Source organism: Microtus oregoni, unplaced genomic scaffold, assembly GCF_018167655.1.
Source record: "Microtus oregoni isolate MIOR12 unplaced genomic scaffold, Mior012 000006F_ref0000085, whole genome shotgun sequence".
Classification (NCBI taxonomy): domain Eukaryota; kingdom Metazoa; phylum Chordata; class Mammalia; order Rodentia; family Cricetidae; genus Microtus; species Microtus oregoni.
The window spans coordinates 143,824-204,771 of NW_024543065.1; the positions used below are offsets into that span (position 1 = coordinate 143,824).

General features: G+C 40.9%; 1 protein-coding gene across 1 annotated transcript; it reads left to right on the forward strand.

Moving 5' to 3' along the window:
* Positions 1-18,438: 18,438 nt before the first annotated feature.
* Positions 18,439-60,335, forward strand: Txlnb (taxilin beta). Its single transcript, XM_041653253.1, has 10 exons — positions 18,439-18,585; positions 21,300-21,742; positions 28,437-28,528; positions 34,276-34,446; positions 42,624-42,818; positions 44,338-44,457; positions 46,523-46,597; positions 52,105-52,197; positions 55,048-55,143; positions 56,435-60,335. The coding sequence occupies exons 2-10, from the start codon at positions 21,313-21,315 to the stop codon at positions 57,191-57,193; spliced, it is 2,031 nt and encodes a 676-aa protein (XP_041509187.1). The 5' UTR covers positions 18,439-18,585; positions 21,300-21,312; the 3' UTR covers positions 57,194-60,335.
* Positions 60,336-60,948: the final 613 nt, after the last annotated feature.

A 60,948-nucleotide genomic window follows, 5' to 3' on the forward strand; every position in this document is an offset into this window, starting at 1 on the left:
TTAGATACAGTAAGGAGTTATGCTGATCTAGCAAAGCAGCAGTAGTAGATTCGTTTAGAAGATCCATGACTTAACTAGCTCTGGGAAGGTTTCCAGAACCAAGCATGATTTCCCTCCTGTTCTCAGTGACTTTTTGTAACTCTGTCTTATCCCATATTTCCATATTCCTTCAAACAAAAACATTGTCAGGCCTATCACAGCAATAGCCCAGGCTCTGGTACCAACTTCTGTCTTAGCGTTACTATTTCTGTGAAGAGACACCATGCATGTTGGCTGTAATAAAGGAAAACCATTTAATTGGGGTTGGCTTACATTTTCAGAGGCTCAGTCCATTATCGTCATGGCAGGACACCGAGGCATACAGGCAGACATGGCAGTGGTAAAGGAGCTGAGAGTGGAGAAGGAACCATACCTCTTACTACTGCTACTCCGAGTGAGCTTATGGGGGGTCGGTTACATTCAAACTACCACAATCTCCACGCCTTTCTTGCCGTGCTGTCAACCGGCATGGTTCATAGGTGCTGAAGTTGGTGGAACTGTTCAATTACTTCCCTATGTTGGCAGTTTGCATAGTATTTTCTGGAACTATAGATGCTAGACCACAGAAAAGAGGCTTTCAGGTCGGATTCAACTTGAGTCATCTGAACTGTGTGTCCTAAGTGTGTGGAGTCTGTTGGGGATCCCCAGCTTGGGCCCCCATTCCATGCTTAGGTATCACCTCTCCCATTCTAATCACCACCCTCTCAAAAAAGTCCACCAAGTACCAGCCCCTCCCCTCAGAAACTTTGCCAAGGATCATCTCCTCCCCAAGGGCTGCTCAAGATCATGCCTATAGGCTACTTAAGACATGGTAGGCATATTTGCCACATGATTCCTCTCCTGCCCTCCTGAGGGTCACCCAAGAATGCTTTGCTCTGTTCATTAAACCTGGATTTATTAATTCACTTTGACTGACTTACTATATCAGTGGCAGTGGATATCCAATAACCAGAGATTGAAAACCTATCAGTGCCTTCAGTAATAGGGACCCACCATCAACCTCTATATTTTTTTCAGGAATTACTTGGATTACCCTGAACAACCCTTTGAAAGGAGATTCCTCATGTCTGGTACTGGGTTTTGTTAGTCTAATGGTTCCTGTGGTGGCTCCTTTATATAGAAATGTCATTTTCATAGGAAAGTGTGCCTCTTATTCATGGAAGTGCTTCTTGATTTTATATCATGATCCCATCAGAACAATGATGCCCAAACACAATAGGGAAGTGTCAATCATCTTGAGTTATTCGGAATAGGTAGCTAGGTAGATAGACAGGGAGACAGGTGTATTTTTGGAAGGGCTGTTGCCATGTAACCTAGACTGGCCTTAGCTCTTGGTTTTAAGTAATCCTCCTGCTTAGGCCCTTGAATAATTGGGCATACAAGCCCACACCATCTCAACCAGCTTGGGTTCTTCCTTAACTTACAAGATGGGTTATAAACTGCATCGTTGCAAACTTCAGAAATTCATGTGCAAAATCCCAAGATTCAATCAAACCATGAGGAGGGAGCTGACAAGACGAAAGCTGTGCTTGTATAAGAAGACAAAGGATTGGAGTTCACTCTAGAATGAAAAAAAAAGGAAAAAGGAAAGGAAAGGACATGACTGCTCCTAGGTATGGTGGAGGAGAAAGTTTATTGTAGGTAAAAAGGGAGAGACATCTGGGAGAGTCCAGGGTGAACATGACCCTGAACTGGACCACGTGGGAGGAAAAGAAAGAGGGAAGAGAGGGGAACCAGGAACAGTAGCCAGAAGATCAAAGGTACAAAAGGGAAGGGTGACCAAAATGTCTGGATTATATAGGGAAAAGTCTCTGGGGGAAGGGCAGCCCAGCCTCTGGGCTGGAGAGTTCAGGGTGGAGGGCAGCAGTGGCAGTGGGGTTTAGCAGTCATACCCTGCAGCAGGTAGGGACTGAGGGATGTTGGGAGAACTTGGAAGCCAGTTCCACTTGGATATGTTAAATAGGTACCTCAATTGATTCCCCCCCCCCCCATGTCCTAAACTCAGCATTTTTTTTTTTTTTTTTTTTGCCATGTGAGAACCCAAGGAAAGGAGTTCTCTATAAAGCACAAAGAAGGCTTTCACCAAGAGACTGGCAAAACTGGCCTCATGATCTTAGAACCCTATCCCCAAGGAGTTTGATAAATAAATGTGTGTTGTTTAAGTCATGGTTTGTGGTACTTTGCAAAGACCACCCCTGGGGTAGACACACAACACCTAGTCTTGCTCTCATGGGTATTTCCTTCTTCATATGAACCAAGGGCTCTTTCTGAATGTCTTCCCTTCTCTCTTCTCCAGTTCAGTGCACCTCATGTAAAAACAAAACTAGCAAGAGCAAAATATGTATGGCCTAATATAGACAGCTTTGCAAGGTCATTGAAGAGGTTTTTGAGCAATGGACTCAAAGATTTATAAAATTACACACACACACAATCACAAAGCAAAGCCTCTGTATATGACCTGGGCACCAGATACAATAGTCTATATTTTCCTGCAAGTAGGTCCCACCACAGATTCTTGATTTACATTTATATAACTAAATTGTCCATTCAAGAGGTTTTATGCAAAATGAAAGAATGGTAAGCAGAGGCTATTTTGGCAAGCAGGATTGTTGGCCACTTTTGATATTTCTCTATCTTCCCATGACTGAGATTTCAAAATCACTAAGATCGTCTAGTTAGCAAAATTTAAAATCTACAGTCAGTCAGCATTCCTAGTGTTATATCTCAAATCTGGGACCAATGGCTAACAGAGGGGCCTATTTAGCATAAAAAAGTAGACCTGGCCTCCATGTTCTCCCAGCATCCCTCAGTCCCTACCTATTACAGGGGATGGCTGGCACACCGTGCCCCCTGACCTAAACTTCTCCAGCTCAGGGGCTGAGTTGCCTTTCCCTATATAATCCAGCCATTTTGGTTACCCAGTCTTTTTTTTTTTTTTAACCTTTTCCCTCTTGGTCTCCTTGCTCTTCTTTCCATCCTCTCCTCACATGGACCAGTTCAGGGTCATGTTCACACTGGACTCTCCCAGATGTCTCTCCCTCTGGCTATGATCTTCCTTTTATCTACAAAAAAACTTTCTCCCGCACCAGATCTATGGGCAGTCCTATCCTCCCTTTTTCTCTTTCTTTTTTCTTTCACCTGGTGACATAAGATGCAGCACAGACACAGGGCTAGCAGGCTGGCCAACTCCTCCACAGGCTGGAGACCTTGCAAATTTACTCCAGCTTCAGAGTAATTGGTAGCTATTTCTTCAGTCATGATATATTAGTACTTATATGCAAATATAAAAGAGTTTAACAACTGTGTGGCATTAAAATAGAATAACATTTTATGGCTAACAGCAATAGTATTGAAAGTTATCAGCAGAGCTACATGTCCTTTTCAATAATTAAAATAAGGGGATCTTGAAGCTCAATGACAATCCAAGCAGACCGACACAAGGCAAACCTCCAGTTGGGCGAGAGCACCAATCTGAAGGCAGATAGCAATGGAGGAAGTTAAGCAACATCTTGCTTTGTCCTTTACGTACATTTGCACAGGTGCACGCACCTGCACAATGGCACACGTGTAACAAACACACACATATCACAGGTAGCTGGGTCTTCCTATACCTTCTTCATAGCTGGAAAGACAGGTAGGCTTTCAATGCCCACACTGCCAGAACTTACTGGAGACAAAATGAACCACAGGAGAAGGAATTTGTATTTCGAGTAGACAGCTTCTGTCTCTAGAGGTATCGAAGTCAAGAATCTAATTTCCCTCCAGACAGCTTTGGGCATGGGGGAAGCAACTGAATGCAAATGCTTCAGCCTCAGAACTTCAAGTTTGCTGTGCAAGGTTAAAGACTGCTCTGTAAAAAGTAAGGTGTTTCTACCAGTGTTCTTATTCTCAGGAAGTTGTCCTTTCTCCAGGCCTGGTTAGGGCAGGAAAGTGTAAGACCTGGAGCCAACCAAACACAGTTGTGACAGGGACATATTTCCTTATCTCTGCCTGAGCCACCCTGACAATGGCCTCATCTCAGAGCCAGCCTGGGCTACATAGCAAGCTCCAGGCTAGTCAAGGCTATGTAGTGTGACCCTGTCTCCAAAACAAACTAACTAAAAAATGAATAGAGGATTTTCAGAATGGAGTAAGGTTTTGCTGGAAAAATCTGGAAAGTCAATACACTTATTTTGGGGACAAGAATATTATTTTATGTGGGGATGACTGAGAACCCAAGGCTCTCTTCAGTGAGGGAGCACAGATAAAAACTACAGTCTTCTCTTTTCCCTCACCTGGATTCATGATGATTCATAGACTTTTATTGAGCCCTAGTAGCTTCTATGGACTTTCCCCTCAGCCTGTCTTGGTTGATAGTTTTATCAATGTTCAGATAAAGATGTGACCTAAGTTTAGCAACAGTATAGATGTCAACAGCTCAGGTTTTAAAATACTAAGGGCTGAATTATGATTCCAAAATGTTCCAATAGTTTAGAAAAACAAGTCAAATACATGTACAAGCTGATTTTTTTCTGTTGGCCTACCAGCTGTACATGAATCTACTGATATCTTAATTATTATCTCCACAGCCCCACAGTCAATGACCCAGTGACCACCCAGGCCTCAGCCTGGAGGGCCTTCCAGTCCTGAGGACCCAGCAATGCTGTGACTACGAGATATGTAGGATTAAACTAAGTCTCTATCATTCCTTTACCAACAATGACACAGAAGTCAATGGTGGGGTTGAAAAACTCCTAGATCAGAGAAGCCAAGAAGCAAATAGCTGATCTTGCCTTTTGGCTGGGGACCCAGCAAGAGATGTGTCTCTTCACTTGTCCCCAAACCAAAAGGCACTCAAGTCCCCGCCCTTTCCTTCCTGTGTATCTTCTCTATCCAAACTGCTGGCTTTTCTATAGCCGATTCTGGTTAGCTAGTAGCTAGCTACACCCCCCGAGTCAAGGGAAACTCCATTTAACAGACTTGGAGTGTCACCGTGTGATGGAAACTTCCTCAACACAAGCTAAATCCTTAGCTTTACATATAGAATTGGAAAACCATGCTTTACAAACTTCCCATTAAAAACCATGGGTCACTTGTGTTCTCTCAGATACTTGTGAGGCTGACGTTACAGAAGCATGAATTTGAGGCTAGTGTGACCAACACAATGAAAACCCATCTCAAAGAAGAGGGAAAGGAAGAGGGGTTGAAGGAGCTACCACTAACAAGACTCAAAGAAAGAAAGAGAGAGAGAGAGAGAGAGAGAGAAGAGAAGAGAAGAGAAGAGAAGAGAAGAGAAGAGATTCTAAACAAGAGTGCTGGTTAGATGGCTCAGCAGGTAAAAGAGCTTGGCATACAAGGCTGAGGACTTGAGTTCAGTCTCAGGAACCCATGTGAAAGAGCCGGATGCAGTAGGATATATCTGTAATCCCAGTACTTCTGTCAAGAGGGAAGGCAGAGACAGGAGAAACACACAAAAGTTTATAGACCAGCCATCTTAGAGCAGGGAGTGACAGAAATAAGAAAAGAGAACTTATTTCAACACAGCCCAAGGAAAGAACAGACTCCTGAAAGCAGTTCTTTGACCACAAAATAGGCACTGAGGTACACACACACTATCAGTCACATACACATGCATCTCTCTCTCCCTCTCTCTCCCCCTCCCAGAGCCCCCAATTCGGGAAATAACCAAGCTAGCTAAAAGATAAACATTTTTTATTTATTTTAAGGGGAAAACTCACAAAACCGGAACGAGAAGTCCAAGCTCAGCTGTGTGGCAAGGGGACCACAGAGAGAGAGAGCACCTGGGCCATGTGCCTGTTTTTCTTTGGGTCCCAGAAAGCCACACCCTAACTTGGTCCCACCTCTTAAAGATAATTGGCTAGCAAGGCTTCCCCATCAAGCACACACACATGCACACACACACACACACACAAATAGAACAATATATCTATACAAAGATATATTATACATAGCTATAAGTGCACTGAGAGACAAGAACATGATAGGGTTGCCAGCCATAATAATATCTCAGCTGCAGCAGGAACGCCCTGCCCTGAGGATTTACACCAGTGTTCTCTGCTTTGGTCAGGCTACATCCACATTCTGGGCTCACTTCTACCTACTGCAATATTATTGCAGGATAAACAGACTCAACCTAGAGGAAGAAAGACAAGAGTGGAACCAAGTGTGGCGTCTAGGATATTTATGAACCGCTTTCCCCATTGTGACCAAAGCACTCAGAAAACATTTTCAAGAAGGAACGGCTTATTTTTGGCACATGGTTTCAGTTTCTCACAGCAGTGATGGAGCAGCTCAGACTATGGCGGCAGGAGTGTGTGGCAGAGACTGTTCACATCAAAGAGGATCAGGAAACAGAGAGCAGGAGGCCAGCTATGATTGCCCACATTTGGGGTTTTGCCCCATCATTAGACCTCTGAGGTACCTCATGTATATGCTCAGAAGTATGTTTCAATCTTCTAAGTGATTCTAAATCTAGCCAAGTTGACACTGAAGATGAACTGTCACATCACATAGGAACAAATGAATGACTACATAAACACCCATGTGGCTTCCAAAGACCAGAAATGATGGAGGAAGGTCATTGGCTAATAAAGAAACTGCCTTGGCCCATTTGATAGGCCAGCCTTTAGGTGGGTGGAGTAAACAGAACAGAATGCTGGGAGGAAGAGGAAGTGGGCTCAGACTCCATAGCTCTTCTCTCTGCGGCAGACACGATGAAGCTCTGACCCAAGATGGATTTAGGCTAGAATCTCCCTGGTGAGTCACCACCTCCTGGTGCTACACACATTAATAGAAATGGGCCAAGCAGTGTTTATATGAATACAGTTTGTGTGTTGTTATTTTGGGGCATAAGCTAGCCAGGCGGCCAGGAGCCAGGCGGCAGGAACGCAGCCCACAGCTCTTTCAACACAGAAAGCCCATCATGAAGAATGACTTTGGGCTTGTTGTCTATGGCTGCTAAGACCCTTTCCATCTATAAGCATGCTCTAGACCAGAGATTACGAGAGAGAGAGAGAGAGAGAGAGAGAGAGAGAGAGAGAGAGAGAAAATACCCCTCTACAAAATGTTGAGATGGCTACAGGCAAAAGGTTCAGAGAGCCACTCAGTGGTACTGAGAAGAGACAAATATTCTCCGGTCTCTAAAGGAGAGACTGATAAAAACCAAGTCTCACGAAAACCTTAAGAACCTCATCCACTCATTCATTATTCACCTAAGCAGATCATATCATCCCCAGCTTGAGACAAATAGCGATAGACGGGTTCTTGATTCTTGAACATTTATCTATACTTAATTCGTTATCTTCTGGGGTTTAAAAGATGCACACTTATTAAGAAGATGAATGCCTTCCTAATTAATTGGGATTATTTACTATCAGAGACAGATGGAGGATCTGGATGCTTTCCCAGCACTGTTTATTGTACAAAGCTCTACTTACAGTTATCATGTTAATAGTCTACAACTCTGGCTGAAGCTATCACTCAACCCGAGTCCTTGAGTTTGCATCAGACACAGCACTTACTTCTCCCAACCCCCTGTAGAAGTTGATACCCCTTGTCCAGGGTTAGCCATTCAGTGTGACTGAGACTTATACACAGGGATTGTTTTCCACTCTAAGCATTAATAGCCTAATAAAATATACAGATGAATTCCAACTTAATTATTTTAAAGATTTTTCACAGTTGAGATTTTTCCAATGTTCAGTCCATGCTATTCAACTATTTATAAAACATTGTTAATAGAATATTAGAAAACTTTAAATGTATATAGTTATATTTCACTGTAAATTTTCTAGTGACTTTCCTTCTTAATGTTTATTATCAAATTGACATCGACCATGTCCTATATATATACATATTTAAAAATATTGATATTAACCCTAATCTCTCTCTAATTTACTATATAATAAATACATATAACACATTAAACTTTTTATTGAAAAAAATTGTTTTCAAACAATATATTTGAATCACACTTTTCTCTTCTCTCAACTCTTCCAAGGCCCTCCCAACCTCCCTAATTCCATGTCCTTTCTTTCTATCTCTCTTTTAAAAGCAAATGAAATACACAGAGAAAAAAACTCAACTTCACAAAACCAGAAACCAAAATATACAAGCAAAAGACGAGTAAGACAAAAAGAAAAAAAAAAAGCCCCCAAAATAGCAACATGAGACAAAAAGTCTATATAAATGTCATAGATCTTGTTTTGTGTTGGCCATCTCCTGCTGGGCATGGGTTGTTAATATGCCCAGCTGTAGGAAGATAAGACCTACCAGGCCAAAAGGAGTCAACCTGGAGTCTGCCTGGCACTGTCAGAGGTCGGCTGTTAGAGGTCCTGATCCTGCCTAGTCAATGAGGGATGAACTTGAAATGTCAACTGTCAATGGATCAGAACACCTGGGTGCTGGGAGAGTATATAACTTTTTCCCTGTTGTTAAATAAAGAATTCTGCTATAAGCCTTCTACCTGACTCCCGGTGTCTGTGTTTGTTGATGTAGTGCCTTTTTACCCCCCTCCCCCCGAGGAAGACATTAGGCTTGGTTATGGGTAGGATCCCATGGCCATGTCCCCTCTCAGTTCTGGGACCAAGTCTAAGTCTAGCATGAGCCTGTGAAAGCCTTGTTCATGATGCCTCCATCTCTGAATTCACATGTGCAACAGTACTACTGTGTTAGGAGGACACTGTTTCCTTAGAGGCATCTATCACCTATGGCTCTTCCAGTCTCTAAAGGTGAGTCATCTTCTGTATCGATCCCTGATCCCTGAGAGTAGGGCCTTGATAAGGACATTTAGAACTGAGTACCCCATTTTCTCTAACCTTCTGCACATTGTCCAATTGTGGGTCTCTGTGTTAGCTACCTGCAACACAGCTTCTCTGATGATGACTGAGAGGCACTAATCTAAGGGTATAGCAGTATGTTATCAGCGATCATTTTGTTGGTATGATCCTTTAGTAGGTCAATAATATCTGGTTTTCCTCTGGGCCCACGACCTATCCAGGTTCAGGTTCTTGACTACTCTTGCAGTGTTGGGCATATTTCTATCTCATGGGGTGAGCCTTAAATTTAATCAGAGAGTGGTTGGTGACTCCCAGATGCTTGTGCCACTACTGTATCAGTATACCTCATAGGCATATATCATCATTGTAGGTCACGGGGTTTGTAGTTGGGTTGATGATTTTACCTTTCTCCTCTGGAAGCATGCAGAGTACTTTCCAGTACCATGGATGCTAGTCAACAGGAGAGAAACTTCTATTTAGACAAAAGCTTGACTTCTGTATGTTTGATGAAATACGTAAATGTTATCTTCAGCAATAAGGTCTTACCATCATTTCAGCAAGAGTCTTAGCAACAGCCTGAGATGTTTGGAGGGTTTCCATGGTGCCCTTTTGACCAATAAACCAACTAGATATTACTCATTCCTGGCACTGGAGGTTTCGTTCGGTGGCATAAAATGTCCAGTTGGGGCTTTATCTCTCTCATTATTTAGTTACTCCACTTAGATTTCTTTTATAACATATTTTTTTAAGCTTGTGGCTAGGGTAGTAGCTCAGTTACTATAGTGCCCATCTAGCATCCATGAAGACTTGAATTCAAGCCTTCACAACTTTGCATTTTATAAAACATTGTATGTATAAGTTGTTACACAACAATAAGAAAGGGAATTTGGATTGCCACTACCAAAAACTGGCTTTGGAGTGGGGCATTCTACTTAACAGTGAGTGGAAGAATAAGCAATCAAACACTTATATTCCCAGTAATAGGTAGCATGGCTTCAAATAATAGTGTGTTTTCCTTCATGGTTACAATAGCTAGCGATGTCTTTTGTATCTGTGTGAGGAAAGCAACTGAGAGTCTGTTATTTCATCCGGCCACAGTTCATAGAATCAAGGTCCCAGGTTTAGTCTAGAATTGTCATGTTGCCCAAACTCAGGATGGTCACACCTATTCTGCTCAAATAGAAACCTGTGGAATTAGGCAATAACTAAACTCAGCTGTAGATCAACTGTAGGTTGGAAACACAGCTGGAACAATTCCAATTTTATATAGAATTAGGATCCTAGGATGGTTTGGTGATAAATATATGTAATATTTTCTTCTGAGTCTGTGAACTTAAACAAGGACCAACAATGATAAATTAAGCTAGTCTAGGGATGAACCCAGCACAGAAGAGATATTAGGGCAGAAAAGGTTTCCAAACTAGACGGGATAGAGAGCTAATGATCTGCTTCTAAGTTAACAGAGATTACCAATGGGTAGCACTAGCCGAGGCATGCCCTCATGACGAAGAAAAAGCAAATAAAAGATATAATGAGGCGGGAAGACATGTTGCCTTGTCAGGGTCCATCTTATTTAGCAAAACTACACCAAAATTATTGTGTAGTAAAAACCATAGCCTCAGATTTTAAAAATGAATTAATGTTCTTTAATTCAACTTCATTGCAATAAGGAAAAAATATTCATCAGTGCTCACAAGTAGTGGTCTCCACAGCTCTGATTTTCAGCACATCACAGCAACAGGGCTTCCTTTAACAGAAGTTCAGCAGACTCCTTTGGAGAATTGCCTTGGGATCAATAGGGAAGAAAGGGCCTGATGAGGAACTCAAACGGGGGATAGAAGATCTTGTGATCCTTGTGGAAGAAAACCAAACATAAAACCAAAACCACCCTGATACCACATAGAGGAATATTTCAGGCAGTTAGAAAACCTCAAAATTCCTATCTGAATCCTTGAAAAGGAGCCCCAGATCTTGTATGGCACAACACTATGGCTCGTTCAGTTTGGGCAACTTTATTACCTCACTACTGTAAGTGTTCTATTTCGTTGGGAGGAATGACTTCTTCCCACCAAATAGCATTTGCCCAGAATGGATCAGGTGGCTGTGCACAGAACCATAAGGTTATGTTAAGAATGTGCAAAGGCCAGTGGGTCTTTCCTATCATCATAAATAAGCAGATCCCTGTCCAGAGTAGCCAGGAACATTCCAGGACAAGCCACAGATACATGTTTCTAAAGGGAAGAAGAGGAGAAAATTCTCCATCCTCCCATCATGTGGCCTAGGAGTCCTCTGGTATCAGGAGTTGGGATGGGGATGCCATTACTGTAGTTAGTGCACAGCACCTAGCAGAGGGCAATGGCTTACTCCAGACAGCATTCCTCGTCCAGTGCTCCTGAGTCTCCACAGCATCCAGCAATAGACTGAGCAAGGAATCCTCAAGATGGAGGAGACCTGGTATTCCTGCAGGATGACGGACTTCACTCTGTTCTTGAGATAAAATACTGACATGTGCATACCCTCCCATGGAGAATGCTGGCAGCAAAACCTTCTTAACTCTGATTAAACAAGAAATCAATAAAAAAGAGCTTAAGCCAAAGCTTCCCTGCATTATTTATCAGATGTCCGTGATTAATTTGTTACCATGAAAAAGTTAAAGTGTGATTTAATAAGGCTGCTTAAGACGTGGAGATCTTTCCAGGTAAAATGCAATTACAGAACCCAGCACTCATGCAAATTTCAAACAATTTATTTGGCTCATGAAAGTCGGTCCACTTTACCCTTTATTGGAAATAATCTTGGTTTGCCTAATTGCAGCTTAAAAGTAATAAAAAACAAAGTCTTTTCATACTGGAGATTGACTGCCCACAACTAGCACCAATTAAAGAGTTATAATCACAGGAAATGAATAGTATAACTCAGAGCATGGTTTGTATTTAAGCTAATAAAAAAATCCATACTTGGCCATCAGCCCATAGTTGGCCCTACTTTGGAAAGGCAGAGATGCCATTCTCTGAGTAGGTACAAAGTGTTCAAAGGTTTACTGTAGGCCCATATTTCTATATGGTGTGACTGCCAGGCTCGGAAGCCATAGGTGATCACATAGCCCTGCAGACAAGCTGTCGCTAACCTACAAAAGGACAGGATGTTGTTTTGCTCCTTTCTTTGTAATTCGGAGGATGCCTGATAGAAATGCTAATTCAGCCTACCTGACGGGCTGGCTTACAGAGCACACAGGTAGTTGTGGACATGACTAAAAGCCATTCACCTGGTTACCTAGGAGACAGAATGTTGGTGTATTTCCCACTCAGTTTATGTTTTGGTATAAAAGCTGTTTGGAGAATAAAGGAGAGGAATTCTTCAGGATGTGAACTCAGGACTTCATGAGGGATCATAAAGAATTTCCCTCCCGATAAAGCCATGTGAGTTGTGTCTTTATTCCCACGCCTTCACGCGGGTCCAGAGAGATAGTTTATGTTGGGCTCTGGTTCAGAGAGATAATTTAGAGTCCAGGCTGCCACCAGACCCCGACAGTTTGCACTCCTGGGTCAGTGCTGAGTCAGCAGGTGAAGGCACTTGCTCACAAGCCAGCCAGAGTCTGTTCCCCAAGAACCACATGGTGGTGAAAGACCCCCAGTGCTGGGGAGACTCTCGCTCAAGTCTCGGGATAACACGACCCCCCAGTAACTCACGAGAGACCGTCCTTGCTGCAATCACACGAGGCTTTAATCGATGAGACAGGAACCAGTGCACTGGGCCTGAGACTCATAACCCACACAGGAGAAGAGTTCGACCCTGAGTGACAGGGAGAAGGAGTTTTTTTGTTTGTTTGTTTGTTTTGGTTTTGGTTTTTTTCGAGACAGGGTTTCTCTGTGGTTTTAGAGCCTGTCCTGGAACTAGCTCTTGTAGACCAGGCTGCTCTCGAACTCACAGAGATCCGCCTGCCTCTGCCTCCCGAGTGCTGGGATTAAAGGCGTGCGCCACCACCGCCCGGCAAAAGATTTATTTATTTATTTTTATTATGTATACAACCTTCTGCCTCCATATATGCCTGTGTTCCAGAAGGGGGCGCCAGATCTCGTTACAGATGGTTGTGAGCCACCATGTGGTTGCTGGGAATTGAACTCAGGACCTCTGGAAGAGCAGCCTGTGCTCTTAACCACTGAGCCATCTCTCCAGCCCCTGAGAAGGAGTTTTTAAGGGAAGAAACCACAGCCCAGTAATCCAAAAGGGTCATAGGAAATTCTGAAAATCCAGTGATGGTCACAAGGGGGCAACTCCCTGCTCCCAAGGTTATAATCAGTTAGTTCCTTATAACAGTACAATGATAATCACAAGGGGGAAACTCCCTGTTTCTCAAGATTATTCTCAAGATTACAATCTAACTTTATCTTCAGCTAGTTCCTGAAACACAGTCACTGAACCCGGCTAATCCTAGATTTTTGATTCTTCTCTTCCTGCTGGGGGGGTCTGGATTTATCCAGGTCTTTCAGTGGAAAGAGAGAGCTGACTCCCACGGGTCGTTTTATGATCTCCATACAAAACTATAGCATGCATGTGCATATACACACATAAATAAATAAAGTAAATCTTTTTTTTTATAAAGAACCAAAAAAAAAAAAAAAAAACCGCCTTCACCCTTGGTTTTGCTGATCCTTGCTGAACTCCTTCCTCTGCTGACCTCCAGCCTCTGACGATGGATGATGATGCCATCCCATTTCAGGAGATTTACACTAGTTTGTACAAACAAGGGAGAGCATGTAAAGATCTCTTTAAACTACCCATTTATAATCCCTATAGTTGTCTACCATGACCTGTTCAAGGCCAGACTGGTCTACAGAGCTATGTAGAGAAACCGTGTCTTAAAAAACAACAGCAAAATTTTCATACACTGTATTCAGATCATGATTTCTCCTCCCACGACTCCTCTCCACCCACCCAACCAAGGCCACACTCTTTCTTTCTCTTTCGAAAACAATCAGGCAAAACAAAACTCCCAAACAAACCATTAAAAACACACCATACCACATGTACACACACACACACACACACACAAATACACCAAACAAACAAAACCCCAAATCCATAAAAACATAAAAGTAGAATACAAGTAAAAGGCCAGTAAGACAAAAACTAACAATAACAACAAAAAAGCAATCTGAGACAAAAAGTCTACAAATACCATTGAGTTTGTTTGGTCTTGGCCATCTAATACTGGAGCCTGCCCTTAAGTGTGCTTTGTATATCCAGTGAGACTCCATTAGAAAAAACTAATTTTTCCATTGCGAGTGAATGTCAGTTGCAATAGCTTCTTGTTTAAGGATGAAGATCACGAGTCTATTTCTCCTTTGCAGCTGGAAACACAGAAGATGAATCAAGAACTGAGATTCGATGTTTTGGGGGAAATGAACAAGAGGAGAGAATAAGTAATAAACATCTTTATTATTATGGGAACACAAAAGATAATGTCAAATATTGACAGTTGGCAGCAATACAATTAGTGTTCTGCCTTTGCCAATTCCAGACTCGTGATTCAGTCTCTTACAGATCAAAGACATTCAAATGTGCCTGCAGGCTGGAGGTGTGGACTATAGTAAGGGTGCTTACACAAGGGTGAAGAGAGAACAAAGCACCTGTATCAAACATGTACAGCCCAATTTTTCCCTCTTGTCAGTACTCCCTAGATAATACACTACAACAGCCATTTGCATGTCGTGTGTATTATGTTGGGTTAATATGAGAAATAACCCAGAAATGACTTAAAACACACAGGAGAGTATATCATAATACATGTATACACGATGCCATTTTATATAAGGGCCTTGAAACATCTGCAGTGTTTGGTATGGGGAAAACCTTAGGAAACCAAGCACATAAGAATATCAACGGGGGACCATGTATGCATTTTACTTCAAATGAAAAAGTAAGTATTGCAGGAAAATATTGTAGTAAGAATCTACAACAATTTGGTATCTCTGCCTCTGGAGGGTATAGTCAGGCTGGAGGAGGAATATGAAGACACAAAATTCTTGTTTCCTGTGACAAGCTTTGCAACATTTGATGTTACAACCTACTTGCATAAAAATTAAACTGTTATTTTTGAAAACTAAATGTACTCCTTACAATAGCTCTTTTAACTTATAAACTCTTGAGGTTAATTTCACAATAAACAGAGACTTATTAACTTACCTTCATTTATTAGCCTACGCAAAATTCTGGGCCACAGCTGGATTCTTATGAGACACGTTGTGAATTTTGAAAACATGTAAACCTATTGTGGATATTTGGGAGAGCTATCATATAGCTGCTGTTTTTTTCCTTCATCTGTTTAACTCCACTAACAGGATGTCACAGTTCCTACAGTTCAGTAGTCTTGGCAGCCCAAGATGAACGTGTAGGCAGATTCCACATCTGGTGGGGACTCAAAGACAGCCATCTTGTCACTATAGTCTCACAAGAGGGAAGGGATTTTCCTCCAAGACCCTGTAGAAGGGTATTCCCAAATGAAATTATATGCTCTCCATCTGAATTGCCCAATGACTTCCCAAAGACCAACCACCCAATGCCAGCCTAGAGGAAATACAAACAGAATAGTGAGCGGGGCACATATCTGTCAAATGAAATCATGGTGGATTATACGAGCAAGATTTCCCTGCTGTCCTTAGTGTCCTTGCAGATTCTATCCTTGAAGATTCTATCTCTTGCAGATTCTGTCCTTGGTAGCCCTCTGAACTCTTTCTGCAGCCTCCTACAGATATAGTTCAGAGCTTTGGACATCAAGGCTTTTAGCTCTGGAATTCTTAGTGGCCTCCATACCAACACTGCTGCTACCAGAGCTAGAATACCTGAGACCCTGACGTCTTGCGCAACCACCCCAGCCTATTCTATTTTTGATAAAGATCCCATGTAGGCAAAGACACCACTCAAGCAAAGTCTTTATCAGTGCCTCACACTGTAATACCAGGTGACAGCGTGGGGCGGAAGCTACCCAGACTTAACTGAATAAAGCAGTCTGTTTAAAAATCCTGGAGGGGCTCAGATGCTTATGTTCAGTCTCATTCCACCATCCATCGTCCCACATACGCACAGCTTCCAATTCCCAGTCCCAAGCCCTACAGGGACCAATGACAAGTTCCCATTGAGTCAATTGTCACAGCAGGAGGAGTTGCCCAGTTCATCTCTAGTCTCCCAAAGCTGATACAAACTGTGCATAAAGAGGTCATAGCTGGGGCATGTTCTCCCAAGCAGGCCTTGTTGACTTCAGTTGCAGTTATGATTCCAATGGTTCTTGAAACATGAAAAGTCATGTGATTGTTAGATGTTGTGGAACAATCTATGAAGATGTGCTGCTCCCATTGGTTTAATAAAAGGCTAAATGGCCAATCACCAGGCAAGAAGAGGTTAGGTGGGACTTGCCAACAAGGAGAGAATGTGGAGGTGAAGAAGGGCAGAATTGCCAGGAAACACGGAGAGAAACAAGATGAGATGCCATATTGAAGAAAGAACTGAGCTACATGGTAGAACTCAGATAAGAAATATGGGTTAATTTAAATTGTAATAGCTAGTTAGTAACAATAAAATTGAACATTTATAATTAAAGTCTCTATGTGGTTATTTGGGATCGAGTTGGAGAGACAGAAAAGTTTGCCTATACCTGGAGGGCCAAAGAAGCTTCCGTGGGGTTCCTGGGATGATCTCTATGCAGGCAGCCACATAGGGCAGAGAATATGTCAGCTGTCAATCAAGCAAGCAGTTGAATGGCCCACACCTGTCATGTAAAATACCATTTAAAATACCAAAGGATGTTTATAATAAAAATCCATGGAATTAACCTTAACTGTGTTTAACAGTGCCCAAATCTTATGTAAAATTCTTTAGAGAGAGTTGGGTTATTCTGTGATTCAGTTTTGTGAAATTTTAAAGCAATATATATTCAAAAATGAATATTTTAGAATAACTATAAGAAAGGTATAAGAGAGATATTCCTGTTTTCATATTAGAACATACTGATACACACAATAACATAATAATACAGTTCTATCCTTAGATTTCTTTTTCCAATTAGTTTCAATGCTCTTTTGTGTAAGGAATCTATATTTTATTTAAATTTGATTAGTTTTGATTTGCCATTTGTGTTTACTCAGAGACCTGACTGGGTTGATTGTGCCAATCCAAGATGTGCTCTCTCCTGACCTGTGGTGTTTACCAATTACCCACGAAATTACAAGAGAAAAGATTCCCTTTCATCGGCTTGGTTGCCTTGGTCACTACAAAGTCTTTGCACAGCGTCCCCTTGTCAGACTGCTTCTCCTCTGTGTCCTTGAAAGCCTGGTGCCCTTTTCTGTGACTTGCATCACCCTGAGCTCAGAGGAAAGCAGGGAAGCACTTGAGAGTGGAATGCATTAGCTTCGTTTTTGTTCTTTTTTTTTTTTTTAACAATCTGCCACCACGGTGGGAGCTTTAAAACAACACAAACTTACTACTTTACAGTTCTAGAAGTTGAAAGTCCAAAGTGAGTCTCACGGGATCTGAAGTCAAGCTGTAAGCAGAACTACATCTCCCCCAAGGCTGCTTGCCTTTCCCAGATTCTAAGGCATCTATGTTCCTTGGCTCAGAAACTCACTCCATCACACACACACACACACACACACACACACACACACACACACACACCTGTCCCCACCACTTAGATCAACTAAGGTGTTGTGATTCTCAGCCTACTTGACTCATGTATAAGGACTCAGGGCCTGCTCAAATAATTCTACATGATTCTCGATCTCACAATACTTAATCACACCTGCAAGTCCCTTTCTCAAGTCAAGTAAGAGATTCGTGAGCTGCCCCACGAGGACATCTTTGGGGTTACTGTGTTCTTAGAGATTATTCCCAGAGCAAAAACTGACAGGGAAAAAAAATATCTGCTTTGGTAAAGCATGGGAATACATTCTCCAGAAAATTCGAGAAACCTGGGAATGGCTGTGAGTTAGGAGGAAGGCTTGGTTCTTTTAGACAGTATAGTACTACAGACCTCTGGCTGTCCAGGCTAGCCTTGAACTCACAGAGAACCACCTACCTCTGCCTCCAGGCCTGAGCAAGGTGTTTTTAGGGTGAGTGGGCTCATGGAAATATCAGTGTTAGACACACTTGTGAAGTCTACCCGAATCCCAGTTCCAAAACAGCCAGCCAAATGTGTATTTCAAACTTTGCAAAAGCAATAATAACAACAAGAAAGCGGTGGCCTCAGAACCAGCATCTCTGCCACCTCTGGGTGCCGGGCCGCATTTCATCTTCAGTGATTCTTGAAAGAAACCTGACACTAACTAGTCCAGCCCACGGGACAGGGACTGAATCATAAACCACACTGGAGATAAACCAAGAAACAACAAACCCCAGTTTATCCGAAAGAAACAGTGGTGGGAAACCGCACCAGGAGGCCGCTCATCTGGGCTTGGATTCTCAAGAGGACTGACCATGGAGAAGGTCACAGTCCGCCAGCTGCTTTTCTTTGAAAGGATATTTCCCTGGTGATGCCCACTGAAGCGTGGGCAAACTTCTGTCTTCCTGCGTCATGGGATGTTCCCTTCCCCACCCCCTCCTTTTGTGGGCGTGTGGGCGTGTGTGTGGGGTGTGTGTGTGTGTGTGTGTGTGTGTGCACGCAGTGTCTTGCTCCCTGTAAGAGCACAGCCCCGCTGCCTGTTCCTGCTGCCGCTGCCCTGACTCTCTGCCACTTCTTTCCTCTCTTTTCTCTTCCTGCTTAGCTCCCTTCCTTCTGGTAAGTGTGGCAAACACTCCCCCCAAAGCCCTGCCAGGTGCAGCCTGGAGTTTGTAGAGAACGGTGGAAGGGTTTGCCATTGTTCAACTTCTAAAGACAACGTGTGGATCAGGAAGGGATGGTGTGTGTGAGCAGCTGCAGGGGGCCTAGGATGGGGGAAACATTCCTCCTCACAGGGAGGGCCCTAGAGCCAATAAAGACAGATTTCTTTGCTAGAAAACAAATTACTATATAAAAGGGATCATTTATTTTATTTGTATATGTTTTTGGTTTTATTTGTATATGTTTTTCCTTCTTATTAATTTGCTCTGGAACTGTGTTTAGTCAGTAAACTGTCGTGGGGTGGGGAAGGTTACTCTGTTTGAAAAAAAAAGTTGGGGTTTGGGGATAGAACACAATAGTTGAGCAGTTGAGGTCCTGGAATTGATTCTCAGTGCTACACACACACACACACACACACACACACACACACACACACACACCAATTAACATAGAACAGGAATTTAAAAAACTATCCAGGGACCTAAGTATAACAAAAGAACAACCGATGGGTAATGGACCACGCAAATGCTTTCACGAAGCCTACTCACAGGAAAATGCCTAGGGACTGTTTGAAATAGCTGCCTTGACGTTGACTTGACTTTAGATGTCATCCAACAATAATATTCCCTCCACGTACAAGCTCACGAATGGGTTCAAACCAGCGAATGTTCCCTGTGTTCAGTCTGACTTAGTCACTGTTCTCTTGACTGCAGGGACGAGGGTAAATGTCAGGCTCATTTTAGAAGAGCCTAAAATAACTTCAGGCTGGACGGCAGGTGACACGCGGCTTTCTCTGTGCTTGGGAGAAACAGGAGTTATATATAGATGGGAGGGTAAAAAGGAGAGGTCAGGATACAAACTGCCTGGCATGGTGGAGACGTTGCCACATTATGTGATAAGAAGTTGACAACGTAAAACTAGTGAACTTGCGTCCAAGTCAGTGAAAGCTGGGTGAGCAGCACAGGTGGGTGGCAGTGTCTGCACGCTGGCTTTGCCACTCTTGGCATTCAAGCATTCTGACACCTACTACCCTAAAAATGGGACAAGGAAGCTGGGCCGTTTGGAGAACAGCATGTTTTTGTTTTCGCTGTCATGCCAACACAGCAAAACCTGTGAGGCTTGAGGATTTTGCCATATTTTGGGGCTGCAAATTAGCAGCATCGCCATTAAATTCTATTTGCAAACAAAATGTACCAGAATTTTAAAAAAACCTAAGCCAAATGTATACACCCCTCAAAGTGGTAAGAGCAAAGCCTGGGTTCTTTATTGCAATGTATTATATTGCTCCATATTTCCCAGAATCTGTATTATATCTGGGTGTTGTTGTTGCTGCTGTTGAAGATGATGAGGAAGAGGAGGAAGAGGAGGAGAAGAAGGAGGAGGAGGACAGGCCTGAGGCAGGCCTGGGTCTCACTATACAGCTGAGGATGGTCTTGAATGTCTGATCTTCCTCCATGTAGGATAACAGCCATAGCCCACTACGCCTGGTTTGAACCCACTTTGTATTTGAATTATTTTTCTAGTTGATCTTTCTGTTTATTATACATTGTTTTTTTTTCTTAAAATTCTTACCATTTCTTAAAACTTAGGAAACTTAAGACTTAGAAAACTGTAATCTCTTTTCTTCTAGAATAAAGTCAATTTTAGGAGTAGAATAGTATAGAAATTTAAGGAACTAGTATTAAAAGTGGGTTGGAGAGATGGCTTAGTGGGTAAGAGTACTTACCCTACAAGCACAAGGATTTGGGTCCAGTCCCTAACAACCATGTAAAAACCCAGATGTAGGCAGATGCGCCTGTAATCGCAGTGCTGCTAGAGACAATGATAGGAAGTTAAGGCGGGCCCAGTGCCCAGTTCAGTGAGAGACGCTGTCTCAAAAGAAGAGGGTGGAGAGTGGTAATGGCAGGGCACCTGACATCCTCCTCTGTCCTCCACCGGTGCACACACGTGTGTATGTATGCACCACACTCGTGCACATGTATACACATGAAAATACTTATAAGCACCAGCATTCTTCCATAGTATTGGCTTATTTATATAATCCCTCATTCTCCATTTTAATTAAAAAATAATGCTAGTCTGAAGCTCAAAAAAATGTTTTTGCTCCTTGATAATTGCATGGTGCTCATTACCAGGAAAATATGAGAAAAAAAGTGATTTTTACCTAATAATGTATTCATATTAAAGTATGCAAATTAAATTTGTACTTAAAGATTAAAAATAGCTTAGGAATATGACTATTATGAATGATTTTAAGTAAACACAATGGTTCTTGTAGTAAATATTTTAGCTTTGAAAGAGAATGCCTATATGCTATATATATATATATATACACACACACACACACACACTTATATAAAGAATGTATATACTTCTGAGGACTGTGAAGTCTACACATGAAAATCTTGATTCAAATTAACAAATATATCCATACAAAAAACAATACCATGAGTTAACTCGGATGATTTCAGCAATTAGAAATACTCCTAAAATGTGAAGATTACACTCAAAATATGGCAGTAACGTGACTTGATTTTTAGTGTCAGTGGTATATTAAAGTTCATTTTTTCTACGATAGATACTAAAATTAGTTGATACCTATCTGAGAAATACCTTTATCATTAATCTGTAAGTGGGTTCATTACATAAAACCTAACTGTGCTTCCTACCAGATACCACTCCCATATGGAGACTAATCACCCTAAGCAGCTCTCAGCTGAAGAGCCAAAACCTGCAGAAGACAGCTCATCACTCAATCAAAATGGCCTGGAAAAGCAAGCTGGCCAGCAGCCCTCAACGTCACTCGGAGCACCCGAGGAGACAAGTGTCCACCCTGAGAAGGGAACCCACGACATCTCGGAAGAGTTGAACCAACAACTGGAAGACATCATAAGCATGTATGGGTCTGCTGCCAGTCCCACGGGGAAAGAGGGCAGCGTGGAAACTAAGGAGCAGCCCGAAAACACAGAGGCACTGGACAATGAGGATGGGGACTATGAGGAAACCACGGAAGGGGCAGACAGGGAACCCACTGCTTCTGAAGAGGCAGCCACAGCCAAGGAGCCTGCCAGCAATAAAGAGCAAAAGCTGGAAAAGAAGGTCCTAAAAGGATTAGGCAAGTATTATCTTCTAATACATGGCTTTTCTCTTAATTATTCCATTTGCTTTAACTTCACTAAGATCTATATCTATTAAATTTGGATTCATAGACTACCCTCTTTGGGGGCTGTATTTGTCCCTAGCCCATTCCTTTAAATAAAACTAAAGTAAAAGTTTACCATGATGCCTATCTACTCTACCCTCATGGCTTCACATTGCTCTTAGAAATCGAAAATTCTTAAGACATTTTTAGTCCTTTAAACTGGTCTAGCCCTAAGCAGTTTAAGCTTCCCCTCATTTCACAGTATCCCCAGCATCTCTTTCTTTATCGTTCTGTCCTGACCCCACCACTACTACAGCCATTCTCGTCTTTTATTTTGGCTCTTTGAACTTCCCTGTTCCCTTCTCCAAAGGCCTGTGCACGTTCTACCTAGAAACTTCTGTCCACTTCGCATAGCCACCCTTCCAGAGCGTTTGGAGCATAGAACCCCTACTTACCACTCAGCTCATAACCAACAGGCAATTCCTTAGTCCAGTTCTAAAGCTCTAACTTCTTTGGGTCTGCGCTGTACCATGTGTCTTCTTTTCACAGTACTAACCAGCATTGTGAATTATACATTTTGGGGGACAGTATTTGGTTAATGTACCTAATTCCTAGGTGATTTTTTTTTTCAGTCTTAAGAACAATGTGTGTATGTGTTTCGAGCATCACTGGTTGCCTGTGCTATAAGATGGGAGATGACATATTAAAGGCTCAATAGATACTTGCTATAAGGATAAATAAATGGATGGAAAATTTAAAGCAAACCTAGTAAATAAGCAAACTATAATAAATAGGGATGTTTGTTGATAAAATAATTGTCAATTAGATCACTTATTATAAAATATTTTTTATTAAGCATAGATCATAAAAAATATGGTTACTTTTGCCAAGAATAGCAGAAGACACTTACCTGCGCTCATCCATTCGTTAGTCTCATGACTATTTACTATCTGGTTATGACGCACTATGCTGGGGGCACAGACAGAGATGATTTGGTTAAGAGTCTCTCGGTACAGAGAGAAAAGCACACACGTGAACTGTTGTGCAGCAGAAACAGGCAGAGGTGAAATGTGTTTGAAGAGCATGAGGGATTGGTAGCACCAACAAAAACTGTGGATGAAGGGAAAGAAGGCTAACTTTGTAGCTATGGCTGAAAACACATTCTTGTACAGAGGAAACTCCCTCAGTCTGTCCCTACTAGTGACTGTCTCTGTGGGTGGGTTCTCAAGGGTAGCAGGCACATCTCATTCATTTGTACATCACGATAGAGTGAAATACCAAGGGCACTGGGTCAGCACTTCGGTCACACGCCACATACTCCAGTAACAGAGTTCTAGCTGTAAACCCCAGTATTCGACACTTGAGTAGGGAGCCACTGTGTACAAAAAACTCACCATGAAAAGGGTTTCCGCAAGGGTTAAATGATACCTTCTAGTAATACACCTGACCCCCCCATACACACACATAAACATTTAATATATTTTCATATTCCAAAAATGCAAAACGGAATCATTCTAGAACACTGGGGATCATTCTAATGTCCTTCCGTGTTAAAGAGCAATTTTTTCACAGATCATCGGGGATGTGCCTCTTGGCGCTGTCACACTAAGGACCCAGATTGTTTCTGAACCATTGTGCCTATCATCCTAAACCATTTGTGCAGGGATTTATGTGTGTCTGCTATACGAAGGGGCAAAATATGAAGAAAATAAGGGAGAAATTAGAGACCACCAGTGGGAGCGTCTACATTCTCTCCCATGAATTATTTTATAAACCTGTATAATACTTATAATCACCAAATAATTAGGACAGTTTTTCAGCGTGAGAAAAAAAATATTACACCTTTTTTTTCCCCCTGCCACTCTCTACAAATTAGCAAACTCCAGCCCAGTGTATCTGGCTAGAGTTTCTGTTTGTGCATCCGAGGCCAACTCTCAGCGTGTGTGGGCCTCTCTGTGCTCTGCTACTCTGCATCATTAACATATTCTCCTGCACACAGTACAGTCTCAGCCATGCCCCTAGTGATAACAGCGTTTTCAGACAAGCCTGCACACAAAACCACGACTTCCAACTTAGCTGCCTGCGAGTGGCTACTGGTTAATTACGTGGCGCTACAATATTGTCTACACTTCACTGTGTGTTTAAATCAAATTCAGAACCTGCCAAAACTCTGCCGTGCACAGCAGTTCAGAACTGGTGTGCATAAAGCCAGCCCAGGGCACCGTGACAACTCAGCAGGAAGCAGGTTGTGGGAGAAAAGGGGGCTCTGGCCTCAGAAACTGTTTCTTCCAACCTTCAAGTAATAAACTTCTGGCTGTGGCCTTCTTCCTGGGCAAAAAAAAAATACTCCCCTGGGCAGAAGGATGTTGCCAGACAAGATAAGACTTTATCTGCATCTGCCATTTACCAAAGTAGACACTTGTAACTGTCTTTTTTATAAAAGAAAACTTCTCAGGGGCATCCCCGTGACTGCAGAAGGTGGTCATTTCTCTGAGTAATAATCCTAAACAATGCCAGAGAAACAGGTTTGCTGTGGAATATTTCATTCACCTTCACCCTCTACAGGTAAGTTTCAATACGCACACTGGGAAACCCATAAGCAGGACAATGTTAATTCTGTACTGTAACATCTTAAGATACTCATTTACTTCTCATCTTCCATAGAAGACACACACACACACACCAGATGGTCTGATCCATTTCTAGTTGGTTTTTATATAGTCTGAGAGGACAACAACCCGTAGCTTTGTTATGAATGCTGAATGTTCTTGAGGGAAAGATGAGAGCCCAGTGGAATTCAAGGAGAAGAGGAATGGGTGGGACTCAGAGATGGATGAGCTGGTTCACAGAGAAGCTCAAACTTGGGTCAGAATTGAGTAGAGAGAGGAGTTGGAGAAACAGAGTCAGGGCTCCAGAAAGCAAGTCTCGAGTGAAACGACTCTGTCTTCTGAGCACAGGAGCCTGTGTGCATGTAACACCTTATTACTCTCTCTGAACTTTACCCTGATTAGTAGCAGTGTGAGCATGTCACCAGCTGACCCCATGAGAAATCCAGGTCTGTTCTCTGAGTGAGTGAAAGCGTGAAGTTCCCGGCGCAACTCTGACGTGGTCACTAAAATTCCAGAGGCACAAAATGTCAACGTAAGGGAAGATGCTGCGACTGGAAAACACAGGCAGAGTAGATCTGCCAAAACTGATTGGGGATTAAAACCCAGCTCAGCAATCAAACACTGTTACTATGAGAGGTGACAGTGGGGGTAAGGGTACTAATTTAAAATGCAGATCAACGTTCAAAGTCCTAGGATGATGAAATGGTTCAAACAATGCTGTCGTTTGGCCTTCGTTGCTGTATATACCAGACGATAAATGGCAAAACCTAGGTCATTTGTGGAGTCACCAAACCCTAAAGACTAGGTTCAGAATCCATTTAGTCAACTCATTAATTTAATTTGATATCCAGGGAAACTGAAGTCATAAAGTTGCTCAACTTGTTGATGGAAGTACGATTCTAAAACTTAGGTCTCCTAGCTAGATGTGTACTTTCCTGAAGAGATCTCTATTAATGTTTAGAAATTCTCTAACACTTACTGATTTTTCAGTTGTATTAATAGGAGGGCAAAAATAACATTAAAATGTGGCTCTGGGTGTAACATTGAAAGAAGACACACTCATCCATAATAAATGGACAAGAAGGAAATACAGAATTGTACAAGCAAGTACACAAGAACAAATTTTATCCCCTCCACCAAAAATAAAGAAAACCCATTGGAAGAGGAAAAACATAAGTTTAGGGATACGTTAAATCTAGGCAAACATTCATGACATTTAGTGTAAATGAGTATCACTGTAATTGAGAAAAAGCCTAGCTCACATTTCTACAGCTGCTCCAAATGTCTAAAAGTTAAGGTTTTTCATTCCGTTTCCAAATGATTGACCAAAAATGATTATTTTATGTCTTTTTTTGTAAAAATAGCCCCTTCACGCTCCAATACAACTGTGCCAGCGGTCACAGTCAAATGCTGCAGCCGCAGCCGCAGCGCGGTTCTCGGTGCACAGGTGCTTCAGCTTCCATACAGCGTCCCAACAAAGAGCGTTTGCATTGTGATAGTCACGTGCCCGCTGCATATCTTCCTTCGCTTTTACGGGGAGAGATAAGGCTTCCGTCGGAATGGTATATTCAGGAGAAGTATGGTATATTCATGATGCCCAGCTGATAAAATGTCCTGGAGTAAAGCGAGGTTTTCCTCTTGTCTAATAAGTCAACATTTGGCTCTGTTTCCACAAAAACGCAATAACAGCTCTCTTAGAGGCTGAGTACGTCTGTTCCTCTCCTCTATGAGTGTTCTATACAGCACTCTAGTCCCACAGAACCCATGCAGGTTTAAAATTGAACATCTCTGATGGATTCTGCACACACCTCTCTCTTGTTACTTGAATTTTCTTTTGAGGCTGGGAACAATGTTTGAAAGTGTATTGATACACTGGTATGATAGATAGACATCTATACAAAATGATAGATTGCTAGAGCAGAATGGGGTCTCAGTTAACACTAAGATTATACGATAAGTACAACAAAATGCTCTGTGAACAGCTACAGAAATTATAACCTAAAGAGACAAACCCTTTGCTCTTCCAATAAGATATTCAATTGCTCCCTACGTTAATGCTCACCATGAGAAGTGTTCCCACCATTAAATCTCCAGGTAAGAGTAAAGGTTAACCTTCTACTTAATCAGGACAATGTCATTTGATTTGTCTGATGCCTGTGTCTGCTGGCTGGCTTTATTTTGCTATACTATTAGTGTTATTGAGCATTTGCCATGGACCAAACACTATGCTAGGCTCTGGCCTTAACCCGAGAAACAGAGCATTTCCTTGCCTTTAGTAGGTAAAAATGGCCCAGGAGAGCTACCTTCGCATGCCTACATTCATGGCTCTGCAGCCAAGGGTGAAACGATGGCCTGACCAGGGCAGATCACCCAAGCTGCCAGAGGAGCAGCTGAAGTCCATGCCCGGCAGGGGCAAGCATCAGTGATCAGCAGCAGCAAAGGGCAGCACAATGTCCAGGGGCTTTGGAGAGCCAGGGGCTGAGTGTAGCCCCGCTCACAGCCACCTTCTCTCCTGTCTTCGGCCAGTCTCAGATCTGAACTGACTCCCTGAGCCAAGAGAGACCGAACATTAGGAATGAGGTCATTTTCTTCTAAAGACGTTCCTCTTTTTCACTAGATTTCTCTACCACCAAAATTCCAAGTGAAATCTTAGAGCAAGCCACCTTGGATTAAAGTCTTTGCAAGGCCAGGACTAATCATGGATTGTTGGTGTTTTCTGGGCTGTTGATATTTCATCTAGAAAATTAAATTGGCTAGCCTGGATGTCTTTGAATATCCTTCTAGACCTAAAATTTTGTAGCCGCATGTGAACTTGCCATATTTAATGAATAGGAATATAAGGTGTCCACTAGAATTGAGTCGTGAGTAAACAATGAATGCATTTGTATACATGTGTTCTCATACCCTTTCTTTGGAAGGCCATCCTAATTCTCCAGGATGCAAACAAGGATTCCAGCCCAGGGGGAATATCAGTTCTTAGGGAAAAGTTTGCAGAGTTGCTCACATTCTTCAGCGGGTTTGTATCAGTAAACATGGGCTCTCCTCGGTGGCCTAACCTCTTTTACTGTGAGTAGACCGAGTGGCTGTTGCAGAGAGGGGAGGAAGGGAAAAATCCTATGTCTCAGCAGGATGGCTTACAAAAATGTGATTAGTAATAAATGCGGGTCCAAGCATCCCAGACATCCCTCCTGATACTGGCCAGATGGTTAACTAGCACCACAGAGAGGCAAAGCTAAAGGAGACAGAAGGAAGAAGGCAGGGGAGAGCCTAAATCTCTCTGTTAGATAATCAGGAACATATGAGTTTTAAAATGTAGCTTGATGTCCAACTGGGGAGAAAAAAAAATGAAGCTGCCAGCAGAGATTAAGGTCTGGGTAGAACAAACGACTGCAGGGGAAGACTAAAGTCACAGACCACACACACACACACACACACCTGTGAAACATCTCTGAGGTTTGCTTCTTTCTCCCTTATATGTTGGTTTTTATTCTCTGGTAGGCAGTATGGCTAGAGTTATTCCCACCCAAGCCTGATGAGTAGGCTTAGCAGGGAGGACTGGTTCAACGGGACGTACCATGACAATAGAGGCTAAACAGACGTGGACCGAAGTTCCCAACATCATGTACTGACACTGGCTGTTTCTTCTTCATCAGGAACTCTAATTAGCTTTTCTGTTTCCTTTTTATTAGTTGACATAGGAAATGAGTAATTTATCATTTAATAAAGTCAGTGTTGTTACACACTTGCCTTTAAAATATTAAGGATACACAAGGGAGGTAATGGGGAATTTGAGGAATACTGTTTTGACAAACATTTATTGAAGTTCTACCCTGAATTAGACCCTGCATTGCACGAGCTAAACCTCACTCTGAAAGGCAGGGGTCATTTCTTATAGGAAGGGAAAATTGTATCGGAGGCTCAGGAAAGTTAGCGGTTTGGCTGAGATTGGTCCTAATTTGCAGAAGGTTGATCCTAATTTGCAAGTGATCAGTTGGAAATACCAACTCCTATCATCCTACTACAAGGTCAACACTGGTTCTTTACATTTTTTTTTCAAGGCAAAGAAGCTAACTTGCTAATGCAAAATCTGAACAAGCTGCAAACAGCCGAAGAAAAGCTTGATTTTTTATTCAAGAAGTATGCTGAGTTGGTAAGAGCTTTGATCTGTTCTTTCTGTCAGAAACTCCCAGCTCTAGTCAGTGCTGAGAAGAGGAAACCCCAGCTTTTCATGGACATCATTACAGAACACAGCTAGTTACCACAAACAAGTCCAAACCAGATTCATGGAATTCTGGAAGGAAAGTATTTTTAAGGAAAATGGAAAGCTGAGATGTAACAATAGAAAGGAAAAAGAAGGTCGGGTGGTGGAGGTGCAGGCCTATTTTCCCAGCATTCAGGAGGCATAGGCAGGCAGATCTTTATGGGTGAGTTCGAGGCCAGCCTGGTCTACAAGAGCTAGTTCCAGAACAACTAGAACTGTTACACAGAGAAATCCTGTCTTGAAAATCCAAAAAAGGGGGGAGGGGAAGGTAATGGTCTCTGTTTCATTATGTGCATCATTTGGGGGGCAGGCAAGAAAAGGGGAGTAGAGATCATTTAAATCTGTAGACATTTTAAAGCTCCTGTCAACTTCAAAGAAAAAAAAACACTGTCTCTGTAGTGGCATTTCATTTGTATTTTAATACATAAAGCTTGCCTAAAGATCAGAAAAGTAAACAGCCATACTGGCCAGCCTTACAGACCAGGCAGGAATGATACACACCTTGAATCCCAGTAGCCACTATGGCCTGGTTTCAATGGCAAGCTAGTGTGGCTACTGGGATTAAAGGTGTGTGTCACCACTGCCTGGTCTGTGAGGCTGGCCAGTATGGCTGCTTTACTTTTCTGATCTTCAGGCAAGCTTTCTTTATTAAAATGCAAATAAAATGCTACTACATGTTTCTATAAAGATAAATAAATATTAAGCTTTTATTCAGATTCTATAACCACGTTATATCAAGGGCTACAAGGGAAAGTTTAGAGCAGAGTTAAGGCCACTTCACAGATCATGGCCCTTTCTTGTCTGGCCTGAGCCATTTCTTCAGTTGTCTTCTGAAGAGTGCTCCCCATTCGTTCCCTTCTCTACAAAGACAAGGTCCTCTATGGGGTTGTTTAGTGCCCAGCTCCATGTCCTCCACAGACTCCTCACTCTCCATACTCAGGGTCCTGGGAGCAAAGGACGCTGCTTCAAACCATCCATGAATCCCAGAAGGTTATCATCTTCTCTTCTGTGCTTTAATTGGCCTTTGGAGAAAAGGAAGGGCTTGGTGAGGACAGTGCTCTGGTATCAAGGAAGCCTCACGGATACCCTGCTGTGATGAGCAGGAAAGGGCAGTCAAATGGTACCATCTGAGGTCTGTACACCACTCTCCTCCTTTACTCCCAGAAACGAGACAGCAAGCTGCTTTATAACTTATTATCATTATCATTGATAATTTAATTAATAATATTTAAATAATATAATAATTTATTATTAATTTAAATAATATTTATTGTTGATTGTTATTTCTTTTTAAGAAAGTCACTGACATGTCTCTTCTGGAGAAGCAGCAACACACAAACGAGGCTCTACTCAGCACAGAACTTTGTCCCGGCAGGAGTTGAACCACCTCCCCTCCCTGGGTAGATGTATTTTACATCTAAGGATGCTCCCGGTGGGGGCCTCCCACTAGTAGCATCGGGTCCATAAACTCCATGCCTGTTGATGGTTTGTCTTTCACTGACTCTCGTCTTGTCATCCCCATGTGTTCTTTCCTTTCTTCTGTCTTGACACATGCTGGTGTGCTGAATGGTGATGCCATCAACACAATACAATTCTAAACCCCCAAGTGCCAAGCTGATGGCCTAACTTTCAGTTATTTTTAATCATACAAACCACATCACAATGGCGTAAGAGTTCCAAAGACACAACATGCTATCTCCAATCCATCATCTAAACACAAGTTCTGTTTTATACCTGATGTTCTCCAGCTGAATACAGCCGGTGATGGAGTCACTCCTGTCATGCGGTATGGACAAGCTGATATTTTGTTTTCTTGGCTCATGTGACACCTTCCCATGTAGTTCAGTCTACATATGCACATTTTGTTAAAGTTGGGTCATAATCCATTAAGTGACTCTATGTGCTGATCCACCCATGTGGCAGACAATGTCCTCCCACATCCAAAAACACTGCCACAGTGAACGCCATCATTTATTAGACTTGTTCCTTCTCCATTAAGATTTTAAGAAAAAGTTAGTTAGATCAAACAGGATGAATGTTTGTTTTTTTTCAGTTTTATGGCCATGTTGCTTGCCAAAAGAAGGGTTGAAATTTACAAAGCAATTTAACATTGGCTATTAGCAATTTAAATTTGCATGACGTAAGCTGGAAGCCAAAGATCTTTCTCCCCCATATCTGGGCTGCATTCTCTCATGTACACCACACGACTCTCACTTACGTATCTTTGTTATGTTTTTCAGTATTTTCTGTACTGTCTGCCCATCCTCTCCTCAACTAAACTACTACACACCAAGGCCATTACTGTTCATTTTCTAGCACCATATGCTATGCTTGGCAGGACCAGGAAGTACTCCTGACTGGCACCGGACACCAGTTTACAACGCTACATTGGCACAGCAGTACACTGGAGAAGAATTGCTTCTCCAGTCTGAGGGAGATTTCTCCAAGAGCCAGAGCTATTTACCCTGGTCCCAGGAAATCCCTGTACCTACCTGCTGTTCTAACCAGACCACCCCAACAGAGACAAGCCAGTTCAAGCCTTACAACATTTGTCTTATGCCCTATAACAAACTTTAAGACCTAAAAGATACTTCTCAAAAACTGACCCAAGAGACTAATTATATTTTTTTCAGGGGAAAAAATCATGAAAAATTTTAATTATTTACTTGGAGATAAAAGCTTATTTCCTTGCTCATTGATTAGCATATTAGTATAGAAAATGTCTGAAATATAGTGGTTAAAATGGAGAAAATTGTCAACGCCAATTCTTCAAAGCAAGCTGCCACTCTACTTCACTCACGCTTACAGAGTCTGAAGCCAGTAATATTATCTGCCATGTGTTCATCAATAAATAAGGACAAATTCATTAATAAGTAAGGATACTTCATGACTATATTCAGAAATGGCCTTAGAAAAATATTTTCTGGAAATTACCTCAACTTCTATATACTCAATTTTAATTTAGTCAATGGCACTAATGACCTATAGTCAGTACTGGACTGAGGCTGACTTGGATGAATTATACTCACTTTCATTCATAAAAGCCCCTGCGTTCATATAAAAGCATAGAAGTCTGAACTATCTGAAAAAAAAATCACCTAGACACTAAAAAGTGCAGGAAGTTCAGTGTCTTTCATTTTAATAGATTTAAGGAAAATAGATCTGGCTAAAGTTTTAATGTGCATGATCCCATAACACAGTCAAAGATTAAATAAAGCAAAGGGTAAATCATCTGTCTTCTGACTTAGAAAGCACATAAAGTATATATTTGCTTCAGGACGCACACACACACACACACACACACACACACACACACACACACACATAAACTTTAGTCTTGTCTACCAAGGAGCAATAGGTGTCTCTGCCTGAAGATATTCCTGCATATCACAATTAGATACATTACTGACACACAGTAGATGGAGGGGCCCAGGTTGGTGGTATCATAATAGCCTATAATACAGAGGATTTTGCACAATATAAAAATATGTCCCATTGTGTCAACAATGCTGGAATTAAAAAGTTTTGACATGGCTTAGCTCTCAAAAATAAATTTATAATGGCAATACAATACATCAGTTTCAAGGAAGAAAAATCTTGCTATAATCATGGGAAATTTTAACTTGTCTGATCACTATGGTAAAAAATGAAATGGCTACAGCTATTTTATAAACAAGAGTTCAGCATGAGAAATACACAGTGTAGGACCACAAGCTTTTCAAGAAGGATGATAATACAAATCATTATTTCTAGCAACATGGTTCACTTTTTCCAAAATTAATTTCTAAAAAGTAGAAATTGCTCATGGGTATGAACTTAAAATATCAAATGTGCATACTCTTGGCTTCATCTGAAGAGGGTTTTAATGGTTATTCACTATGGTAGTAGAAAAAGAATAAAACAAGATATGAATTGAAGAAAGTGCGACAATTTTCAAATAGTTCAGAGGGGATAAAGACTTTTAAAATATGGAAACTAAGATGCGGTCAAGATCCACGTGGAATGTGCATCATTTCCATCAGGCTCTGTGAGGTACCAGGAACACCTGACATCTAAAAAAACCCACAGACTCCCCAGGGATTTTCTTTGCTCTCAGCCAATATGGCTATTAATATAACAAGTTCCTTCCTGGCTTAAGCAATACCCAGGCACAAAAGAAACCCAAGTCCAGTAGAGTGAACAATTCTAGACCAAAGTCTGCTGCTTGGATGTGATCGATCACACTAGTGTTCAGACTGGTACTCCTAGAGTCTACTGGTCTCTCTGGTGGCTTCTGGAGGCTGTTTCCCATGCTTCTTCCATTAGAACTGAGATCTCATGATTATGTTGCCAGATTTAGCAAATAAAGATAAAAGAACTTTACACTTTAGAGAATGAGCAATTTTTAGTAAAAATATGGCCCACTCAAGATCTGTATATACTTAAGCTAAAATTATTCCTTGCTATCTGAAATTTCAATTTATTTAGGCATCCTGTATTGTATCTGGCAACCCTACATTCATATTTTAGCATCCCAACATGGGCAGTAGGGGAATAAAGTATATCTGGATGGTCAGAAACAAGGGTCATGATGTCTTTTCTGTAGTCACGAGAGGTTGGGGACAGAGTTGGATAGCAGGGAATATTGTAAATATTCGCCTTTTGTGCCACTCTCTTGTGCCATGGCTTTTTCAGAAAATAAAAATCAAGGCTCACGTGTTTAGGTGTTGTACTTTCTGTTGCTTTTCTCTACCCAAAGAGTCCACATCTAAAGCCCCCAAATACAAAGACGATAACTGCGTTTTATGTTTTACCAGGGGGCTGTTTCTCTCACTGTTGGCTTATTTTGAGACAGAGTTATGAGAGTGATATGTGAACCAAGCAAACAAATCATTGGCTGTGCTCTGAATACAAGATAGTGCCATGAACTCCAGCAATTTCCAGATCCTCAAGCATGTCTTTATTTTATGGACAGTAATAGACAGAAACAAAGAAAACATTTCTAGACATCCAAAAATAAAATCCAACAGTCAAATAAAGAAGAGGCTAATAGAAGTAATAGTTATGAAAAAATCACATATTATGATTTTTCATAAATCATAAAAATCATATTGTGCTCTACAAACTTGTTATGGAACAATGCTCTTGTATATTATAAAGATTTGTCACTTGTATTGGCTTAATAAAAAGCTGATTGGCCAGTTAACCGGGCAGGAAATATAGGTGGGGCAACCAGAGTAAGAGAATTCTGAGAAGAGGAAGGCAGAGTCAGTCACCAGCCAGATGCAGAGGAAGCAAGATGAGAATGCCTCACTGAGAAAAATGTGGCTAAACATAGACAAGAGCTTTGGGTTAATTTAAGTTGTAAGAGTTAGTTAATAATAAGCTGAGCTAATAGGCCAAACATTTTATAATTAATATAATTTTCTGTGTGTTTCTTTGGGACTGAAAGGCTGCGGGACTGGGTGGGCCAGAAGCTTCTATGTACACATTATACAGGAGTGGCAGTTATGAAGTCATGAGATGCTAGAAAGGCAGATAATGACAAAAAATATAGTTCAAATAACCACACAGAAAGTCCTTGGGCTTTTCCTCTTCCCTGTTAACCGTAAAGACATTTCTGGCAATTTCTTTGCTGCTTGCACCCCCATGTCTAGCTGGATGAACATCGTGCAGAGCAGAAGAAGCTAAAGCTCCTGCGGAAGCAGCAAGCACAGACCCAGAGAGAGAAGGACCAGCTGCAGAGTGAACACAACCGAGCCATCCTCGCTCGAAGCAAACTCGAGAGTCTGTGTCGGGAGCTGCAGAGGCACAACAAGACACTGAAGGTATGTGGTACCCTGGCTTGGGATGACACGTTTCTTAGCTAGTTGCATAAATACAGGCCTCGGCTCCCTGGAGAAACGATGACTTACAGCCAGAGAGAAGTGCAGTCAAATGCTGGATCTGACACTTGCTCATTTGTGATCTTCAAGTTTTTACCTCTGTAAATGGCTTCTCCCATCATCCGATTGTGTGGCTGGAAGGGAAAAACTAAATGAAATTCCACATGCAAGGGACCAATGCACGACAGCAGTGCAGGCCCAGAGGAAAATAAGTGCCATTCCTCTCTTTCTTGCTAGGTTGAGTTTTTTTGTTTGTTTTGATTGACTGATTGTTTAGATAGCCCTTCATTTATTATTGAATTATTTTTATTTTTACTTTAAGTGTCTGGGTATTTTCCCAGCATGTACGTCTGTGCACCACATGTGTTCCTGGTGCCTGAGGACATCAGAAGAAGTCATAGAAACTAGCATCGTAGATAGTTGCACTCTGCCATGCGGGTGCTGGGAATTGAACACAGGTCCTTTGGGAGAGCAGCCAACGCTCAACCCTCGAACCATCTCTCCATCCTTCAATCACCTCTTAAAAAATTGCAAAAATTCAGCATTTATAATTATTTACTGAATTCTACATAATAGGGCATAGACACAAAGCTAATTGACATGCTAAAGTGAGGTGGTGAGCCAAAAATATCAATAATTGTCTGAGAAAAGAGGCTACTTTAACAAACACTGACTGGCTCTTTAAGATTTAATGACTCAATTTAAAAATAATAGACTAATCACCTCATTATGTCTGCATGGGTTTCATCAATTACAGCATGGGTCCCTAGAAGTGTATTTAATTTGATTACCAGCTCCATTCAAAAGTAAGACGTAGGGCTCTTCCAAATAAGTCAACTTGCCTCCACAGTCCTCTTTCCAGTGGTAGATCCCAAGGCGGCAGACACACAGTAATTAATCAGACAATATTCCTGCAGGGACATTATTACTATATCTGTTTACAAGGAGATTCTTAAAAAAATATAACAGACATTAAGATCATTAACTATTTTGACGAGCAGGAAAAAAAATAGTGGTTCGTCATTGCTGAATTATCTTGTCATTTTGGGAAATGAGAAGCTAATGTGATGAACTGTGACTTTCACATTGCAAGGTCCAGAGGATGGACATCTGGGCTTTCTTCAATGATTGTGTTAAGAACCACCAGAAATCCAGGTTAGATGGAGGCCTGAAGACAGGTGCATCATCTTCAACTCACAGGATAGTGTTCTGTGTTTACAAAAGACATCAGTCTTTCCATAACGTCATACGGTGAAGAGATGGAAATTAAATCAGATAGGGTGGGGAATGTGTTAGTGAAAGGTTCCAAGGGAGAAGAGTGTGGCTTTGACCCTTTAGGACTTTGCATGTGATGTCACTTGGTCTACACAAATGGCCTTCAGGGAGTTTATATCTCTACTGACAAGGAAATGCAGTGATTCTAATCAATAATTTAAAGTGTCAATATAAGAATTTAAAAACAAAATACTAATCTATCTTGGATTATTTGTCCATGGGCTGGGACATATTTAATTTGTATTGTTTATCGTATATGGAGTAGATTTAATTTGTATAGTGCACTATAGGCGGAGACTGCTTGTTCATTCCCAGCTGCCCAGGCCCAAAATAATTACACAGAAACTATATTAATTACAACACTGCTTGGCCTATTAGCTTAAGCTTCTTATTAACTAATTCTTACATCTTAAATTAACTCATTCCTATTATTTTGTATTTTACCATGAGGCTTATGGTTTACCGGTAAGGTCCCTGGTATTTGTCTCCTTCAGTGGCTACATAGCATCTCCCTGACTCCACCTACTTTCTCTATATATCTCTGCTTGGAATTCCCACCTTGCTCTATTCTGTGCTAGCATAGGCTCAAAGAAGATTCTTTATTAACTAATGGTAACAAAGCACATTCACAGCATACAGAGGGAAATCCCACATCAGCCCCTCATGGATATTCTCTCTTGATGGACAACCAGTGTATGCATTATTCCTTAAGCCACAACTAGCTTTGGAACTGTCAGTATAATCAACAGTCTACTTCTTTCAAATACATCATTACTTCTACTGACGTTAGTTTTACCATGGTCACCTTCTGTCTTTTTAAATAACTGATTGTTTTGTCATTAAGAACGTTCCCGTAATAATCTTTATTTTGATATTTACATTTTTTGACGTTAATACAGCCCTTTAAGTTTTCTTTTTTTTGTTTGTTTGCACAGTATATCTCCTTTCATCTGCTCATTTTCTACCTGGGTCTATAAAATACATAACTCACAAAGACAGGATAAAGCTATATACTGATTCTTTTCATAGGCACGGCATCTGCCTTTAACTGGGGTACCAGTACCTTAACAATAAACATGGTATTTTCTATGTTTACTGTGACTGATATGACTGAATTAAATAGTAAATACCATGTTTATTTGTTTACAACATACATAACCTCTCTCTAACCTCAGAACTGTATAACCTCAACCTTTCTCTCTTCTGTTCTTTTATTTATTTCCTGCCTTCCAATTTGAAGAGTCTTTCTTTTTTAATTTATCTCTTGGATTTAAAAATTATACCTCCTTTCATTATTTACAGTGGTTAATCTATGGTTACAATCAACATTTTTAGTTAAATTCCTAGTCTAGAGTTAATATTAAACCACATCACATACATAGAAACACTAAAGCTAAGTAAGTGCAATTATTTCCATCTCTAAGCTAGACTCTTCCAAGTATATGTATTTATAAAGTCCATGAGACAACAATATCATTTTTTTGTCTTTACTATCATCTGTATTCCTTAAAAAATGAAAAAGAAAACTGACTTTTATCTGTTCCCAGATACTGGACTTTCCTCATGCCTTTTTTATTTGGTCTAAAACAACATTGCTCTGTCTGGCACCATTTCCTCTCAGCCTAAAGAGCTCCCCAATAGAGTTTGTTGGATTCTAGCTCGGCTGGCAATCAATTCTCTTAGTTGTCCTTTATCTTTAAGATGTCTTTTATTTATTCGTTGCTCTTCCTATTGAGAACAGTAATTATTGGACATTGAAGCTGACCATTGATGGCATCTGTCTATGGATCTTCCATTTTATTCTGGCCTCCATTTTTCTGATGATGGCAGCAGCAGTAACTTGAGCTGTTACTCCTTCTCCTATGACATGTCATTTTTCTATGTCTATTTTCAAAGTCTTTCTAGTAATTTTTTACTTTAAGAAGCTTCATATCTACTAATGGTTTTGTTTTTAATTAAAAAATGCTACGTATATGAGTGTAAGTATACCATATATGTGTGGTACTTACGGAGGCCAGAAGAGGGTGATGGATCTCCTGAAGCTGCAATTAGATGGTTCTGAACTGCCCCGTGGATACTGGGAATCAAACCCAAAAACTCTGCAAAAGCAGACAGTGCTCCTAACCACTGAGCCATCTCTTCAATACCTAAAGGTTTTCTTTACATATATTCCACTTGGTATTTGCTGAGCTTTATGTATCTGTGTTTTTTTTTTTTACCAAACTTGGAATTTTCTCATGTTATTTCTTCAAATATATTTGTTAATTCATGTTCTCCTCCTTCCCCTCTCCTGAGATTCTAATTGCATGTCTACCAACCATGTGACAGTGTCCCACAGCCACCTTCTTGCCTTCTTCAAGTTTCTGATCAGGTCACTTCATTGTCCTTTCTCTGTTATCTCTACTATGCTCTAGGTCCATAGAATGATTTTTAAATTTCTAACTACAGAGTTTTAAGTTTCAGGACTCTGACTTGCTAAAGATTATTTTTCTTGTCTGAGATTTCCTGTTTTTAATTCATTGGAAAATATTTCCCTTAACATCACTGAAGAGAATTATAACACCAGTTTTATAATTCTTTCTTGTTCTTTTCACATTTGGACCATTGTAAAACAAGTTGTTTATTTGCTTGCTGTCTTTCTTTTGATAATGTGCCAATTTTTTTGGTAGGGTTTTCATATGTCAGCTCATTGCCAACTGTCCTAGATGTCATTGTCCTAGATGGTATGACAATATAAAGACTCGAGATTTTATTATCATGTTATTTGACCTTCTGATGCTATAATAAAACACCTTACAGAAATCAACTTAAAGGAGGACAAGTTTACTTTGGCTCACAGTTTCAGAGATTTCAGTCCATGGTCATTTGCTGCCTGATTCTGGGCCAAGATGAAGAAGAGCATCATCATCAGGAGCACACAATAGAGAAAGTTGATCACCTTAAAGTGGAAAGGAGGCAGAAACTTCCAGAAAAGGGCTCCAGAGACAAGACAGACCTTCAAAAGAATGCACCAGAAGCCTACTTCCTCCAGCCAAGGCCCACTTCTCACCAATGATTCAGCTACAAAGGCATCAGTGGATTAATCCACAGTAGATGCAATTAGCATTGTCATGGTAGAATCACCTCTCAAAACCCAGCCATCTGAGGGACAGACTTCCAACACATGAGGTTTTGGAGTATACACTACATATATAAACCCCAACTATACTCTTCTGGAAAATGTTGACGATTTTAATTCAGTTAGTATGGTGGCTTCAAATACAAACTTTTGTCTCTTGGACAGTGTAGTGCCTGCACTACGGGATGTTACACAAGCCAGGAACTAGGCTGGAGATTTAAAAACATACACACACAGACAGAGACACAGGGACACAGGTCATCCTTGAAACAAGAATGCCAACTTTATTGTGCTCCAGGGATCCTTAACTGATAACCACGCCCCAGCTCTGGGGATCTTTCAGCTGCAAAACCCACCAGAATTCACTTCTCTGCCACCAGGAACTCATGAGGGTCTCATGCTCAGAGCAGCTGCAGGCACAGGAAAACAAGTTGTTTTGCCCAGTTCACTCCAGCAGGCAAAGGGTCTGAGGCAGGCAAAGAAAGTCAAGGGGCCAGGGGTCTGCAGCCCCCATCAGGACAGCAGTCCAAATGTCCGTTCAGTTTTTTTCCTTAGCTGGATTGCTTTGAGTCCATCCTGCAGAAGTGTAGATCAGTGTCGCTCATAGATTGGAGAATTTTCTCCATAGACTTCAGGTTTTTCTCCCTCTGTGACTCTATTCTTTGAACTTCCTTCTCATCTTTCAGTGGTTATCCAGTTTCCCAGAATTTTGCACTCTTCTTCCTATATGCAAGATGGTAGATGTTCTAGGGAAGGTGAACATATCCCAGTCTGTTTCCAGGTCTTCCTACAAGCTCAAATCTGTTTAAAGGGGGAAAGGGTGAGAAACTTACATTATATCAAGTGCTAATTGGCCTCCGGAGTCCAAGACTGTTCTTTGTAGAAAACTGAACTTGGCATGGCCTTCTTTGGCCATGCTATTAGGGCAGTCTCAGAACGTGGCTTTAAAGTCCAAGCTTTAGAAGCTTGGGAAGGCATGGAAAAAGAATGCAGAGTCAGGCCTTTCAACCACCATACATTCCTTATAAAGTGTCGTTCCCTCCCCCCCAGTGAGCGAAACACAAACACAAACCTTAACAATTTGGGATAATTGGAAAAAGGCCAGTGAAGGGTCTTAGCCAGGTACTTGTTTCGGCAACTCCAACAAGTACTTAAAGGAGTACATTTTGAGCCTGGAACTATATTGAAAAAGAACATTTTGCTAAATTGTGGGTGGGTTGCTTAAGGAATATAATTTTGGTAAATAAATAAGTGGTATTTGTTAACAGACTATCAAGGTATTTTAATGTGGAAAGAACTATCGAAATCATCCCATCCAAGCTACTCATGTGTCTGCACACAAGTTAATAATGTATCAATCATTAAATAAACATTTACTGAATACCTATGGATTATGCACCAGGCACGGCATCAGTTTTAAGATATGTGATGTTGCTTGCAAAGTCGTTTTCAGCTTTTGTCTCTCAGTCATAGTAATATCTACTTTGCATATATTCTTGATTATTTAAAAAATGATCTCAGACATTGTCCAAGTGACAGCAAGTTATTTATTAATGAAATCAATTTAATAACATTTAGCAACATTTTTTTTATCTAGCTGCAAAAACAACATAGTTAGGAATGTTGTTATTTGGGAGGATGAGGCAGGAGGGACATAAGTTCAAAGATAGTCTGGGCTACCTCACAAGACCTTGTATTCCTCCTCCTATTAAAAGCAGGGGAGGCAATACAGTACAAAATTCAAGCTGACATTTAATAAAACAGAACTGAGTGGCTTGACACATGTTTAATACAACTCGCTAACATCTGGAAAATCTCAAATGTTCTCAGGAGCATGACATAGCTTTTTCCACTCACACATGGAATCTTTATAAATAAAAATGAAATTAAGTACATGGTCTATAGTCCAATAATTCATAATTTTGGGACTTTTAAATATATCAGAAGCAATGAATGTCTTACTCTTTCACTGATAGTTGTAATCATTTTTAGTGATATATGTAATAAGAATTGGTATACAAAGATAAATAGTATTTCAAATAGTCTTTAGATTAAGAAGTGTCGTTTTTCTTTTATTTTCTATTTATTTACTTTTTTGTTGTTTTTTTGAGACAGGGTTTCTCTGAAGCTTTGGAGCCTGTCCTGGAACTAGCTCTTGTAGATCCATGCTAGCCTCAAACTCACAGATATCTGCCTGCCTCTGCCTCCTGAGTGCTGGGATTCAAGGCGTGCACCACCACTGCCCAGCTGCAGAAAGTGTCTTTTATAATATCTCTGAGAAGCTGCAGCATGAAGAAGTTACAATTCTCGTAGCCAACAAGTCAAGCAATATGCTAATATTATATAGGAAAGTTGGAAATGAGTGTTAAATAAAAATACTTCCAGAGCATATATTTTCCAGATCAGTTTCTGTTTTGATCACATTGTTCTATCCCAATAATGACTTGTGCAATTACTCCTGCTAAAATAATTTTCTCTTTTTAAATCCTGTTACATAATTTGAAGTTGGTAGGCAACTAAATGCAGTGTAATTTTACTTGCCAACAACGAAGCAAGCTTTCCTATTAACAATTAACCAGGACTGAAAGGAATCCGAAAATGTACGTATCATCTGTCAGCAGTGAAAACGTGTCTATCTTGGGGATAATATAGCAAGAGCAAACCCCCTATTGTAAAGGGATGAAAGGAACAATTAATTACAATGCAGATAGTTCTTAGTATAGAGAGAGGAATCTGGGCACATTATTAGTAGTCAGCAATGAATGTGGAGTTTTGATGTAAGAGGAAAAAGAACAAAAATAACACAAAGCAAACTTCCAGTTTCTTGATGGTAACTAGTGGTGGGGGGGGGCTGATAAACTGTTTCATTGTTACCATTTTAGAGTTAAAGAGATTTCAAACTTATGGCCTCCTAATTCAAAATTTACAGCGCAGGTATTTTAGTTATCCCAAATGACACCTAAAATGATAGTTCTGTCTAGAAATAAAACATCCATCATATTTGGGAAGATTTCCTTTTATATTTTTTAATGTGTATCAAAGCTTCCTGATAATACCTTTTCTTATTAAGAACACTTGGTGCTCTTGCAAAGGGCCCAACTTCAGTCCCCAGCATCCATGTGCGGCAACTCACAATCACCTGTAACTTCAGTTCCAGGAATCAACACCTTCTTCTGGCCTCTCTGGGTACCCACATGTATGTGACATATACATATACAGAGTCATACACATAAATAAAAATAAAACCTAAAAGAAATAAAAAAGTTTATATTATGATCACTTATTCTTATATAACCTGGGTGATACAATTATGTGGTCAGTATTCCTTGGCTTTACATTGATCGCTTTCCACCTCATAGCAACACAGCAGTCAAACAACTCATGATCTATGACCATCGCTCGCCAAATCCCAGTGGTCTTTTTTCCAGGGCACAACTAAGAGATCAAAGCTTTGTGACTATGTGACTGTCTGTCAGAAGTCACTGCTGGCCTTCCACTCGGCAGGAGACTGCCGTCTTTACGGAAGCCTGCTCATCACTGAGCATTGCCTATGTCTGTACTGGGAGTGCCCTCATACATATATTTAGGGATTGGGCAACTTTAGCTGCAGAGAACTGAAGAGAAACACCCCACTTGCTCTGCTCAATGGTTCTCTCTGAGACCTTACCCGGAGGCCTCTAATCATGGGCGCTTTCTAAACCCGCACAACTGTCCTATTCATCCACAGGAGGAAACCCTCCAACGGGCACGTGAGGAGGAAGAGAAGAGGAAGGAGATCACGAGTCATTTTCAGACTACCCTGACAGATATCCAGACTCAGATCGAGCAACAGAGTGAGCGAAATATGAAGCTCTGCCAGGAGAACACGGAGCTCGCAGAGAAGCTGAAAAGCATCATTGACCAGTATGAGCTCAGGGAGGAGGTGAGAACTACATCACATCACACAGCCCACAGAACTGTGCACAGGCCCAGGTCTGGGTTGTGAGAGGGAGGGGCTTGGCTAAGAGACAATTCATGGTCAGCCCTCTTGATTAATTAATAGTTAAGGTTGGGTTTCTTTTACTAACCAAAATAAAAGCAGGCAATCCTACAAAACACCTGGCTGAACTCACTTCGAAATAAAAGCAGTAAACCTAAAGTGGTAGGCCGTGGGCACACTTATCCTGCACAGTACTTTGGCCCTTTAAAAATCCTTTCCATGTGGACAAAAGATAATTCTACTGTCTTCGTTAGGATCACCATGCCATCTCAATTAACAAGCTGATACTAGCATTAATAATGTAATAATTATAATATCATTTATTTAGTGTTTAATTCGTGTTAAGCAATGTATTAGGCAATATACTTTGCACACAATATGTCATTTGTCTCAATTTTACTATCAAACAGAAAACACTATCTATAGAAGTTACTTTATATAACTTTTTTGTGTGACCAAACATCTAACAAAAAGCAGTAGAAGGAAGGCAAGGTAAGTCCTGGCTTACAGTTTTGGAAGATTATTCCACTGTGGCATAGAAAACATGGGAGTAGGAAGGGAAGGAATGGTGACCAGAGCAGGTAGCCAGCTGGTTCCACTGGGTCTACGGATAGAAAATATAGAACAATGGTTTCCAATGCTCAGATCAGCCAGGACTCCAGGCCATGAAATGGCACCATCCACAGTTAAGGTGGGTCTTCCCGCCTCAATTAAGCTAACCAAGCTAGATAATACCTCACAGGTGTACCCAGAAATTAACCAAACGTAGACAGTCCCTCATAGGCAAACCCAGAAGTTAACCAAATGTAGACAGTCCCTCACAGGCATGCCCAGAAGTTAACCAAACGTAGACAGTCCCTCGAAGGGAGAGGCTTTTCTTCCCCAGTGAGTCTGGATCCCATCAAATTATCAAAATTAGCTACCACACTATCATTTCCACATTTTATGTATGAATTCAGCAGCCTGGAAACTAGATCACTTACGGTCACAAAGATTTTCATTTTCAGTATTTTACATTGAGACGACAAGCAGCTGGGTTGGTAATATGCTATGATTTTATCCAGAAAATAATATTTGAGTCAGGACCGCATGATCACAGCAGTTAGGGAACCCCTCACAGCAAGCCATAATGTTTAGCTATCTTCTCTTGTCACAAGGTTTGATTCCATCCAGGATAGAGGTGTAAAGGAGAAAGGAAGAACCAAAGGCAAAATGTCTATTCTCCTGTCATATGCCTATGACGTCTGTCACCTCCACCTTTTGAAGCTTCCTCTGAACAATGCAAAGAAGGGGGGAGCTCTCACCAATTTATGGCTTTAATATAAAGCCCTTAGTGAGGCCAGAGTGTTTATTCCTTAGAATGATAAAGACTAGGAAATTTGTATTCATGTGAGTTATTTTCCATCTTTGCTTTTCTAATCATTGCTCATAAGCCTGGCTTTTATGCGTTCTTTTCCCTTAGCATCTGGACAAAATATTTAAACACAGAGAACTGCAGCAGAAGCTGGTGGATGCGAAACTTGAACAGGCCCAAGAAATGATGCAGGAAGCAGAGGAACGGCACAGACGGGAAAAGGAATATGTATTTATCCTTTTAGTCGGTGTTCATATGCAATTCATCTCATTGTCAGGGACTCTCTAGGAAAGCTGTCTGACGATGGCAGATCGCTACACTCACTTAAAAGCCCAGGCATCTGTGGGGAAGTCAATGGGCTAGCCCAGTAGGAGACACTGGGCCTATCCCATTATTCACACAGAACAGTCATTCAGCATCCTCAACAAGTGTTTTTCAAGTGCCTATTATCTGCTGAGAGCATCTGAGGCGTTAGATAATAGCTGGGAAGAAGACAGAGAAGGGCCATCTCCTACCAGGAGGATTAGAGGCTGAGTGGGAAGAGACAAGCAGTAACAAGCAAAACAGGAAGGGTATTTAGATAATAGTAAGTTATTAGGCAAATAAGGAAGGCCTGAGGTGGTGCTGAAGGGGGCCTTCCTTAGACTGAGTGATCAGGACAGGCAGGGAGGGTGTATGAGCCATGTCTTCTGAGGAACTGGCTCATGGGAGTCTTCTCCAGCAGTGGTATCTTGTCACCAACAAGGTTTGATGTTAGACCTACCACGGCATCCCCCACACTCAGGAGAGGGCCAGAGAAGGTGGAGGAAGTGGAGAAATATTCAAGATGTGGGGGTAATCAGGGTACAACTGTGTAGCTTTGTAGGGTTTGGGGAAGCGGTTGGATCTTATTCCAAATTTAATGGGAAATGACTGAGCCATTCTAGAAAAGGAAGTGACATCATCAGCTCCCATGTGTACAGGTTAATGTGTCTCCTGAATGGAAAGTGGACTAGAAAGAAAGAAGGCAGGGGTTCCCAGCACAAGCCATATGAGGTGTGATGATGACCTGGATTAGGAAGGTGGCGGCTAGAAAGAAGAGATGGAGATGACAGGGAAGTTCTGCTGAGAGATCAGTCCCAAACTGGAGGTTTCTCCCTGCAAACAGAATAATCAGAGATAGCCAACAGACTGGCACTGTTGGCTCCAAGAGTGAGCACCAGCACTCCTCGACCACATCCTCAGATGGCCAGAGGGGCCTGCAGGTCTTGTACCCGACAGTGTCTTGGGCTTCTCCTATGATCAATAGTGTATCCTTGACTAGTAGCTCTAGGTTATGGCACAATTATCTGGAAATCAACAACTAGCATTCTCATGGCATACTGTAGACATGACTTAAAAAAAAAAAGAAAAACTTTTCTGAGCTCTGACCAGAAGATCCAAACCTAAACAAAGACTAAAGCTGTGCATCAAAACAGATAAACAAACATTACCTTAATTCAAAACAACATGCTTACCCATCTGCTCCCAGTTCCACCATGTCTAACCACAGTGGCTATATATGAAAGGCTTCCTCGTGGGAGAGAGATGGGGACTCTTAGGACTAGAGGACTCTTAGGTTCAGAATAACCCATTCAACTTTTCTGTTTATCAAATGTGCTGCAAGGGTCACTGATAGCCAAACCGTCTTGGGTAATGAAAAAGCACAGATTTCAACCATGCCCTATACATCCTAGATTGTATTCTCTAAGGGGGGGTCTACCCGTTAGTGATCCCCTGAGGAGAGTCAGACACATGTTTGAAGGACTATGTCAAGAACCATGGATAAAAAAAAAAAAAGAATGTATATTTCTTAAGGCATCACGTGTGATGTGGCTGTGTTGGAGAATAACTAAGTGCTAATTTCATGGACCAGTTGCATGCAGTCAGGCCCAGGTAGGAGAGTCTGGAGATGCTCAAACTAAGGTTGATGGTGGTGGTGGGAGAGGATTGCTTGGGAAGCTCCCGCAATTTCTAGGGAATCTTTTCACCAATGAGACTGGAGAGAGGTTACATTTTGAGTGATTGATACTTGATCTGGATCCTTAATTTTTTTTTTTTTGTTAAAGACACTAGTTCCCTTGGGAAATCAAACATATTAAACTAATTGTTTTCTTAGCTTTAACTTTGTTAACTTATATTTGCAAAAGTCTCTCTCCTCAAAAAAAAATACTTAAGGGACAAAGTGTAAGAAGAAAGTTTTATACATATATGGTAAACAAATGGCAATTTGAAACAATTCGACTTTCTTCCCATGCATTCTCTTTTCTCCTAGTTGCTGAACCAGGCAGCAGAGTGGAAACTTCAGGCCAAAGTGCTGAAGGAACAAGAGACAGTGCTGCAGGCTCAGGTGAAGTGGGGAGACCAACATATGGAGGGTTGGGGTAGTCTCCTTCTGGTACCAAGGGGCTGGGACCCAAGATCCCTGCGCAGAGCTTACAGGTGGCAGGGCATGGGGAGTGGGGATGAGACACGAACAACCTCACATTTATTATATTTAAGAAAGTAGAGTATTATGTCTATGCAACAGAAATGACGCGACCAACATTGCTAGGCCAGAGGTCTGCAGACAAATGATGTCACTGAAGAGGTCAGCCCCAGCAAGCTAATGTCCAGCTTCCCACTTTCCCTCCTATTTCTTTTCTGTCACCTGATCCACTGCACAGCTAAGGTGAGAAGAAATGTAAACCTGTTCAGAAGCATCTTTATACCTGTCGATCCTAAACAGTCTTCACATTGGGATACTGTCTCTAACACCAAGAAAATGAGAAAAATGGAGGCCAAGTTTCTGTGTTATCAGAGACTGACCTTGTCAATGGTGAATGGCTAGGAGTGGTGGGAAATCAGGAATCCTTCTGATTTGGCTTCAGGTGTCATTGGCATTTTTGTCAGATTACTAGAATTCCCACTTTGGGCTCAAAACTATAACCTCCTGGGACAACTGGCTCTGTGCCGAAGCCAGGGCAATCCCTCTTCCCTATTGGCATAGGGCTCTGGCCCTCCTGGAAAATATTCTCTGTCACAGTCCACAGAGAGACTCTGAACTGCTGTTGGGAGAAATGCCCAAGTCCTAAAGGGATGGGGAGTTCACAGAGAAAATGGATGGAAGGTGAGGGCATCAGAAGTTAGAACTTTATCTTGGCGTTAAGACTGTAAATGTTTATGCACTGACTTTAAAATTCTACTATTTGTAAATAAGTAAATAAACAAACAAAAGGTGCATACTTACTGCATAAATGAGCAAATTCAACAAATGCCATTTATTGTAAAATACATCAAGAATAAACTTAAAATAACAAATTGCAGCAAACATACAGGTGACTTTGCCTGGGATAGCCTTCCTAAAGCATATTTATGAGATGTGTACAGAGAATATGATGGGAAACTGTTGTCCCCTATAAAATACATCCTTTGAAAACATTCAAGAAAAGTTTTCAAACTAATTGAGGTTTGAAAGAGAATGTCTCTGGATTGTCATAGAACCACAGGGCTACCTTTGAGTCAGTTGTAGAACTCATCAAATCATGGTGTTGAGAGTGGGGACCAGTGGTGGGCCTCTAACCTGTGGACAGTGGTGGGAAAAAAAAGGTGTGACTCTACTGTGTGAGATAGAGAAAACCCAGAGAGTCAAGGTGTGACTCTACTGTGTGAGATAGAGAAAACCCAGAGAGTCAAGCCGGAGCCTCTGGTCCATCTCTGCTCACTAAACACTGAGCTTGAGAGAAACATTGGTCAGTACTTGATGCGAGGCACTGTTCACATTGTCTACAACAAGAAATCACTTCGCTAAAGACCAATAATTAACTTGAATGAGTAGCTTCATATTAGTTTCTAGACTACAGAGCGACTTATTCAGCTGCCAACAGAGTCCGGGGTGTGTGTATGTGGCTGCCAACAGCTGTGTCTGTGTGTGGATATGTGTCACGTCCATGTCCTTGTGTTGGTGTACACATCTGCACATGTGGATGTGGAGGCCAAAAGTCAGTATCATGGATCTTCCTCAGTCACCGTCCACCTTATGTTTCGAGACTTGTCTTGAAATGAATCTGGAGTTACGCCATTTGGTCAGACTAGCTGGCCAGCGAGCCCTACCCATGGCCGCCTATTTCCATTTCTTTAGTGCTTTGATCACACTGCTGTGCCTGGCTTCTTTAAGGTGGGTGCTGGGGATTAGAAGTCAGATCCTCATGCTAGCATAGCAAGCATTTTACTGACTGACCCATTTCAATAGAACCAAGGATCTGGGAGTTTAATGGTGTGGGAAATGAAGACATAGACAATTTCTCAACTCTATCCATTCAAACTTGAGAAGTATTTACCAGGCGGACATTCCTGATCCCCCACCCACCCGCTGATCCTGAATGAGTCCAGGTATTAAGATCAGGGTACTGGCTCTTTCCACAGAAGTGCCGTGCGACCTGGCCAACTTACATAACCGAATTCTATTACACGCTTCCCTTGTTTCTAATTGTCCTTAAAGGAGTAGGCACAGCAGGAAGTCAAGGGCTTGATGCCCACTTTTAAGAGCTGAGCAAGAAAAATACCAAAGGACAGTTTACTTGTTTTCCTAGATTGGAAGTCACTTTCAATCACGAGGCAGCACTGGTGAGCTGGGAATGTGTTTCTCACTTAGGAAAGTGGTGTCTGGCTCTCAGTTGTATAAACTGAGGCAAGAGCAGCTGTCCTAGATGATCAGTTAGATACAACAGTCATGACTAATGGGGTGTCGTCAGATCAGTAAGGATGAAGAGAGTAGCAAATGTGGAATGCCGGCAGTGTCTGACAGCACAGACACAAACTACCACCCAAGGGGAAAGATCAGGGAAAAGGTATAATCATAGTCTCTAGACTCAGATAGCCTCTCCTTAGCTTTAGACAAGGGGAAAGCCCTCTACAACAGCTCTGGGGACAGGACTTGTCTCATTGTAGAAGGAGCAGTGGGCTGCGTTCCTGCTGCCCAGTTCATGGCTGCCTGGCTAGCTTATGCCCCAAAATAACACACAAACTGTATTCATTTAAACACTGCCTGGCCCATTGTATCTAGCCTCTTCTTGGCTAACTCTCATACCTTGCTTAACCCATATTTAGTAATCTGGGTAGCACCACGAGGTGATGTCTTATCAGGAAGATTCTAGTGTACGTCCATCTTGGGCTGGAGCTTCATTGCGTCTGTCTGAGGCATCTTACCTCACTTCCTTCTACCCAGCATTCTGTTCTGTCTATTCCACCCACCTAAGGGCTAGCCTATCAAATGGGCCAAGGCAGTTTCTTTATTAACCAATGACCTTCTTCCATCATCTCATAGTCTTACTAACATAACTTCTAGGCATAGTTCCAACCATTTCTTCCTCTAACTAGAACTTGGTGTTCAGGTAAAGCAACACATGAGGACCAGCTTGATATCGTTCAGTGTGTACAGGCACTGACTGCCAAGTTTGGTGATTCCCCAGATCCCATATGTAGAGAGAGCTGATTCTCAACCCTGGAAAGTTATACTCTATGCTCCACTGATCCACATGGCATTCATGAACCCCAAACACAAATAACTGAATACAACAACAAAAAAGTGAATAAAAAAATAAAAGTGAGCCTTTTGGTCCATTTTAAGGTGATATTTTGCAGCAATTTGTGTAACTTTTAACCATGAAGTACTTGTTTATATTTCTGTCCCTGGCATGTTCCTGGCATGATTTCTCGATTTCCTTTCCACATTTCTCTGAAACCCCACAGTGAAATTGGAAATAGCTCCTGTCAAATGAAACACACATTGTGTCAACATGATAATAGAAGGCCAACTCTATGGTATAAATATCCACCAAGGAAATAAGAAGTACAAAATTTTAGTTAGAATAAAATAACACTGGTTCTGGTTACCTAAGCAGTTGAAAAACTACATAAATTGTGCTGTCTATGATAAAGAGGTCCAATAGGAAGGAAAGGAGAATATTAAAACATGACCACTTAAAGAAGTATATGAGAAGTTGTTTGATGTCTGTGGAATTGTTTAATGTGGCATTGTTTCTATTTTGCAACATGAAAACATTGTGGAAATGGTTGTACAACAATTCAAGCATAACAATATTGGTCTGCATACTTCAAATGGTTAGGGTGATTAATTTTGTGTGTATTTTTACACAATTTAATTTTTAAACAAAGCAAAGCAAAAATGGCAAATTGGAATAATCTAGTAAAAACTAAAGATGATGAAGAAATACCCAATTCTTGGCAAAAATGTGACAACCTGAGTCTGCTCCATAGCACAACCCCACAAGGTGCCTGGAGAAAAACAACTCCTCCACATGCATGCACGTGTGAGCACACACACACACTCGCCACATACTAAATACATATATTTAAAATATTTGTTTTACTATTGTCAGTGCATCGACTTGAACACAGTAATAAATTCAGTCAATAATAAATCTGCATTGGTGTCACATGAAGGAAAGAAATCAAAGTACTGACCCTTGTTATTATCTAATCAAGAGTGAGTCCAGATCTGACATTTCGGTTGTGACCCTAAGTGTTTAACCTCTGAGCTAGCATTTCAGCCCCGTGAGCCCAGGTTTGAATTCTCTACTTCACTCTTCCTGTGTCTTCTGTCATCCTGATTTACCTGTTGTATGAGCCTGAATCTGCTGCCTGCCTGAAAACTGTCTTGTGAGTCTCTTCCTGTCCCTTTGTCTGTCCCCAATGAAGGGCTTTGCTGCGTAATTATTGAACAGCACAGAAAACATCACATGGGAAAGGAATGGAAAGGAAGTTTACAGAAATTATTAACAGTCTTCTAAGGGATTGAGTCATTGACTCCAGCTGATCCCAATGACCCCAACTGACCCAGATAACAAACAAACAAACAAACACTGTCAAGTAATATCCAAATGCCCCTTTCAATATTTCTGGGAGATAGTCATGTATAAGATAGACTTTGAACTCTATTTGCTGTTTTCAGCAAATGATTATCATATTCATTCTTGGGTCAGGATAACTTAAGATTACAGCTATTTATTAGCTTAGGTATAAAAGCTGATCACATGGAAAACCCAAGGCAAATAAAGCTCTGACTTGGTAATTTGTATCGGAACATCTCATAGTCAAGTTGTCATTGAGTTTGTTTTCCCATGAGGAGTGCAAGTACCTCAAAAACAAGACCCATGTGTTAAATAAATATCTTTATATATGTGGTACTTATGTATGTTCAGTGATCAATAGATGTTTGTAAAAAATTAAGAGGAAATAAAACTGTAATGATATATGTTATTTTATTCTTTAAAAACATTTTAGACAACAATAAGAGGATTCAATAGATTCTTCAAAAGATAGAGCCCAAGAAATTGGAAGAAAAAAGTTGTGGAGGGGAATAAGGGGGAAACTGGAGGGGAGGGAACGGCAATGAGTTTGGAAGGATGGCTGAGTGAGTAGAGCACTTGCTGCAAAAGAATAAGAACCTGAGTTTGAACCTCAAGTACCCATGGAAAAGCCCGGTGACACATGCCTATAACTGTAGCACTGATGGGTAGAAGGGACAGAAAGATTCCTGGGCCTTTCTGACTCACTGAGAGACCTTCTTTCAAATGGTAAGGTGGAGAGCTATAGAAGACACCTACAGACAGAGAGACAACAGACAGACAGACACACACACACACACACAAGTTTTAAATGAAAATTTTCAATCATGCTTACCAAGCTACACTGACCTTGTAGTAAACATAGTAACTGAACATATGACTAACCCTGTATTGAGAATGCCTTTAAATCATTTTTCTTCTCAAATAATGAACAACGACATGTTTTTTCCCCCCTGGAAGCATTCTGAAAGCAACCCTAAAATAGATGTACTCTTTCCTCTGTTTATAGCTCACTCTCTACTCAGGAAGGTTTGAGGAGTTCCAGAGTACACTGTCAAAAAGCAACAAAGTGTTTGCCACTTTCAAGCAGGAAATGGATAAAGTGAGTACTGCGTATCCACAAAGATTGACATTTTTTTGTTTTGACAGGCAATTCTTTGCATTCATTTTTCCTTTGGCTAAGGTATTTTAATGCATTTCACGATGCAATGAAATTTTTATAAGCAGAAAAGAGACTTTCAGTAGGTGTGTGTGTGTGTTTTTTTTTGTCTTTAAAAATTTTTCCAGTAAATCAATCTAATCAACAGTCTCAAAATGCTAGGATTCATTTTTTTCTGGAATGAGCAATATTTATTCATCTTGATAGCTAGCTTTAAAAAGGACAGAATTAGCATTAAGTTTAAAAATCTCACCTTCTAATGGTTAAAAACAAATGTCTAAGTACCTAAAAAATACAACACTAGCGTTGATAGATTCCTTCCCATAATTGTAATATAACTGATGAATCAAAATATGAATAAGAAGATGGAAGAGTAAGTTCAAATACTGAATTTTTAACTATTCTCTAAGTACTGTTAGGCTATTTACTTACCTCTCTTAACTTTTATTTTTCTTATCTAGAAACTGAGATGTTATTTTTTCTGCATAACTCACAAAACTGTGAAGTCCAACTAAATCAATCTATTAAAAGTTTTTGCAAACCTTTTATAAATATAAGGTACAAATATTACCAACAGACATGACATTAACATTCTATTTAGAACAGTATCTTCGCAACAGGAAGTCAGCATCAGCATCCTGTCTCTGACGACAGAGGGTGAACGCACATGCTGTACAAGTCTGATGACGAGTTTAGATCCCTAGAACCATGTTCAAAACTGGGTGAGGTGGTGATACACCTGTGATCCTATGACTCCTCCAGCAACATAGGAAGCAGAAACAGAAAAATAGTCTGGAAGCTCATGGGCCAGCTGGCCTAGCACAGGGATGCATAGCAGCTGAACAAGAGAGACCCTGACTCAAAACAAGGTAGATGAAGATAACTAGCTGATCCCTAAAAGTTGTCCTCTGACTTATACAAATATAGCCTTGTGCACACACACATGCTCACATGCGCACACGACACACACACACACACACACATTGTGTTTCTGAACAGGCACTGGCATTAATTATAAGTGCAAGAAGTATCTTTCAAAATCTATTTTAGTGAAAAAATGTAGCCTTTACACTAATATTTGTTGCTAGTTTTCTTGGTTCTAAGTAGATCTATCCATTAGTTATTTTTTTTTAAAATTCTAGAGTGGTAAGATTAAAATTTTATTTCAAGATTGCATATTTTGAGAGCAGGATATTAAATCAAGTTTTCTTAATCTGAAATTCATTTATGGACATTAGTTAATCCAATAATTCCCAGATAATAAACAACAAAGACCCTGGTATGCATGTTTGTGTAACTCTCAATATGGCCCTATATCTTTTATCAAATTATTAAAGTTAACCTCTTAAATTTACAAATGCCTAATCTGGCTTACATATGATCCAAACAAAAAATCCACTCAAGACCCATCTACCTTTTCTTAGAGCAAGAGCTGATAGTCTGGGCTCAGCCTCTGGCCTCAGTGGGTGCCTAAGACAACTTTGCTCAAGAAGGAAGCATGTAGTCAGACATGGATGCACACACCTTTAATCCTAGCACTTACCCAAGAGGCAGAGCAGGCAGATCTCGGTGTGTTCCAGGCTAGCCTGGTCTACAGAACAAGTTTAGGCCAGCCAGGACTACAGAATTAAATCTGGTCTCAAAAATAACTGAAGTAAAAATAAAAAAAGAAGCAAGCACCCAGGTATAGCTCATGAAAGGGAATGATACTGACCATCACCCTTCAATTTATACAAGCAGAGAGGAGATTCTACAATAAATAATATTCAGTAATCTTATACTCAAAAAAAGAATCTTATACTCAAAAAAAAGATTTGATCACTTCTATATCACCCACATTCATATACAGTGACTTCATTTGTTGCAGAAAATGAGGGATTTCTTTTGCTAACTCACTTAGATATTAATACATGTCCTTGAGCCTCAGTTTCCCCATTTATTAAATAGGGAGGAAAATGGAGCCTTTCTCATAGGACTGTTTCTTTTTTTTTCTTTTTTTATTAGTATGGAATTCATGCCTTTCCATGCTTAAAACAGACCATCTGTGTCTATGATATCTTTTTTTTATTAATTTATTTATTAAAGATTTCTGTCTCTTCCCCGCCACCGCCTCCCATTTCCCTCCCCCTCCCCCAATTAAGTCCCCCCCCCAGCTCGAAAAGCAATCAGGGTTCCCTGTCCTGTGGGAAGTCCAAGGAACCCCCACCTCCATCCAGGTCTAGTAAGTTGAGCATCCAAACTGCCTAGGCTCCCACAAAGCCAGTGCATGCAGTAGGATCATAGAACTGTTTCAAAGATGAAATAAATGTGTAATAATCGTTCTGTGAGCTCACCTAAATTTACCCTATAAGCATAAATAAAGAGAAGATGAAAAGCAGCTTTTTGTGAATACGCAAATTATCTACAATTTAATACCTAAAAGCAACCTCGGCTTTCTCACCCTGATAGCTTCTACTCAATAAAATAACTGATTCAAATTGCAAGCTTATTCATGGGTCTCACGAAGGAAAATTTTTATTTTAAATGAAAGAGAAGTCAACAACAACAATGTGTTCCTAAGTAGTTTCCTTCCTCCTGAATTGGCTCCCGTGCAGTTAAGTTTATTCATTACTGATCTAGAGGACTCAGAAATAAATCACTCCTCTTCCACAATCTTCATTGTTGACATTGAACGTTTGTTTGCTTCGCCAGCTGGTAGCAAAAAGACTACCCTTGGTGTCACATGTGGAACTAATTGCTTCCTTGAGACATTAACTCCTCGGGATTAACACTAAAACACTCTAATTTCTGTAGACAACTAAAAAAATGAAGAAGCTGGAGAAGGATACAGCCACATGGAAAGCCCGATTTGAGAACTGTAACAAAGCTCTGTTGGACATGATTGAAGAGGTAAGGCAATTCTTTTCTTAGCTTTTATCTCCATCTCCCCAATCCTATCAAAACAGTCAATGTAACCTACTAATGCAAATGATTGTGTTTGAATACAGGCTGAATTCCAAGGGAGATATGACACATTAAAATATAGTGAAAAGAAGATTAAGGATCATTTAGAAATCTAAGGGAGAGTCAAAGACCTTTGTAAACCTTAGTCACAGGATTATTGAGTAGAAAGCTCTGGACAGGCAGGACAGGCTCCAAAACCACAGAGAAACCCTGTCTCGAAAAACCAAAAAAAAAAAAGAAAAAAAAAAAAAAAAGAAAGCTCTGGCACCAGGCCTGCTGGATTGTAAAGGTTTTGATGAAGGTTTTACTTGACCTTGAATTTCTACCATTTAGCACTCAGCAAGTACAATGAATGGATTGGTTTGACCATACTGAGAGAAGACACCAACCCAGATATCCCATATGTAGATTATTTTATAGACAGATATGAAGAAAGCTTTTTAAAAACTCCTCCAACAGGTATTAGATTGCTGATATTACGCTGGAACCTGCAGGTTTTTTTCAACTCTAAAAGCAAAGATATATAAGCTCTGACATGAATGCCAGGGCTTACATGTGAAGACCCTTCGTGTTAACAAGTAAAAAAGGTAACTGGGGTGGTAATAAGTAGTAAGATGATTAGGATCACACCCATGCTCACACACACGCCACTGTTAACAGAGAAAAGAAGAACTGAACAGCTGACGCAGCCAACATCATGAATAAGCATGTGGTGAGTGTCTGTGGTTATAATTAACACGTTAACTATTCATTCCAAGTTGCAACTAATTCCCAAGACACGTGTTCATGATTCATCAACATGAGTCAAATGGCTGCTGCAGTTAGCATATAGCAGTTTGTCTATGAAGAAGGCATATCCCTAGAACACATACAAGAGTCCTGAGGGTGAAGACCCTCCGTCTCACTCATTTCATGCAAACTCTTGCTTATACCCTCCAGTTCTTAGAAGCAGAAGATTCATGTAGGTTAAGATTTGACAGACTTTTCACTGAAGCAGAAAGAAGGTTTGCCATGTTCCTTTTCCAAAGAACAGGCAATGGTGATTAAAATTCTATTAGTCTAACAATCAGTGCAAAAAAAAAAAAAAACAAAACAGAAAAACAAAGGGATTTCCATCAATGTTTGTTCAAACCTAGTAGACAAATTCTGGGATGAATAGTTTTTATCTCTGGAGAGCATTCTAGGGAATTCACTGCTCATGCCATTTTGTGTGTGTATGTGTGTGTTTATGTCACAGAAAGCCCTGAGAGCTAAGGAATATGAGTGTTTCGTTATGAAAATCCAGAGGCTGGAGAACCTGTGTCGTGCTTTACAAGAAGAAAGAAAGGAACTCTACAAAAAAATCAGAGAAGCAAAAATGTCTGAAAAGGAAGAGCAGGGTCAGCACACCTCTGATGAAGAGCCAGAGTCAAATGTCTCTGAAGACAAAGAGATAGATGCAGAGGAAGCCAACAGTGTCCAAAACGCCGTAAAAAACCTGAGCACAGCCTTTACCATTCTTCATCATCCAGAGTCCACCCTGGACCAACCAGAGGAAAGACAACCAGCAGAGATGGGTCCTCAGGAAGGAAGTGACATCACCCCCCAGCAGCCCGAACTAGCCCTTCCGAATCCTCCTGCTGCTTCGGGGAGTCCTGAACCTCCTGTGGGTTCTCAGGCTGGAGCCAATGTGGTCTGTGAGGCTGCACCTGTCTCTATAGCCAGCTGTACCCCTGCAGGGGCAGAGCTCCAAAGCCAGGGGTTCCCTGCTGGGAATCTCCTGGACCAGAAGTTCCAGAAGCCAGAGGCAAAAGCTTCTGATCAGACCCCAGGTCAGGGCTCCCTAGATGTAGTGAAGACAACAGGCACTGCTCCACCATCTCCAGAGTGTGAGGGAGTCCCTGCTGTGGTGCCTGGCTATGAGCCAGGCAAGCAACCCCCACCAGCAGCCACGGAGACCCCTCCAGGCCCTTGCACCGGGCTCCCCATAGAGGCCAGTCTGGATGGAGTGGACTAAGCCTCATGCACTCTTCAGGCTGTTCGCCCTGCTGCGTCTTCCTCACAGCAGAATGTCTGTGGAAGGAACTCCAAGGACTAGGAAGAAAGTTAGGGTCAAGACATTTTTAATGCTGAGTCTTTGCTGCTGTTCGCAATTTCTAAGTAACGTGAAAATTTTCTGTAATTGTATAATGTTTCCATTGGCAGCCAGACATATCAATGGCAAATACACATTTCATGTCCATTAAGCTGGTACCTTAATCCAGTTTATTAACAGTAAGATTTGTTATTTAAGGTCTCCCATTACAATATATAAATAATCTGAGTGTTATGTTTATTTTCACAAATAATAAGAGCTATAATGAATACTCAGGTTCCATTTAAATAGCATAATATACACTGTGCTTATGTGTATATAATATACATGTACATATGTGGATAAATAGTACATTCATGTGTATATATACACAAGTATTTCCATATGTGTATATAAAGTCGTCATACATTACAAGTATATTTCACTCCTTACAGATTGTTCCCTATTGCAAGATATTTATATGCTCATCAAAAGTTCTCTTATTGTGCCAGGTGGTGGTGGCGCACACCTTTAATTTCAGCACTTGGGAGGCAGAGGCAGGCAGATCTCTGTGAGTTCGAGGCCAGCCTGGTCTACAAAAGCTAGTTCCAGGACAGGGTCCAAAGCCACAGAAAAAAAAAAGTTCTCTTACTTCCACTCTGGACTATAGTAGACTAATGTTTTATGAATCTGAAATGGGTTTATAATGCAAATATTTAGGCCATCGCTACTTTGGCTGAAAAAAGTAACCTAACCTAAGATAAAGAAACTTAACCAACTGATCAAAGGACAGAAATAGCAAGCATGTTAGAATTCCTGTAGAGATGTCATTTATACACAAAGAGGATTGCAAGAGGCCCTAGACATCAAAGGGAAAAAAATCACAAGGGGGTAGTACCCTTCACATGTTTCTTCTCATCTTCTGAGCCAGCTTCCTCCCAGGTTCCTAGCATCACTTCCCTTTGATGAAGCACCCTACTCCTGACTACCTGTGAGCAAATGGCTAGAAATGGGAAAAGAATCTAGGACTTGAGGGGTTGAAAGTCCTCAGGCTACAGATTCTGGCCCTCATCCCTACCTCTTTGGCTACTGATATCTCAAGAAAATACCCACTTCTTGCTATCTCTAACTTTGTCTTTATCTCAAAACATCTGTTCTTCTGAATTCCCTCCTCTGTATCAATACCTGGCCCACATCTCAATTAATGCTAAGTAAAATGTTCTTTTTCCAAAACAGAAATCCACACACGTTTTCAATAGGAGTGATGAGGCTTACAAAGACAACACATTTTCTGCTCTAAGAATTTTTGTACAGGCAGACGTACAAAAATTTTAAAAAGGGAAGGAGTCTACTCATAATTCAAACACAACAGGACTCCATAGATGTCAAAGCCAGAGCACTAGGGATTGTCCAAACGAGTTTTACACTCTCATTGTTGACAGGAACCTCTAATAACACTGACAGCATAAATTACTCAGCCTGGGCTAAAATAAACTATCCTAACAAAACAGAAGAGCTGGGAAGGAGGGAGACAGAAGGAGCTCCAAGAGAGGAATGTCTAATCTAACACTACTTTAAGAAGTTGAACTTTCTAGGTAGTGTGGTGCACACATTTAATCCCAACGTTCAGGAAGCAGAGGCAGGTGGATCTTTGTAAATTCGACCACCCTGGTCTACGGAGAGAGTTCCAGGATAGCCAGGGCTATACAGAGAAGCCCTGTCTCAAAAGCAAAACAAAACAAAACAAAACAAACAAAAAGTTGAACTCAGGTAGGAAAATGGATAAAGGAAGATTCCTGACTATTCCTCTAGGAAGTCATTCTTCAGAGGAGCTTGTGGCTGTTTGCCAAGGCACACAAGGAGCTGGTAGGCAATGACCATGTAGTAAAAGAATTATAAAACTGTATAAAATTTGTTTGAAATAGACAGTATTTGAAATAACAAAAATACCATTTGAGAAAAAAATAAGAGGAAAAAAGGATGCCATTATTTGAGAATCCATGTGTTTTTGGAGGCTTCACATATTATAATCATAATGATATCCAGCCAAGTTCAACACTACTGAAAATTAAACATTCTATTAACTCAAAGCCAAATATTCACCATAATAATCCCTTCTGTTTACAAGACTGAGCTTCAAAGAATAGAGTAAGATCATCACAAATAGGTCTTGGTCATAAAGCTTAGGAAGACAAACAAACAGGAGGTGCTGATGTCCAATAAATTAAGTATTCTGACACCCCAAGTTTAGTATTTGCATCCAAAAGGGGTTCACAGCAACGCATCACTCACAAATGTGTGTAACTTTTGCACAGTTTCAGAGGCTATAACTTCCCTCAAATCTGCAAGGCTTTAATATATGATTTGGGAGAATTATTTTAACAGTAAAGAATGTTTTATTGAGTTCTTTGTGTTCAAATTTGGCCTTACAACAACGCATACATTCTGAAAGCAGAAAATTTATCTCTTTATCAAGTTCACACAACTATTTTTAGAGATGCCGAGTCTTTCTAGAAACACTAGAATTATTGTTTTCTAAATGTAATAAGATAATGTTTATACCACTTAAAAAGGCTTCTCTCCCCAAATTTTCTGGTGGTTTTTAAATTTTTTTTCTGTTTTATTCTTCCATGAGTCAACAATACTGAGTAAAAATCTGGCATTATTCTATTCTTGGTTGAGTTCGGGCTTTTTAAATAAAATGCATATGTAGGAAGACTTTGGGAGGCATAAAGGGAGAGGGGGAGAGAGAGAGAGAGAGAGAGAGAATAGCAATAAGGCTATACTCAAAACACTGAGCTCTGTGAAAGAAGCTATAAATAGGATGCCCACGGAAAATGAACGCCATGCCTACAGGAACATCATGCTTTGCATCTAAACATTGCAGCAGCACACACACAAATCCCCATTCCACACACTTCAGGTTTACTTACTGGACACTGGATAGCTGAGATAGTTAAACTTGACATAGCTGATCTGAGTGTGGTGGCGCACGCCTTTAATCCCAGAACCTGGGAGGCAGAGACAGGGGGATTTCTGTGAGTTCAAGACCAGCCTGGTCTACATAATGTGTTCTAGGACAGCTAAGACCACATGGAGAAAAACCATGTCTCAAAATATCAAACAAAAATAAAACTTGACACAGCACAAAAAAATAAAAATTAAAAGGCCAATTCTCGAAACATACATACAAATGTAATTAAGAAAAGAAAAAAATCTGGGGCTGGAGAGATGGCTCAGAGGTTAAGAGCACTGGCTACTCTTCCAGAGGTTCTGAGTTCGATTCCCAGCAACCACATGATGGCTCACAACCATTTGTGATGAGATCTGGTGCCCTCTTCTGGCCTGCAGACATACATACAAAGAGAACACTGTATACATAATAAATAAAAAAAGAAAAGAAAAAGCAAACTCCTCTTTATGAAATGATAAGAATGATAATTCCAAAAATTATGGTATTGACTACTTAGTCAATGTTCTTACAAGTCACAGTTCTTAAACAACAACAACAAAAGCCTATATATCCTCCAAAATTTGTGGAACAAAGTAGTAGTTTTGTGCTCTACTAAAGTGATTGTTAAGAATGACCAGGCTAGCAACCATTGCGATCACAGGAGTGTGCTAATATATCAACCAGAAGATGAAAGAGTCCAGAGACTCAGAGCCTTTATGTACTAAAGAAAATTGAGAATCCAAGT

What these genes read in the sequence shown, in the direction of transcription:
- Txlnb (XM_041653253.1), top strand. Translation starts at nt 21,313, where the DNA reads ATGGAGACTAATCACCCTAAGCAGCTCTCAGCTGAAGAGCCAAAACCT. An exon ending in GAAGGTCCTAAAAGGATTAG is followed by an intron (nt 21,743 to 28,436) that starts GCAAGTATTATC and finishes TTTTTTTTCAAG; the next exon opens with GCAAAGAAGCTAACTTGCTA. An exon ending in AGTATGAGCTCAGGGAGGAG is followed by an intron (nt 42,819 to 44,337) that starts GTGAGAACTACA and finishes CTTTTCCCTTAG; the next exon opens with CATCTGGACAAAATATTTAA.